The sequence below is a fragment of the Heteronotia binoei genome, chromosome 21, assembly GCF_032191835.1.
Source record: "Heteronotia binoei isolate CCM8104 ecotype False Entrance Well chromosome 21, APGP_CSIRO_Hbin_v1, whole genome shotgun sequence".
In the NCBI taxonomy this organism is placed as follows: Eukaryota; Metazoa; Chordata; class Lepidosauria; order Squamata; family Gekkonidae; genus Heteronotia; species Heteronotia binoei.
Window position 1 is genome coordinate 25,951,654 of NC_083243.1, and position 71,546 is coordinate 26,023,199.

The following is a 71,546-nucleotide window of genomic DNA, read 5'->3' on the forward strand; positions in this document are numbered from 1 at the left end:
TCTGAGAAGTGTTTGGAAACTTCTGATGACGCAGAATGCTGCAGCCAGTATATTGACTGGAATAGGTTGTAGGGATCATATCACTTTGCTCATCTGCACTGGCTTCCAGTCTGTTTCCAGGGAGGTGCTGGAATTGATCTTTAAAGCTCTACATAGTTTGATACCAGCATAGCTGAAGGACCACTAGTGCCTTACCAACCTACTCAAGTGCTATAGTCATCAGCTGGGATCCTGCTTTGGGTGCTCCCACCTTCTGAGATTAGGTGAGTAGCTATCTGGGAAAGGGCCTTCCAGATCATACCATCAAAACTCTGGGACCCTTGCCAAGAAACTCACCTGTTCCCTTCTGTTACCATCTTCCACCTGTAGGCAAAGACTTTTTTTTTTTTTTACTTCGCTTGGCATTAGCACAAGCCCTCATTTTTTGCTGCTTTAAATTTTTGTTACCTATTTGTTGTACCATATGTGTATTTTACCTTTGTTTTAATTGTTTGCATGACATGTTTTTGTTTTATTTTAATGGTTTTAAAGATGTGTTTTTACTACGTGTGTTTTTAATCAGTTAGCTGCCTGGGTCACTTTAAGGAGGCCAGAAAAGGTAGAGTATAAATAAATCAATAAAATAATTATTTCCTATTCAAAGGCCTGTTACTTCCAAGCCTAGTATCACACTTGCCCAATGACTGTGCCAACAGAGAAAGAGTTGATTTTTCTGAATATATTTTATTGAGGCTGGACACTTCCATCATTTATAAGTTAAGGACTAAACACAGAGAAGTCAAAGTTGTTTAAATTAAGCATTTTATTAACTACAGTAGAAATTCCTTCCAAAGTTCCCTCAAATTTTCATTACTTTACAATGTTGTTGTAACTAGTACATTTGATAACTGAGTATGAAAAGACATTACATTCCTTATGATTCTCACAGTAATTATCTATTTTAAAATATCATTTTTTTCTTGCAAAAGAAAAACCATTCTCCTGAATAATGCATCTCACCGGAAAATACATTCAATGACCAGTTGTATCAAAAATAATACACAATGAAATTTAAACAACTGCAGGCTGTTGATCATGTGCAAAATGAAAGCAGCAGGGGATCTCTGGTCTGGATCAAGAATAATTCAAAAACAGCAATGTGTCCAGAGACGCTGTGCCACTTTGGGAGTTGCAGCTCTCAGCAGCCCCATCCCCGCTGTCAGAGAGCCAAGCAGTCTCCCAGGTGACAACATGGGGCCTTTACCTGCCACCATGGCTCCAGATGCAGGCAGAAAAACTAGCTGGGGCCCAACAATGGAGCAGCCCAGAGAGTGCAGCAGCCTCCACAGCCAGGGCAGGGCCAGAGAGGCCTGCACAAAGGTAAGCCAGATGAGAAGCCAGGATGGGTCCGGAGAATCCTGCACAATAACCAGGTATGCCCAACAGCAGCCCAAGGCCAGAAGCATGGGCTTGTAAGGGCCAGGGAAGAGGCAGGGTTGGGGAACAGTGGGCAGGCCGCCTACCCCAGCCAACAGGGCTGGAGAAAGGGCAGATGGCAAGAGAAGCCAACCAGCAGCCCAGTACGAGAGCCCTCAGAGAGAAGACAGCTATGGCCACTGCCCAGATAAGGGGCAGTGCTATTTCGATCTTTAAAGGCAGGTTCCTGGAAAAGGCTGGAGAGGAGGCTGATGAAAGGAGAAGGAATATGGCCTAGGGAGACCTGTTGGAGACACCCAGGAAGATGGACAAGGGCAAATCATCAGAGCTGGAGAGGGAGGAGCCTAAAGCTGTATATGAAAGTTGAATGGGTATGCGGAAAGATCCACAAAATGCATTTGATCAAGAGCGTCTGCACAAAAAAAATGTCATACAAAAACGTTCTTTGGTTTTAAAATCTTCCAACAAACAATAAGTTCTTTAAGGCCCTAACTGGCTGAACCAAACAGTTCAGATTGACATATTAACCCCTCTGCTAACGAACTCACGAAGGTAAGTGTAGTGAAACAATAACACATTAGAATCCTTTTGTTTGGTTTATGCAGCCAACACACTGTTAAATGACAATCCTACTGCATGGGGCCATGAAGTGAGTGCAGAATCATAACAGGATCCCACTTAGAGGGACAACAGGGACTTTTAAAGTAAAGTCAGGTTGTCCTACATAGCTTCAATCACCCTTAATTAAAACAAGCACACAGAGCTAGTCTATGCCCTTCTGAAAGAAGACCAGCACACTTATCACCACCTTCTGCTAAAGGACAGGTGTTGTCCTTCAGGTCTCACAGATGCCTTATGATAAATGGACATGACTTCATCCCAATAACAAATTTCAGCAGGGTTATTAAATTGCTCCCTTCAACACTTCTGAAGAGGCTTAGGGCTCCCGAAAAGACTTATCTAGATTACGATTATATTTAGAAAGAGGGAGCCTTCCTTCAAGCTTATACGCGGAGGGATAAATACACCAAGTCAATTAACTGTAGTTTCATGATTTTGATCAATGGCAGAGGAACACAATGTTGGTTTCCTTGAAAAATCATGATTGGGACATGACCAGATCTGACATCAGAGATGCTGAGGTAGCTGCAAGGGACTACTGTTCTCATGAACAGCAAAGGACAGTATTTGCAGTTGGTTGGTTAACAAGAGGAACATCACCACCGTATCGAGGCACAGCCAAATAGACATGCCATACACAATTCCGGCTCGATACACAATGTTCATTTAGACTAGATGACTGTTAAATAAGGTGACAGATCATTAATACCCAGAAACCCCTCAAAGATGAAACAGACTTTTGGCGCTTTGGTTCTCAAGGAATGCAGAAATTAAGCACCTACAGTAACTGAAGGGTGATCAAAAGACAATTGGCAAAAAAGAAGTGGTGTCTGCAAGCGCTTTGTAGCTCAGTCCGGATTTACAATCACTTTCTTCCTGGAAGCTGAGTAACTAACAAGGCAGTCCTAAGCACAATTACACCTCCCCAAAACAGAAGTCAATGGACTTAGAAAGGTGTAACTCAGCTTAGGATTGCATCATAACAGATGCACTATGAGGAAATTAAAAAATGGTACATTTATCAAGCTCTTTAGAATTTATTTTGTATTATGTTATGAAACCTGTTTTTAAGCACTGAGGATCGTCACGTGTTTTCACTGATGTGGAGTGCAAGGGCCAGGCCACAGACAAAGAAGGCATGAAAAACTGATGTGTGAAACCATAAATTGGGATCTAATGAGCCCTTTTTTCTATTAATAAGGTACAATTTTGATGTTTCAACTAATGGGAGGGATATTTGGTGCTATAATGAGTAGCAGAGAAAGAACAAACAACTTCATTTGTATCTGAAGCTACCTCAAGACCTGAAAACAGCCACCATTGCAATTCAGTTTCTAAGAAATGACCATCTTCCCAAGGTACCTGGTGATGTGACGTATTAGCCCTCAGTTCTTATTTTTTTAAACCTAAGTCTTCTCCATGCTCTCTGAAATGCCACTCGACCCATGAGGAACGTGATGGTAAAATTCCGTTTGTACCAATCCCTACATTTCAGAAACAAGGGAACACATCAGCAAAAATACACAATCAGGGTATTTCTAAAATGACAGGAAGATGATGTGAAAAATTTTGGTTTGTTGCACACTGTTTTTACTGTCCTTCCTTAAAGCAGAACATTCTACAAACACTTCTGCTTTTAATTTGCTAAAGTGCTAAGTCAAAAAGAGCACCGCCTGGGTGTCTAATACAACATACCCCCAGGCGAGGAGAGTTACATTCTGCAGATACCAGTGTAATGACTAATAATATAAACAAAGATAATTTATTCCAATACCAATGCAGCCTGGAAATATTTAGCTTTCAGGGCATCGTACAAAGAGGGGGGAGAATTTTTTACTGTATAAAAAAATTGAACAAAAAGATAAACAGATGCCTTGTGGCACCTCTTAAAGCCACAAGTTTTCATTCTAGTTTTTGTGCACTAGAACAAAAAATGTGATCATTTTTAAGGGACCTTAAACGGGTTTACTTTTTAATTGATTTTTAAAATTAACTTTTTAATCAATTCTAACAATCACTTATGTGGAACTATTAAATAGGAAAGGACATTTTTTAAAAGTCAGATGTTTGGTCCAACAGATCAAATCCTTTGCTGTAAAAGTTAACACATCTGTCCGCAGTGGATTTCTTAAGAACAACCAACATCTGTTCTTTAGAAACAGATGGCAATTAGAAAAGATTTTTATTTACATTGCTCTATCACCCCTGCAGGGTTCTTTACGAATCCAGCCAGATGAAATGAGTTTTCTTGTCTCTCGGTACACAAGATATTCCTACTGTTCCATCCCAGAATAACAGAGTGGTATGTAGGAAACAGAAGAGAACACAAAAGGTACTACTGAGTACTGGAAGCCACAGAAATGAAAGAAAAAGAGCAATTCTCCTGAACTATGTAAAAACAAATTGTTATTATATACCGTGGAAACAATCTCAAAAAATGGCACATGATTTCTTAATACACGAGGATGAGGCGAAAGAAGAACCTCCATTATCTGCAAATAAGGAAGTACTTTGCTTTCTCAGCATCACTTGAAGCAGAAAGCTGTTGCCATTGTGCCATGATAATGTCTCCAAACCAAAAGGAAAAAGAGAAAAAGAGGAAAAATTTCTGCAAGAAAATACAAAAGGGATAAAAAGAAAAAAAAAGAACAATTGTCCTTAACTATGTAAAAACAAATCATTGGAAGGTACTTCCTCTGTTATTTGGAGTGACTATGAGCAGCTATAAGAAGCAATACATGAAATAGGGCCTTCAAGCATCTTCTGTTATTGAATATGGCCATAATGATTATATTTCTGAAGGTCTGTGTATTAATTAACCATGTGACATGCTTGGGCCAGGGCAGGGAGGCAAAGAGGGAGCCCAGCGACAGCAGAGGGAGGGGCCGGCAGGCCAAGCCACAGCAGCTGGCACCGCAGCGCCCCGACGCTCCACTGGGGCCATGGATGCCTCCCCACCCCGGCGTCCGGGCTTATGAACAGGGGCGGAGCCAGAAGGGGGTGGGACCTGGGGAGCGAACTGGCAGAGGAATAAAAGGAGGAGGGACAAGAGGTCGGGGAGGAAGCTGGCTGAGGCAAAAAGGGGCTGCCAACTGAGAGAGGAGCCCATACCCAGCCAGAGGGCAAAGGGGGCCTGAGGTGCAGTAACCTGGCTCCCTCCCCTAATTCTGAGACCTCAGGGGAACACCCACACGGGTCCCAAAAGGGAGTAGTCCAAGCAGAGGGGCGACGGCCGCACCAGGGGCTCACGAGGGGCGTCCAGGGCACGACAAGCACAAAACACAAAAACATCCCAGTCCCCACATCACGTACTTCCAATCTCCATTAAACAGGACTGGGTGGGGAAGTGAGAAAGACAACAGGCCATTGGGATAAATTTATGAAGCACCCAAGAGACATTACCATGGTTCAGAAAAGGGCTTGTTAAAGTAGTGGTTTTAAGGGAAACTGAAGAAGACTGGAGAGACTTGATAGTTAAGGAGGAAAGAATATTCTTTATATGCTGGAATCAGATTCTCCTCACCTGTTATACATTAGATGCTTTTCAAAGTTTTTATTGAAGAAATTTTTGTAAAATTCAGCCATTTCTTCAGCATTCAGTGTTACCTTCTTCCCTAAAAATAAAATTTCACAACACTTAGGTCAGAAAACATTTTAAGCATGCTGGAACATACATTTAAATGCAAGCCCCAGGAAAAGTTTGGCACAGGATACAGTACAAGGCTGGAATGTGGGAGACCTGCGTTCTAGTCTTACTGTTGTGTGGCCCTGAGCAAGTCATAATTTCACAGCTACTTTCATGATATACAAGAAGTGAAAAATGGTGATCTGCTTTAGGGGACTACCACAAAGGTACATTCAGGAAAGATTTCATGTGTTTCACAAATTAAAGAATAAGCAGAAATATTGGTAATAATAATTAGTTACGCTGAACAGATCAGTATGGGGTGGGTGGAATCTAAAAACTAAGTAGACGAAGCTTAACAGTAAACCAAAAAATGACTTAGATGTCACCTCAGCATTCAGGCTTCTGAGAAAGAAAGTGCTTTTCATAATATTCTTCTGGCACTAGAGTTCTCTTCCCACCCTCCCCTTAGAATCATCATACCCCAAAAGAATATAATGTTTCAAGCAGAAACTGGACAGCTGCTTGCATGTTTCTTGCAGGTAGTAAGGGAGGATAGCAAATACTTGAAGGTATGGATTACCAAAATCATACCATATATTACCTAAAATGTATTCTGTTCCAAAAAGGCAGGCTTATGCCTCATTCACTACTGATCAAGAGCAATCATTTAATCAAGTGCAATAGTTCATAAGATTAAAATCCAGGAAACAATCAGAACCTTCTCTTTAATGAACCACATGATTACAGAAACAATGATTTGACTAACCTTGTTCATCTCTCAATTCTAGACCTTTAGCTTTCAATCTGGACTGAATAAACTCTTCTTTTTCCTGAAATACCATCATTTAAAGATATCAGTTAATATAATTTCATTTTTTTCATAAGTGCTAAACAACGCTGGAACCCATTCTACCAAGTACATTAACTGGTGACTGCGTCTTGTTCAGGAAACATTCAGTGGCCATTGTGCAAACCATCAGCCTGTAACATAGGAAGCTTCATAACGTCCAAGTTGTCTGTTTAGCTGAATACAGGACTGTAAGAGGTCCATACTAAGACTAACTTTAAAGAAAGGTTTGTACAGAAACATTTTGGCCACCGTGTGACACAGAGTGTTGGACTGGATGGGCCACTGGCTTCTCTTATGTTCTTATGTGTGACACAGAGTGTTGGACTGGATGGGCCATTGGCCTGATCCAACATGGTTTCTCTTATGTTCTTATTTTCTTCAGCAACAGAGGAAGTAGCATTGACTTTTTTTAAATAGTGAAACTTTATAATGTGCATTATTTTGGGTATTTACGGTAGGAATGAAAAAAGATATACTCTTCATTATTTCACTGTTAGGAGTTGAGAACCAGCATAGTGGAGTGGTTAAAAGTGTCAGACTAGCATCTGGAGGCTCAGATCTGAGCTCCCACTCCAGCTGTGGATTCTCGCTGGGTGACCTTGGGCCAGTTAACATTCTCTCAGCCTAACCCGCCTCACAGGGGTATTGCTATAAAAAAGAAAGTGGAAGAGAATGATGTAAGCGGATTTGGGTCCCCAACTTTGGGGGAGAAAGGTATGATATAAATTAATTAAATAAGTAAATATGAGTTACAAAAAACAAAGACCAGCCTTTACACTGCAAGATATGGCAACAGCAGAAAAACTCTGTTTGAGTCTCTTGGCAGTCCACACTGCAAGATTCCCAGCACCACAAAGTGGCTTTGCATTTTTGCTGTGTCCTCACCTTTCTAAATGATACATTCTGGTTCGCCCAGAATTGCTGATTCCAAGCCTGAGTTTCTTGTCTAAGTTCTCTAAGTCTGCGTTCCAGCGGAGATTCATGTTTAGGAATATAAAATATTATGGGTCGGATGTTTGAATTCGGGTCGGGAGGCCCAATCCAATCGTGGCAAGAATGTGAAGGAGGCTGAAAACCTGAAGTCTTAAACAAATAAACGAGAGGGATTAGACTTTTGCAGAACTTCTTGTCTTTTCCTTCAGAAGCATCACAAATTGCTTCAGCACTGCTTTGTGAACATTTGTTAGATATGGCATAAGTTATCTACACATACATTTGTTGGAAAGCATGTGTGTCCAGCTCCCATTACTAAAAGTTTCTATTTACCAAATCCAAAGAAAAAATCTTATCACGTTTCTAATAGCCAAGTATGACTGCTGTGTGGATCAAAAAATTCACTAGATTGCAAGCAGTGCGAAGGAGTGGGAGAACTCTCACACAGCCAATGGAGGGAAGGAAATGGTGACAGGAGGAAACAAACATAGCAAAGGATTAGGCAGATGTGTGTGTGTGGGGGGGGGAAGGAAAGTCGATAGGAGAGGGTGGGATCAAAATGAAAGAAAGCAAGGTAAGTAAAACGGAGCCAAAAAAGAGTGGTAGAGCAGAAGGAATGGGGTTTCCCTTCCCCTACAAGTCTTCTAATCTTGTAATAATTTCTAATGCCATAATTACATTTTCATAAAGATTTTTTTCCTTTTGAGATCAACAGTTTTTCTATTTGAGACAACAGTTTCAAAAGGACAGAGTCCAAAACATATTTATTTGGAAGAAACTTGCACTGAAAAGGCTTCACTTCCAAGAAAGATTTTGTTAGAAGTGGGCTGCAAGAAATTCCCTGCATCCACCACCACCAGATTAAAATGCCTTTAAGAAGCAAAGTGCCAATGCTTATAAAGTTGCAAGCGACTCCAGCCCTTCAGTTCATGATCTATTGGTATGAGGTCCTCATGTACTGGCAAGTCCCATCATCATTAACCTTTGGGGTACCACCATTTGCATTTCACAAAATTAATTATAATGTATCACACATCACAGGTAATTCTGGCTTGCAGTCTTATAATTAGTAATTAGGGTTTTTTTTCCTTCTGAGAACGCTGAAAAGGACAGGACTACGTTCTTCTTCTCCTTCAGCTTTTCCTCCATGTTTGGCTTTGATGGCATTTGTGCCTATTGTGCTAAAGCAGATACTTGCTAAGGATTTCACAGTCTCCCTCAGACCTCTTCCACTTGAACTGCTGTGAAATAAGCAATGCATACAAAGCTACCCATAAGGATTCCTCATGATCTTATATGGAAGTTGCGTCTCTGTATACACACAAAGCAGCACACACATTGTGCATTCTTTTCTATTTAAATAAATGAAGAAATCCATTACAGTGGCACCGTTCTGTGCACAATGCAATACAAGGAGTTCAGGATTCAGCTGACAGATACTGTATACTCATTGTGACATTTGCCAGACAAAAAAAAACAACTAGCTCTTAGTTATCTGCAGGCTTTTTTTCTCCTGGCATGGACCAAGTGGCTGCTGTGATGTCATGGAATGCAGACAAGCTTCCCGCCTCCTTTTTGTTATAAAGACCATAAAATGCTTTCAAATTGTGAAGCTTTGATGAGGCAAGTAAAAGGCCACATTGACTGGGGGGGGGGGGGGAAACTTCAAAAAGAGCTTAGGGGATGTGTGCTATTAAGGAACAGGTTGGGACACCTACATGCACCAATGTAAGTCAGACTTCTGTTCTTTCAAACTCAGTACTGTCTGCTCCGGTCTGGCAGCAGTGATAAAGACTCACTTCACTCACTACCTAATCCTTTTAATTGGAGATTTCAGAACCTGGGGCCTTGTGTCAGAAGACTGGAGGTTCTCCTACCCACCATGTCTTCTCAAAGATGAGTTGATTCTCCACACCCAAGACTCTGGAACAAATCCCCTTCCAACAGTTCAACTGAGACTGGGTTTGGACTTTCACACACTCAGTAGAACATATCAATAAAAGCAGCATGCTTCATTGAAACAAGTTAAAAAGTGGCTAAGGCTTAAATACAAGCAAGAATGAGCAGGTGCAATAAAATACCAAGACCAGCTTCCTACATACACATACATAGGTGAGGACAGGCAGGTTACAGTATCTTTAGAGCAGCATAAGAGATGCTGCAATGGTCATTGTCGCCTAATAGTAATACTGGGCCGGGGCTTGAAACTTGTAAAGCTGCTAACGTGTAAACACTTGTAAAGCCTGTTAACTTGTAATTCATTGCTAGTAACTTGTCCTGAATGGGTGTGAACTAACTTTATAGGAAAATCAAACCTCTGACCTCCCTGACCACTATAAGCCAAATGAGAATGTGATCCAAAAGATGATTCTTGAAGAAGAGCAGGATTTTACCCTCCCAGCTGAGTGTAGTTAAGTCAGATCACTTTGATATTAAAAGGTGGAACAGTAAAAGCATGGTTGACGTTTGCATGGAGCTCTTCCCAGCATTATTCTATATGCTTGGATGGCACACTGAAAAACAGCCTATTCCCTCAAATTTATAACAGGGCCAAATGCTGATGTTTAAACTGTCAGGTTGACAGACACAGAGGTCACCGTCTCTCTTGACCCCAAGCGCAAGCAAAGCCACTGAGTTACAGTCAGGACTCTCCAGTGAGAGAGATGTGATGGACAGCTAGGGAAACAGAGAAGAGAGAATCCAAGAGGCAATGAAGATAAGGAAAGGGAGCCTTGTCGGAGTCCAGCCCCGACAATATAATGGTGTGAAGAAGAAAGGTAGACAGGAGACAGATTTAAAGATTGCAAAGCATGCTCAAGTACAGCTGCACAGGGAATGATCCCTCAGCCTCTCCAGCACCTCCTTTTATTTCCTCATACACGTCATACCCCTTAACCAATAAGGCGTCGAGTACAATCTGCTCAACAACAAGGAGCACATGCATTCTGTACTTCTATATACCAACTGCCAAACCTTACACATAACTTCCCACAAGCCTTGCAACCTGGCTGTAAAAAAAAATCACAAGACAAGGCAGCAGGCTAAGATGAAGAAACCTAAGGAAGAACTGGCGGAATAGGCAGACGACAAGGGAAGGATCAGTGGAGAGCCAAGTTAAGAGAAGGGGTTCAAGTTTTGGAAAAGCTTCACTTAGTGTCTAGCGACAACAAAAGGAGTATACTGTTGGTGAGAATATAAAGAACTTGAAAGGCATTCTGAAACAAACAGACCCTCAGACATTCCACAAATAGCTCTAGAGGGTGGTGAAGTCATGCACACTCTGGAGCTGCAAAACAGGCAGAGGGCCTATAGCAGCTGTGGCCAAACTTGCTTAGTATAAGAGCCACACAGATGAAATGTCAGATGTTTGAGAGCTGCAAGACATGGACATCAGATGTCTGAGAGCCTCAAGGAAGGAATGCAATAGATGGGGGGGAGGGAGAGATGGAAAGAAAGCAACTTTAAATACATTATCCAAACTGCCAGCTGGTTTGGTTTGGAGAAGTGATTTAAAGAAACAAATGCCTTCTCCAAGCTGGCCAATGGGGTGGTGGGGGCTTTGAGAGCCACACAATATTTGTGAAAGAGCCACATGTGGCTCCTGAGCCACAGTTTGGCCAGCCCTGGCCTATAGCATCATATTCATTTACAATAAATCAAAACCAGCAGTTTGTTCTCTAACTTGCTCGCCCTTTCAGGCCAAAAAAAGATCCACTCAGTGCATCCTTCCTATGGACTCCACCAACAAGACCATCCTGACGCCAGTACTGGCTCTTGTGTTTTGCTGGACCATGAACCTGGCAAAAGGGTTATAAGAAATACAGTCATTTTTATAGTACATCTAAAAGGACATCAGAAATAGCTGGTAATCATCAGTAGCAACCTTTTAAAAAAAATATTAGGACTTTGATTTTTGCTTTATGGCTCACTGAAAAGAACCCCAACAACTGAGTTCTCATTGGAGTGACAGCAGAGGCTGGGAGTAACTCATGACATAGTCATATCTCTTGCCAGCTGCCGTTCTGCCAGCGGTTGATATGTTGGGACGGTCAGCTGCTTTGCAGGCACTTCTGAGCCAAAGAGAAAAAAAACAAAAAATGAGAATCTGAATAAAGGAGTCGCCACAAGTGCAAATTATCAGGATGTAACTCTTCATATAGTACATGACATAAACCAGCAATTTGCACTCAGGGTAAACAATTCAGTCAATTGGCTTAGCGCTGAATCCACAGAGGTGAAAAACAAACAAACGTGGGTGAATCAGCCCTGTGCCTGCCTGTCATCAACATTCCCCTGGAACTCCCTTTTACCCAACTCAGCCTACTCCTTGAATGCCGATAGAACAGCAGCACTACAGAAATGCACCTCCCCCCTCCCCAAAAATGTGGGAAACATATCTTTAAAACAACCCTGTGATTCTAAAGACATTTACTAGAGAATATGTTCCGCTGAACACAGTGAAGCATACGTTGAGGACACATGTTTAGGATTGCTCAGCAGGGCAACGACGTTTAGGGACCCAGGTTGTGGCTATAAGGCACGTGGCTGGATTGGGAAACTTCTGTAGGCTTCCCTAAATTTCACAATGGAAAAAGGCAGCTTATAAATGTAAGGAACAACAGCTGATTAATAGTTTCAATTAACAGATTAGATACTTTTGAAACTTATCAGATAAACTTTTTGAAGTGCTTGGCATATTGGACTACTAGAATCTGGAAGACCCAGGTTTGAATCCCCACTCTGCGGAAGCTGGGTGCCCTTGTTCCAGTCACACATTCCCAGCCTAGTCTACCCCAAAGGGATAGATCCTTCCCTTGTCATGATGATAAAATAGAGGGAAAGACAACAAAGTAAGCTGCTTTGGATCCCCATTGGGGAGAAAGGCAAAGTATAAATAAAATGACTTAAACCCCTCCCCCCACAAATTGAAGGTGCCACCTTTAAAAAGGTATTCTTTCTTCTCTTGCACAATACAGAACGCCTTTTCTTTGGCCTAGTTCACACATGGTAGTGATGCGAACGAAGTGTCAAAGCCCCAAGGTGGTAGAAAAGATTGTACTTCCTCGGACTGCAGGTGGTGCCTTATATTTTGGAATACTTTTGTCATAAACCATCTTCAAAACATTTCTTGCAAGCCATCCTGAGCTTATTGGAAGGGTGGGGACATAAATATTTTAAGCAACCAAACATAAACAAAACTGACACAGCAAGACACGAGACAGGGCAGAACTTTTCTCAATGCTGCACTAGTTTTCCATTTGCACCTATTTATTTTTTTTAATTCATTTAGGTTTATTATTTATTTAATTAATTTATATCTCGCCCTCCCTGCCAAGGCAGGCTCAGGGTGGCTAACAACATGAGGGATGCCACCTTTACCCCTACCATGGGGACCCAAAGCAGCTTACATCATTCTCCTCTCCTCTATCTAGTCCTTTCATCAACCCTGCAAGGTAGGTTAAGTGGAGAGAGTGTGACTGACTGGCCCAAGATCACTAAGCAAGCTTGCATAGTACAAGTGGGATTCAAACCTGGGTATGCCAGATCCTAATCCGATGCTCTTAACCATGACACCATGGTGGCTCCCTGACTACATGGAACATTTTGTGCAAAGGAACGTTCCAACACTTGTGTTCTAGAGAGATGCCATCCATTCCATCACTTTCTACTCCTGTGCATATGAACAATGGCTAGGATAGTGCCTAAAACACCTAATGTGTACCAGCTGAAAATGAAAGGCTGCTGTAAAGCCGTGGGTCCCAACCCAAATGAAAGATGCTCTAAAGCAGCGTGGGCCCCAAAACTGGGTTGAAAAGCCTGTGAAAATGGGTCCCAGGCTTTGACAGTTGTATTGGTTTGTACTTGCTCTTAAAAAAAAAAAAAATGGGTCGCTATGCCAAGTAAATCTGAATTTGTGATCACTATACCCCCAAAGTGAGCACTCAGTGTCCTAAAGGGGGGGAAGTGATTACAACCAACTTGCATGCAGATTTATCAGACAAACACCATTCCTACAACTCATGAACGTGAGAAAGTGCTTTGCACTGAGTCAGATCATATCAAGGCCTTACATACATGTAGAAATGCTAACTGATTCTCCGTAAATGTTGCTTATGAGTTGGTGGACCCAGCCAACTCATGAACACATGAAGCTGCCTTAGATCACTGACCTACCAAGGTTTTGACTCACAAGCAACATGTATGCAGACCCACTCCGGTGTAACTCTGTCAGTCACATGGCTCATGAACACATGAAGTTACATCACACCAAGGCCCTACCAAGGTTTTGACTCATAAGCAACATGTATGAAGCCCCAATTAGTGCCCACGACCACATGAGAACCACTACACACTGAGTCAGACCCACTGGCCTAGTAAGATCAGAACTCTCACTGGCTCTCCAGGGGTCTTTCACGTGACCTCATACTACCTGACCCCGTTTTAAATGGAGACACCAACAAAGGACTACTACAGGACTTCCTACACGTCGCAGATTGTCCAGACAACTGAGCCATCAGCTGTCCGTCGCTACTCAGGTAAGAGCTCTTCCATCTGTTGTCAACTCAAGAAGGCCTGATCTCTATGCACGTTTACTGAGAAGTAAAGCCCCACTATAAGCTGTGGCCTTACTTCGAAGTAAGCTAGGGTTGTCAGGTTTGTGTCTAGGGAGGGGAGGGGAGGGGGGCTCAGCATGGTGCAATGCCACCGAGGCCACCCTTCCAAGCAGCCATTTTCTCCAGGGGAGCTAATCTCTACCAGCTGGAGATCTGCTGCAAAAGCGGGAGATCTCCAGCCCCCACCTGGAGGCTGGCAACCCTAACTGCGTGCCCAGGGCGACAGTTCTAGGTCCGTTTTTCGTTTTAATAGACCGCGTCTGCCGCCGCAACCTCCTCAGAAGTTTCTTCTTCTAGCCATCTCCGTTACCCTGTTTTCGGGAGGCGGCGGCTGCGAGGCCTCCTCCTTCTGCGGCCCCTCAGCGGACGTTGAAAAAAAGCGGCCGCGCGAGCCAACTGCCGCGCGACCTCCCTTCCAACGGCCCCCCAAACCCCAGATCCTGACCGCTGTTGCCATCCGCGAGCTCGCGCAGGCGCAAAGCGGACGAGGCGACACTTGGCGAACTAACGCGGCGGCCGATGGACTTGCTTTACGGCAAGGTCGTCAAACAAATAGTGGAAGTCCCCCCCCCGTTTCAAAAAAAAAAAAAAAAGCTAGGGGCTCAGCGTCAAGCGATAGTGCGCACGCGCGTCAGGGGTGGTAGAAGCCGGCAGGTTGGGATCAGGAGCGCGGCTCGCTCCGCCCGTGGTAAGTCTGGAGGCGAAAGGGGAAGAGAAGTGGAGGGAGGGATGCTTGTCTGCCTGGTTGCCGGGATTGGGGGAGAAAAGCTCCTGCTGCAAAGTGCCGATGGTGGTAACTCTCCCGGGGTAAAGTGCTGAGGTAGGCTGATGGAGGAGGGGGGAGGTGCATTTTGTATATTTAGTGGCAGGGGCTGCTGCGAGGGTGGGCCTGGAGAAGCGGGGACATGGGGTCGTGGAGGCTGGAGACCCAGGCAGGCTGTGCGTTGTCACTGCGACGGAGGTGCTTCCAAAACCGGAGTAGAAATGCAGAGCGAGAAGAGGGTGTGGAGTGCAGGAAGCGTGAGGGGTTTCAGGCTTGCGGGGGGCGCTAAGAGTTTTGCAGCTGGCAGCTTCCTCCCGGGGTGTAGAAGTATAAAAGCAAGGGGGGGGGGGGAAACCCGAAAAGTGTGCGGATTAATTTGGAGGATTAACACGAGGGCTCTTAGTGTAATTATGGGGGACGGATTTAACTTCGATTTAGGCAGAAGCCAGAGCGGATTCCCGCTGTCCCCAAATTGTTTAATCTCCAGCCGTGGCTTGGCGCTGATCTGCTTCACTCCTTCCCCTCCACCCCCTTGCATATAGACCTATATGGGCTTTGGAAGTGTTCGTTGGGGGGGGACGGTGCTGATGCCGGGGTAGCCACTTCCGGGCAGCCCCAGAACCCACCCCCGGGCGCCTTTGGAGAGGGACACCAATGCAGCGCCAGCCCTCAGCTGGGCTGAGTCAGAGAGCTCATTTTGCAGCCCATCGCTGATGTGGGATGTCCACGCCGATGCGCCCGACGAAGGCGGCAGCTCTGACTCACCCGGACTGGGGCTGGAAGAAAGCTTGTTAGTCCTTCACGGCCGCCGCCGGACTCCTCTTCTCTTAGGTGCGTGGGCCGGGGGGGAGAGACCTGAAGGACCTTTTCGGGCTTTGTGTGTGGGCAGGGGGAGCTAATGGGGCTCAGCAGGGCGAGAAGCTTCTGCCCCCCCCCTCCAAAAAGAGGGGCAGGAGAAAAGGACGGGCTGTGGTGTGCGCCCAGAAGAGAAGCGGGGGGGGGGGGGCATAGTGGGGTCTTTCTGGCATAGGGGTGTGTGCGGGGGTTGTCAGACTCTCCCGGAATTAAAAGTGACTCCAGATCAGGGGTGGCTAAACTGTAGCTCACACGTATTGTATGGCTCTTGAAGCCCCCATCACCCCAATTGGCCAGCTTGGAGAAGGCATTTCTCTCTTTAAATCACTTCCAGGCGAAGCCGGCAGCTCAAAGAAGGCACTTAAAGTTGCTTTCTTTCCCCTTCTACCTCCCCCATCTATTTGCCTTCTTTTGTTCTTTCCTTCCCCTTTTCCTCTCTCCCTCCCTCTCGCTTTGTTGTGGCTCTCCAGCATCCGATGTTCATGTCTTGCGGCTCTCTGACATCTGATGTTTATTCTGTGTGGCTCTTACATTAAGCAAGTTTGGCCACCCCTGCTCCAGATCCAGAGGAGTTAGTGGTGTTAGTCTTTTGCTGCGAAATAGGAAAGAGTCCAGTAACACCTTGAAGAGGAACACATTTTTTTCTATTGTAGCAGGAGCATCTGAGGAAGAGAGCTGTGTTTCTGGAAAACTTATGCTGCAATAAAATTTGTTAGTCTTAAAGGTGCCACTGGACTCTTTCCTATTTTCCGAGTGACTACAGGGATCAAGATCCCCTGGACAACACGACTGCTTTGGAGAATGGATTCTTGCGCGGGGGGGGGGGGGTGTCGGAGTCCAGCCCCGACAATATAATGGTGTGAAGAAGAAAGGTAGACAGGAGACAGATTTAAAGATTGCAAAGCATGCGCTCGAGTACAGCTGCACAGGGAATGAATGATCCCTCACCCTTTCCAGCACCTCCTTTTATTTCCTCATACACGATATACCCCTTAACCAATAAGGCGTCGAGTGCAATCTGCTCAACAACAAGGAGCACATGCATTCTGTACTTCTAGTTACATAGTATCCAATTATACCAACTGCCAAACCTTACACATAACTTCCCACAGGGGGGAGAGGGAAATCCCTGCCCAAGCTGTTTTCTCTCCCTCCCCCCCTTCTTCAGCCACCACAGCTCAAATTCTCCAGGAATTTCTGAGCCAGAGTTGGCAAGCCTAGCTCCCCGGGTTTTACTGTATGAGGGGCAAAGGTAGGACTGGCCGGACCACGGCTGTGGGGCGCGTCAAGATTGGGGCCATGAAGGCTCGTTGGGGGACAATGTGGGGTGGGGAGGCTATTGGGAGCCAAGCGGGGTGATTTTGGGCCTCGGGTCTGCATTGAAATAAAGGCGCGCGCGCAACCATGGTTCCGCTTTGGGGCCGGGAATTCCCGATTTGGAGCTGGGCGAGGGAGCAGCCGGGCCTAGGCCTGAAAAAGAAGGCTCCGGCTTTCCTTAGCAACCTTGCCGAGGCCTGCGGCTCGGCCCCCGGCCTCTCCACTCCACTCCCCTCCGCGGTGGGAGAAGCGGCTCCGCGGGTCCGGGAAGGGCGGAATTGGATTGCCCGGGCATTGTGAAGTCACCGGCGGCGGGAGAGAGAGAGAGAGAGAGCCGGCGGCCGAGGACAGGCTTTGCTGGCGCGCTCCGCTGGGGGAAGCGACCCGAGCTCGGGGCTGGTTCCCGGCCTTCCTTCCTACAGGGATGTAGGGTCGTTATAGGGGGCGGGGGATTAAGCTCTGCGCACCGGGACTCGCTTCCCCCGAGGGGCTTCTCGCTTGGGGTAAGGGCACTGAAGAGGGGGCGAGGGAAGGGATTCCCCAGATGTGAGGCTGGGGGTTGGACGGAGCGGCAGGTGCTATGGGGCGAGGGTGTTGGGGAGGGCTGCCAGGTCCAGCTTGAGAAATTCCTGGAGACTTGGGGGGGAGGGAGGATGAGGGGCAGGGTTTGGGGAGGGTCCTCAGTGGGGTATAATGCCACAGACCAGGGGTGGCCAAACTGTGGCTCTTTCACACATATTGTGTGGCTCTTGAAGTTCCCACTGCCCCATTGGCTGGGTTGGAGAAGGCATTTGTCTCTTTAAAGTTTAAACCACTTCTCCAAGCCAAGCCAGTTGGCAGCTTGGAGTATGCATTTAGAGTTAAAGTTGCTTTCTTTCTACCTCTCTCTCCCTTCTCCCACCCCATCTGTTTGCCTTCCTTCCTTGTCTCACAGCTCTCAAAAATCTGATGTTCATGCCTTGTAACTCTCAACATCTGAGATTTATTCTATGAGGCTCTTATGTTAAGCAAGTATGGTCAACAGACAGCCCACTTTCCAAAACAGCCACTTCCCCCAGGGGACCTGACCTATATAATCTGGAGCTCTGTTGTAATTCTGAAGAGATCTCCAGGCCTCATAGGGTTGCCAGGTTTGTGTTGGAAAAATACCTGGAGACTTTGAGGGTGGATCTGAGAGAGGGGAGGGGAGGGGCCTCAGCATGGTACAATGCCATAGAGCAGGGGTGGCCAAATTTGCTTCATGTAAGAGCCACACAGAATAAACATCAGATGTTTGAGAGCCACAAAACATGAATGGCGGATTTTTGAGAGTCGTAAAGAAGGCAAATAGATGAGGGAGGGGGAGAGGTGGAAAGAAAGCAACTTTAAATGCATTCTCCAAGCTGCTGGCTGGCTTGGTTTGGAGAAGAGATTTAAAGAGAGAAATGCCTTTTCCAAGCCAGCTGACAGGGCAGTAGGGGTTTCAAGAGCCACACAATATTTGTGAAAGAGCCACATGTGGTTCCTGAGCCACAGTCCGGCCACCCCTGCCATAGAGTCTACCCTTCAAAGCAGCTGTTTTCTCCTGGGGAGCTGATCTCTGTCTGCTGGAGCTCATGTTGTAAAAGTGGGAGTTCTCCAGGCTCTACCTGGAGGCTGGCAACCCTGGGCCTTCACCTGGTGGACAAAGTACCTAGAGAGATCACAGGAATTAGTAAATGAAAATTAGACAATAACAACCTGAAAAAACATTTAATTATTTCACGAGTTTGGTAAATATGAATGCAGTTCTGTGGATTCACATGGGCATAAATATCACCCAGCAGTATTTAACAAGCACGGTCCAATTGTGGCTCCTTATGCAACTTGAATACAAGAGTTAGAAAGACATGAAGAATGTTTTCTTGTATTTTTGCACTTTAATGGCATTGGAGGAGGCTTGAAGTCAAGAGGGCCAGGCATTCTCCAGCAATAGAGAAGAGCATCGTGTTATTGGACTGTGCTTGTTAAATACTGTTGTTGAGTGATATTTCTGTTCGTGTGAATTTATAGAATTGTATTAATATTTATCAAACACTTGAAAGAATGAATGGTTTTTATAAATATATCATGTTATTGTCTAATTTTTGCTCACGTGGAGGTTCGCAGCCCTGGCTGGCTGATGGGAGACCCAGGGAAGGGACTTGCTTGCCATGGGTGGTCAGGAGGCTTAACTTCACGTGTAGCTCAAGGATGTAGTTTCATTTTGCTTTCGCTGGAGGCAGCTGGAGAGAGAAGGGAAGGGGGAAAGAGAGCAGATGCCAAATGAGGATAGTACGCGGAGCCCTGGTTCTATTTTCCTGTGTGTGTGATCTCTATCCTGAGGGGGGCAAGCAATGGAGAATGAGAAAGTGCCTTCTGCTTCCCTTGCAGCGCTTGCCTCTTTCTGGCACCACAAGAAAAGTAACCGAGGAAAGCAGATGGCAACATCGCCTTTCATTTTCCTCACTGGTGCATCAGCCGCTCTGCTGTATTTTGCTTGTGATGTCGAAAAGAAAGTGTCTGCCTTGAACGTTAGGCCTGCTGAGGAACTTACTTCCGAGTAAGCACACAGAGGGCCAGCCTGTTTAGCATGTGCCACTGGTTATAGACCAGGGGTGGCCAAACTGTGGCTCAGGAGCCGCATGTGGCTCTTTCACAGTTATTGTGTGGCTCTCAAAGTCCCCATCAGCTGGCTTGGAGCAGGCATTTGTCTCCTGAAGTCATTTCTCCAAGCCAAGCCAGCCGGCATCTTGGACAATATATTTAAAGTTAAAGTTGCTTTCTTTCAATCTCTCCCTCCCCCATCTATTTGCCTTCCTTCCTTCCTGTCTTGTGGCACTCAAACATCTAACATTTATTCTATATGGCTCTTGCATTAAGCAAGTTTGGCCACCTCTGTTATAGACTCTACCCAATTTGTTTGCAGCAAAATAAGAGTGGGAGTCCAGTGGCACCTGAAAGATCAACAAAACTTATTCCAGTATAAGTGTTCCTGAGTCAGAGCTCAATTTGTCGGGAGCTGCCTCAGAGTTTTATTTAAATTAATTCCTGTGTGTGCTTCTCCTTTACTCTGTAGAATGATTAGATGCAAGGGAGGACATTGGGGTTACTACGTTCCAACAATTTATGTAGAAGAGGGAATTTTGGCAGGCGGGGCTTGCCGTACAGGAATGAGAAAAGGTGCATCTTCCCAAACTGCCATCTACACAGCTATTAAAGGCAAAGAGGCCTTTGCTCTCCTTTGCTTCTGCTGATCCTTTCCTTTTTAGGTTTTCTTTTGACTGAAAACCCATGTGAAGAAAATGGTGGTACAATTGGTGTGAGTCATTTGAAGTTAGACTGCAGCCCAGTTGCGTGGGTCTGAATCCACAAGTTGGACTAGCACTTTCAAGTTCTTTCCCTGGAAGGTCAGAAATGTTGTGCTGTTCTAAACTCTTGCCTTGTGAAGTTAACAGACTGTCCTTAAAAGTGAGCCAATGCAGAATGGTGGTTAGAGTGTCAAACTATGGTTGGAGTGACTTGGATTCAAAGTTCCACTGTGCCATGAAGTTCCTTGAGTGTTTTTTAAGCCACTCATCCATTCTCAGCCTAATGTATTTCACAGTATTGCTGTGAGGATACAGAAGAGAAGGTTTTTATACTCCACTTTCCTCTACCTTAAGGAGTCTCAAAGCAGCTTACAATCACCTTCCTTTCTGCCCTGCAGTCATTTGGTGAGGCAGGTGGGGCTGAGAGAACTGTAACTGGTCCAAGGTCACCCAGCAGGCTTCTTATGGGGAAATCGAACCTGGTTCTTCAGATTAGAGTCCACCACTTTTAACCACTACACCACACTGGCTCAGAGGGTTGAACCATATATACTTCCCTTAGCTAGCTCTTTAACCGAGAGGTGTGGTAAAAATGCAGTCATTGTTCTAAGAAAATACCTATCTGACACCCTAGGGACAGATATTTCTGAGATTTATGCCATGGTTATTTGTTAAAAACCCACAAAATGTTAAAAAAATTTTACAACAGAAGAGTTTTAAAAACATTGCCTAGCAGTTCGATGTGCATTTGAAACTTCATCAGCTCTTTGTTTTCCATTATTTTTAGCTCTGCTGAAACTGGATGAAGAAGAATGGATATGGGTAACCAACATCCCTCCATTAAGCGGTTACAAGAAATACAGAAGGAAATCAAAGAGTTTGAACCACAAGTAGCAGCCTTCAGTGGTTTGTCTGGTGACAGAGCTTACAAGAAACTAGAGAGGACTTTGACTAAGCAACTTTTTGAAATAGATTCAGTGGACACAGAAGGCCGAGGGGATGTTCAGCAAGCCAGAAAGCGAGCTGCCCAGGAAATTGAGAGGCTGCTTAGAGAGCTGGAGCAGAATGCGAATCACCCCCAGAGGCTGGAGTTAGAGTCCATATTTAAGGAAGCACAAGCACTGGTGGAGCACGAAATCACAGGTTTTTACAAAGGAGGCAATTGCATCACTGAGGAATTTGATGAGGGTATTCAGGATATCATCTTTAGGCTCACTCAGGTGAAAACTGGAGGGAAACCCTCCCTACGGAAAGCCAGGTACCGCACGCTGACCAAAGTCTGTGCCGTTCAAGAGATCATAGATAACTGTGCGAAGCAGCAGCCTTCTTTGCCGCTGTCCGCTGACGCACATCCTTCTGTCGCTAAGATTAACTCTGTCTTGTGTGATGTCAACAAAGCGAGGGGGACTCTGATTGCTGTTCTGATGGGAGTGAACAGCAATGAGACCTGCAGGCATCTGTCTTGCGTGCTGACAGGCCTGATCGCTGATCTAGATGCCTTAGACGTCTGCGGCCACCCGGAAATAAGGAACTATCGCAAAGAAGTTGTGGAAGAGATCAACAAGCTGCAAAGATACCTAGATCTGGACGAAGAAGCCGATTCCACTTACGCCTACGACCTGGCGCAAAACAGGTGCATCATAAAGATCGAGGAGATCCGCAAGAAGATGAAAGAGGTATATTCTTCATTTTTGAAAGGAGAGAGAGCCGCAGACTTGTATTTGAAGTCGAAGACGGAGCTGCAGGGGCTGATCGCCCAACTGGATGAACTGAGCCCAGGCAAAAACCCCTGCATCCGGGAAGCCAGGAGGCGAGCGGTGATCGAAGTGCAGACCCTCATCACGTATGTCGACCTGAAGGAAGCGCTCGTCCGGCGTCAGGTGTTTGTGCAGGACACGGAAGTAGAGCCTCCATCGCACAGAGCAGTTTGGAACATTCTCGAGACCCTCTCCCAGATACTCCAGGAGGTGCTGTCCTTCGACGGGAACAGGACGGACAAGAACTACATGAGGCTGGAGGAGCTGCTCACGAAACAGCTCCTGGCCCTCGACGCTATAGACCCACAAGGAGACGAGCGCTCCAAAGCGGCCAGGAAACAGGCGGTGAAGCTGGCGCAAAATATTCTATACTACCTGGACATGAAAACGGATGAGTGGGAGTACTAAATTGGCTGAGATCTTGTGCTAGACGCTGCCGCTTTTTTTTTTGCACATGCCAGTTGATCTCCCGACAAAATCCAAAGTTATGTGGTTTGCTTTTGTCCTTGTGGCTGAGGAAGTGTCGGATTGGGCTACGCGGCAGCCGTGTCCCTTGCTGTCCCAAGCTAGGCAACGACAGCAGTCCGCATGCTATTTGTGTTATGATTTTGGTCACAGCTGACTCTCTGTATCTCCCCTGGGATCTCTAGCTCTCATCTTCTGTCATGAAGAGCGGCCACACTTGCCCTGCTCTGGTAGCTAGCCAAAACCAGCCCTTCCGTACAGTGAGAGAACGCAGCTTGTCAGAAGTGTTTTCTTACCTTTCACTCAAGGTGACAGAGAAGATAACCAGGAGGTAAATTTGTTAGCTGTAAGCCAGCGTAGACCTTGCTGTTGGTTTGACAGAACGTGGGGGAGGCTTCAGATGCACTGTCGCGATCCAAAGGATTAAATGCAAATTACTCATGGTTCATTATCCCCCTCCCCTCTATGTGTTTTGGTTTAATCTTGCTCATCTCTCACCTGAGGGTTTAGAGGTTTTCTAAAGAGCTGTAGGACTGCATGGTACAAACAGTGGTGCGGGGAGATAAGTTGCAGCTCGCCTGCATACCTCGTACCCTGAAGTAGTCCACCAGGGTAGTTCAGGGTTTGTGCTTAATGTTAATTTCAGGTTGGCCGTTCAGAAAGGAGTCCTCCTTTATAACACAGGAATGAAGGAGCTGCTGTACTTCAAAAATGGACTATCATAGCTTAGAATGGGAGGGGGAAGTTGTTACTGTTGAAGGGTTGTGTTGAATTCTTCAGTGGCTGAGAGCCTCCAAAAATGAAGATAGTGTGCACAAAGTCATTGTGGCTAAAGCTTTTTTTTTTCTTAAAGCTTATTTAAAAGTGAAACATCTTCTACAACATAATACATACAGGTAGATGTTAAGGGGTTTTAAAAAAAAATGAGCAGGAAAGGTTACAGAAAAGACACTAATGGTGAAGCGTTCAGTAAACTGGCCTAGACAAAGACTGAATCCGTAATTCTGACAAGAGATTTGCCAGGCAGATACAAGGCAAGAGAATTTTTAGTGCCAGTGTTCTGAACGAGCTCTTTGCTGGGCAACCTCAAAGAAAAATGAACAGAGGGCACACTTTTCTTCCAGCAGAAGAAAGTGAGGCATGGGAACAGTGCAAGTAACTGAACAAGGTTAGTCTCTCCGCGTCAGAGGCCAACAGAACTCTGGCTTCTTGCATCTTCTCCACTTTTTGCCTGAAATTGACCTCAGTTGCTTCCTAATATGGGAATGAATTTATTCTGAAAAATAAAACCCAAAAGGTAACATTCTTCTGATCTATACTATCGTTGAAGAATAAGTAGTAATCCGATGTATGGGAGACACTTAACAAAAAAAAGCAGCATAAGGATAGCAGCTGGAGTTATAGATGTGCCATCAACTTATGTATCACTTAAAAAGGCACTTGTTTACTAAAGAGAGTCATGTTTTGTCTAATTGTATGTTAATACGCAGATACAAACACAATATCTGAATGCAGCTGTGTTGTTAATCCTCTAGAAACCAATTCTCCTTCCATATTAAATTGACTATCAAACAAGCTTTTTAAAACAATTTATGTCTATGTCGTGCAGATTTCTGCAGGCCACTAACAACGCATTCTGCAAAACTAAGCTGGATGGTGGTTTCTGCTTTCCTGAACCTGTTAAGTAAGAAGGAAACAGAGAAATTCAACTGAACTCCAGTGTATTCTATTCACCTGGATGGGAACAATTAATAAGCTGCAGGGCTCTATTAAAAGAAGAGAAGGGGAGGGTGGAAAATAACACAAGTTTCTTTGCCCACTATGCAATGGTACATGTGACCTACTTGAGGGTGGTAACACAACAGACAGCAATGCTTCAATGAAAAGAGAAGCATTTGCTGTCTGGGCTCCTTGAAAGATCAAGAACTGCTGAGGGAATAGTGGATTCAGCACATCTTGATGCACAAAAAGCAGCACATATAGCCTCCATACATCTTCAAGGGAATGTTCAAAGGAACTTTTAAACTGAAAAAGGACTTGGAGCCTTGGAGCAACACTGCGAGACCTTTACCCAACACCAATGAGTCTGGATTAAGTTAGGGTGTGGAAGCACTTTCATGAGTTTCCACTGTCAGAAACGGTTATCTGCTCCAGGTGGGTAGGTGGGGAATACTGCCAAAAGGACAAGGTACCAAACAGCAAGTGATTTCACAGGCCAAAAAAACACACAAAAAACAATAACTCTACAGCCAACAGAATATGGACCATATGCAGTTTTTGTGTAACTTGGACTCCCCTGTTGGTTTAATTTCTAGAGCAGTGTGCTGTGTGTTTCCCTCCATCCTTGCATACTGTGTCCTTTTGACTTCATATTCAGCAGGGAAGCTCTTGTTCAGAGAGTTCCCTGTGTAGATGCCAGCTTTTGCATTGCATCAGAAATCCCTAGATCTGTTTGGTGTGTGTGAGAGAATGACACTAATATAAAGCCAGCGTTTCAGTAACACTTCTCCCCAGCAGTTTCATCTTTCTGTTTTCATATAAACCCCTGCAAAAATGTTCATCTATTCTACTTGTCAAAGAAAGGTTGCCATTTCTAGAGCAGTTATTTCAGAAGTTTGTTTCTCAACCTTCCATGTCTGTTAGAGCTACACATTTAACAGGGCAAACATATAAGGGTGGTGTGCTAAGTGCTGTTGCTATAACTTTTTCAAAAAAATATTCTGCTCATAAGAATAAATGTTCAATGCTTAAAATTTGTCCTGAGATCCTTGGTACAGTTTCAAGTCAATGCATGAATGAAAATGCTAAAGTCAATTAAATAAGCTAAACCAGAAAAAAAATAAAAAAGGATCTGGTATGTGGATTTGAAGAAATCCTTGTTTTGTGTGTGTGTGTGTTTTTTTAAAAAGAATGTATTTTTCTATTTAATATGCAAATAGGCCAGGACACATAGTCCTCTCTAGCTTTCCATTGCAGTAGGCTGAAAACATTTTTTGCTGTTGATTTACTCAACGCTGGACCATTTCAGAGTCTGCATTTTGTCCAAAGTGGGGTTTTTCCCCTTTTGTGCAGTGTCAAGGCAATGTAAGAAGAGAAATAAAATGGATGTAACTTTGCTGAATCTTGAGCATCATGATATTCATGGGTGGTTTTTTTTCCTGATTATGATTGTATTGCTTTAGGAGCAGGGTTGATCCAAAGCAGCAGCCTTGTTCTGATACTCTTGCCAGCAACCGTGATAAAATGTTCTCTCCTCTGATCTGTCTGGTTTAACTGTCCTGTGATCTGCAAACCATCAAAGAGAGGCTCTCCCCACCCCCTGCACTTAAGTGCCAGCGCTCAAAAGCGGTAGAGATTGTGCTGTTTATGTTTTGTTGAATTTTGATGGAAATGAATCTTCCTTTTCAGAATGTGTGTCGACTTAAATTTTGTGTATGCCGTTGGCTTGGTGTATACAACTTCAAAGTGAAGTGTTTAATAAAGCGTTTTCATGCTTTCTTCTTGATAATTTAATTTGATGTTAAGTTTTCTTCGTTTTTTTTACCTTAAACATTAAAGTGCACATTATTGGAGTGAAAGTTTTGTTAACATACATCTCTTTTCCTAGAAGCACAGGAAACTCATATCAGAATACTAGCAGTAGCATTGCAGAAACTAATTGAAACGAAGCCATGTAGCTAACTGGGTTGTACCAGTTGCTGGTTTTAGGTTTACATTCATTTCCAAGGAATGGGCACAAGCAAAACTAGAACTTTGAAACAGAGGCTGGTTGAAACAGACCATTTCTCCCTAGTGCTTGGCTTGCACTCTTTCACAGAGAGTGGTAAACTTTTTAACACTTCCAGCTGGGAGGGTTCCTTCTTTGAAGTGGGGTTGGATTCCACATGCTCCTGCTGTTCTCTCTACCCAATCATAATCATGATCAGCTCCTTGATGGTAGATCCAGGTGGACAGCTGTGTTGGTCTGAAGCAGTAGAACTAGTAGTAGTTCTACAGCACTTTGATGGTTCTACAGCAGAATATTACAAAAGCAGTCCATCTTCTCCACAAAGGGGGACCAGTTCACCTCAGTCTGAAACCTGAGGATTTAATTGCTTGGTTCCAGCATGTCCTCCGAGGTTAGGAGCTTCTCCAGGGTGTAAATTGAGGCATCCTTTATTTCTCACTTGTAATAGAACTCACCACCCTCTCAAAAGTCCCTGCAGTTTCAAAAAGGTAAGGGACCCCAGGGATATCTTAAGAGGCTCAAATGAGAAATAGATTGATGGTGTGGATTGCTTACTATCGGGGGTCGTTTTGTAGAAAAATAGGTGATGGAGCTCATCCAGGGATTGTTATGCAGCTGCACATACTATTCAATGGACAAGGAGGTGGAGCTCTCAGGTTCAGGAGCTGCACTCCTGTGAGCTCCCACTGAATCAAAGGCCGCCTTACTATAATAATACAGCACTGTAGGTCAGTATGGACATTAAGCAGTTGATAGGTAACAAAAGCTTAATACATTCTGGGATGGCCTGGCAAACAGAAATTATCCTTTGGAAAGACTCCATGCAACAAATGATAAAAGTGAAATGCTAAAGCAAGCTTTAGCTTATGCATGCACATGGAAGTAAGTCACAGGGATTTAAATGAAACTGAATCTCATCTGTACAGCCTCAAGGCCAAACAACATGCTAAGTCAGGACACTATTTACACCCAAAAAAGAGCAAGCAGAGAAGACCTCTGGTCAATTTATTTCATTTGTATTCATCTTTTCTCTCATGGGGGTGCAGGGGGCAATGTGGCTTACCTCATTCTCCGTTTTATCCTCACAACAATCCTATGAGGTATGTTAGGCTGAGAAAGTCTGACTGGCCCAGGGTCACCCATCCAAAGTTTGAGTGGGAATTCAAATCCAGATCTCCCAGATCCGTTCAACCCTCTTAACCATTACACCACACTGCACTTCTTTCATGGGGTGATGGGGGTAAAAAGGGCAGGGAGGAAGGAATAAGCAGCACTTCACTTTCCACCCCCTCTCTAGCTCATCTTTTTAAAATTGCTTTAGCAAATTTACTTGTCTGCTGTGGGGAAATGACCCGAGAGGGTGGTTACAGGTATTTTGATGTAACATATTAGACTTCAGTGTTTGTGTTAAAGCATCATGTGGTGGTTTCAAACAACATTCACTGCCACAGGAGGTGGTTGGAATTCGCAGTGTTGGACTGGATGGGCCATTGGCCTGATCCAACATGGCTTCTCTTATGTTCTTAACAGACTTTCAAGGTATTTTCAATAAGGAAGTTTTGCTGGTCTTCCCCTCTTCAGACCCCAAACAGCAGTGGTTTTTCAACAGGCTTCCACACAGTATTGTTTGTTCATCAGCAGCTTCTTCAATTTTTGTCTGGCCTCAGACCTGTTTTGCACTGATGTTTTTCTCGACAATGCCCATAAATCAAGTGGGTGTTTGTGTGTCTTGTTTGCTTTGCTTTCTCTGATGTCTCGCTTTCCCGCCATTTTAATGTTTCCCTGTGGTGCAGTCATTTCCCTTGGCAGCTCCTGCGGGCCTTTAATTTTTTAGAATAAATGTTATAGAGACATTGCTAATGCTATATCAACATATGTAAGTGTGCCTGTTCAGAATATGAATTTAGCTTTTACTGTATTTTCAGAGTTTTTATTCTGAAAAGGGACAGACACTGAAATCTTCAGGATGCGTGCACCAAAAAATGTAAGCAACATTGCCACCTGGACAGTAATGAGGTGTCCTCGTGAGGCAGCGTGGAAGGGAAATAATGAGGCACAGGTGGGGGTGAAAGCACTGTAAAATGGCTGCATGGAAGCTTATTGGCCAAGTTGCATCTGTGGGAACATAAAAAGCACTGGTGTGAGTTGCTGTTCTGAAATACCCTCAGTGGCAGATGAGTGGCAAAGTGCCAGTTATCCAAATTTTTGTTTGTTAGTTTCAGGAAGATTTCCTGCCTTAGGCCATATAGTTTCTGTTTGCATATTTACAAAGACCACTCCTCCATGAATATGTTGGTTATGAACAAACAGAAATAAAGGTGCTTTTCCAGAGCATAGGCTGGTCCATTGTGTCATGTGCATATTTTTAAAGAATAATGTTTCCTAAGGAGCAAGATTTCAGGAGGATAAGTTGGTGTAGTGGCTAAGAACAGCAGACTCTAATTTGGAGAACTGGGTTTGATTTCCCACCTTCACATGAAGCCTGCTGGGTGACCTTGGGTAAGTCACAGTTCTCTCAGAGCTCTCTCAGCCCCTCTTACCTCACCTGAATTGCGGCTATAGAGGATGCACCCTGCAAATTAGAAGTTCTAATCCATACCTATAGGCTAGTGATGGTGGCTCAGTGTGATGGAAACATACTATATGTGCTTAAAATCATCCAGAATTTTCAGGTTATCTCCAAACAGATTCTGAGGCTGACCCCAAGTTAAACTAGCAACCTGAAGAAGAAGACTTGCAGATTTATGCCCTGCCCTTCTCCCTGAATCAGAGACTCAGAGCGGCTTACAATCTCCTATGTCTTCTCCCCCCACAACAGACACCCCGTGAGATGGGTGGGGCTGAGAGGGCTCTCACAGCAGCTGCCCTTTCAAGGACAGCTCCTGCAATAGCTATGGCTAACCCAAGGCCATTCCATCCACACACTTAACCACTACACCAAACTGCAGCTTTGGGGGAGGATAGTTTAATGTTGGATACTGTGGTATGAAATACTACACGCTGAGATTGATTTTACTGTTATGATTCACCTCTGCTTGGGTTCCCTTTGAGTACAAGACGGGACATAAGAGCCCTGCTGGACTGGACCAATGGTCTATCTAATCCAGCATCCTGTCTCACACAGTGGCTAACCAATTCCTCTGGAGGCCAAACAACAGGGCGTAGAGGCTAAGACCCTCACCTGACGTTGCCTCCCGGCTCTGGGATTCAGAAGTTAAGTACCTCTGAATGTGTAGGTTCCCCTCAGTCACCGTGGCTAGTAACCACTGATAGCCCTACCCTCCATGAATCTATCTAGTTTCTAAACAGTCTTTGGGGATGGGGAAGGGAGAGAGAGAGAACCTCAAAACCATAATAGGCGCATAGCTGTGTTTATTGTTAGAAGCTTAATTAAGCCAAACTGGAACAGAAGGATTTATGTTTGTGCAGCTCCCTAAGAAAAACCTGCCTTTCAAGAGGCTAATCAGAAAGCTTCAGAAGAAAGCAAGACGTGACTCTCTGCTATATCCTTATTACAGTTTGCCCTGCATTCCTGCCTTAATTATTCACAGACTCATTGGTTAAACATAAGCCAACAAAGCAAAGGTGTTCCAAGGTACTCTTTAGCATGCATCGAAATTCATGCAGGTGTCTCCTGACACTAGCATACACAACGTGCTTCCATCTTTTTATGTGGCAGCTGCTTGGGGGAGTGTGGGAGCTCATGGGGGAATGGATGAGAGAAAGTGAAAATGATATATGCAGAGAGAATATCTGAAGTGTAGGATGTGTACGTGAGAGACAGGGAACAAAGCAGTAGCTTGAGCACTGTAAAAACAAAAAATTCAAGAGCTGGGCAGGTTCTGAATTAATCAGATCACCACAAGGAAGGTTTCAACATCCAAAGGTTTTTTTTTGGGGGGGGGGGTAGTCAGTTTATTGTTTATTTTATAATGATGTTAGAGGGGAAACCTCAACTAGTGTTTGGAATAGGATTGCCAAATCCAATTCAATTCTGGGGACTTTGGGGGTGAAGCCAGGAGCAAGGTTGTCACAAGCAACATTGAACTCCAAAGGGAGTTCTGGCCATCCCATTTCGAGGGGCTGCACACCTTTTAAATACCTTCCCTCCATTGGAAATAATGAAGGATAGGGGCACCTTCTTTGGGGGCTCATAGAATTGGACCCCCTGGTCCAATCCTTTTGAAACTAGGAGGGTATTTTGGGGAGAGGCATTGGATGCTATGCTGAAAATTGGGTGCCTCTACCTCAAAACACAGCTCCCCCAGAGCCCCAGATCAATTCTCCATTATACCCTATGGGAATCGATCTTCATAGGGAATAATGGAGTATCCAGCATATATTTCTCTCCCCCACCCCTTGCTTTCTGATGACCCTGAAGTGGGGGGAGGGCTTCCAAACTGGGGGATTCCCTGCCCCCACCTGGGGATTGGCAACCCTAGTTTGGAAGTAGAAATAATGCCAGTGCTGGGGGGACCCATGGCTCAGTGCTAGAGCAGCTGTTTTGTATGTAGAAGATCTCAGGTTCAGTCCCCTGCATCTCCACTTAAAAGGACCAGGTAGTAGCTGATGTGAAAGATGTCAGCCTGAGACCCTGGAGAGCAGCTGCCAAATGGAGCAGACAATACAAGCCTGAGTAAGAGCCAGTTTGGTAAAGTGGTTAAGTGCGTGGACTCTTATCTGGGAGAATCGGGTTTGATTCCCCACTCCTCCACTTGCACCTGCTGGAATGGCCTTGGGTCAGCCATAGCTCTGGCAGAGGTTGTCCTTGAAAGGGCAGCTGCTGGGTGAGCCCTCTCAGCCCCACCCACCTCACAGGGTGTCTGTTGTGGTGGGGGGAGAAGATATAGGCGATTGTAAGCGGCTCTGAATCTCTGGTTCAGGGAGAAGGGTGGGATATAAATTTGCAATTCTTCTTCTTCTTCTAAGTGCAATTGGTCTGACTCAGTATAAAGCAGTTTCATGGCACGTGATTGCTGATGTGGTGTAATAGGATGACAAAATCCCAAAATGTAGCAAGGTGCCGAATTCTTCCCCTGCTAAAACTTCAATGGTTTGTGACAGCAGCTTGGTGTCCCTTATTGTCAGTCCTCCAGTGATCGCCTCCACAAGTTTGTGCTCTGGATGGGTGCATTTCCAGTGATATTTCAAGTGTGTACCTGTCTGTTCTATGGAATAAAATGTTCTGTTTCAGTTTTGTGGGGTGGTTTAATCTCTTGATGCTGCCTGCAGCAGTTTCTTAATAAGCATAAGCATGAACTGAGCTACGTCACCTCTATTAGTTGAAGTCTAGTTTGTTCTCTTTTTTTTAAATAGTCGTCTTTAGTTTGATGTTGGCTGTTCCATCCAGATGCAATGTTATGTAGTGGCTGGAAGGTCTGGGAAAATGGGCCTGAGCTAGCAGGTGGTTGCATAAAATCCAGTGATCAAGACATGAGATTTTCTGGATGCTACCAACAAAACGAACATCAACATATCTATGCTGGGAACCAGAGTCATAGAATTGGAAGGGACCTCCAGGGTCATCTAGTCCAACCCCCTGCACAATGCAGGAAACTCACAAATGCCTCCCCCTAAATTCACAGGATCTTCATTGCTGTCAGATGGCCATCTAGCCTCTGTTTAAAAACCTCCAAGGAAGGAGAGCCCACCACCTCCCAAGGAAGCCTGTTCCAATGAGGAACTCATCAACAAAACAAAAAACCAGTCCTGACTTTCTTCCATGTCGTTGAAGCAGGAGGTTCTTCAGAAGAACCCAGGAGGCCTCCTCTTTGTGTCAGTAGGGAACACCCATTCTGTAACAGCGGCCTCCCAACATTTTGTGGTTGGTCACATCACAGCACAGATCTCAGCAACAAAGCTGGGTTGGTCCTGGGTAGTACTTGGATGGGAGACCACCAAGGAAGTCTGGAGTTGCTAGCAGAGGAAGGCAATGGCAAACTGCTGCTGTTTGTTTTTACCTTGAAAATCCTATAGGGTTACCATAAGCTGTCTGTGACTTGACAGCACTTTCTGTCATTATCCACAGCATCCCACAGCAGCCATTTTGTTATTCCCATCCATGGTAGCCATTTTGTGGTGGTGCTAACTCTAAACATGCCCACAGGCTTGATGTGATTGTGCATTCCGGTTCCAGAGCCTAAAGTAAAATGAGTACAATTTAGGATTCAGCTGAGAAGAGATTTCTCGGATCTTGGGAATTGGGGGTCTAGAAGGGCAGAGGTAGCCAACACCAAAGATGTTTCCAAGTGTACCTCTTTATTTTCTCCCATAGAAATATATGGTTTTGTCCCCATGATCTCCGTAATGTCCAGACCTTTCCTCAACACACTAGCCCAGGGGTGTCATGCTCATTTGTCACTTGAGGGTGGTTAAGTACAGGGGAGGGACAGTGGCTCAGTAGTAGAGCATCTGCTTGGGAAGCAGAAGGTCCCAGGTTCAATCCCTAGCATCTTCAAAAAAGAGTCCAGGCAAATAGGTGTGAAAAACCTCAGCTTGAGACCCTGGAGAGCCGCTGCCAGTCTGAGAAGACAATACTGACTTTGATGGACCAAGTGTCTGATTCAGTATAAGGCAGCTTCATATGTTCATATGTTCAACTGCTCTAACAATCTGGAAGTTCTTCCTAATGTTGAGCCAGAAACTCTTCTGATTTAATTTCAACCCATTGGTTCTGGTCCTACCTTCTGGGGCCACAGAAAACAATTCCACACCATCTTCTCTAGGACAGCCCTTCAAGTACTTGAAGATGGTGATCATATCACCTCTCAGCCGCCTCCTCTCCAGTCTTGGGAAGCCAATGGAAATTATCAAGGCCTGAGCTCACTGTGGTGTGGTGTCAGCTCTCTGCAAGTATGCATGCACAAACACACAAGAAATTGCCTTATACTGAATCAGACCATTCAGTCCATTCAGACACCAGAGTCTCAGGCAGAGTCATTCACATCACCTACTGCCTGGTCCTTTTCTAATGGAGATGCCAGGGATTGAACCTGGGACCTTCTGCATGCCAGCCAGGAGGTTGTCCCTCCTGGCAATGGGTGGAGAATGGGGAGGACTCGCCAGGAACAGGAGCAAGGCCCACGTCATGTCACTAGTGACATGCCAACATCACTTCTGATACATACCGGAAGCAACAGCATGTTGGAATGTCCCAGCAATGCTCTGTCATTTGGACAAAAACTCTATGGTAAAAAATGGCTTCTATCACAGTTTCTGCCTAAATAACACAGCATTGCCTGGATGTTATCAATGTGACGACATCACTTCCAGTACACTCAGGAAGTGACATTGCCAGCAATATAGCCTGGACCTCCTTTAGGGTTGCCAAGTCCCCCGTGTCCTCTGGTGGGGGAAATTTTGTGTGTGCACTGTGCATGCATGGCATGATGATGTCACTCTCAAGTGATGTCATTGTGCTGGTGATGACACGCGCCGGCCACTCTAGGAGCTTCTGGGAAAACTCTATGGTTTTCCCGGAAGCTCTTGCAATTTTTGAGGGAAACTCATAGATGTTGCAGTGACGTTGCATGCCAGCCGCTTTAGGAGCCTTCAGGAAAACTCATAGAGTTTTTCTCCCAAATTGCTAGAGCATCCGGGAAAACCATAGAGTTTTCCTGGAAGCTCTTACAGCAGCCAGCGTGCGATGTTGCCGGCGTGATGATGTCACTTGCAAGTAGCCCTAGCCTCCTTTATGCTCCTGCTAAATCCCCCAGCTGGCCAGCAGATCATCAGCAGAAGATGGGGCCCAGGGGTGAGGGGGGATTCACCTTTTGTGGGGGCTGGCAACCCTATATGTGTCATGTGGAAGACCAAATGCATCATATTCAAAGTATCAGCTTATTGGGCTAAAGTCAAATTTTGTTTGGAGCCGATGGCGTGCCATGCCACTGTCCTCTCTACTAACTTTTTATTTGTTGTGGCTTCTCTTGTTTCCTTTCCCCAGTAGGCTCGCCAGCAGCCTGGAGGGAGGAAATGTCCTGTCCTTTTAATAGAGGCTTAATGTGTAGAAATGAACAGCTAAAATTTTCCTGGCATGGAGGTTAAGTAACATCACCTGGTAAATAACACCCCATTCATTAAAGGAGCAGGACATTTTTACCTCCAGGCTGTTCAGGCATCCCTAATTGTTAAAGGTCAGTAAATAATAGGATTCATTTAGACAGCCACGACAACCAACCCCTGTTCATTCTGGACTACAAAAACATTTAAATACTTACAATTCCATCCCTTCAATAACACATATTATTAGAAGCAGAGGGCAACTACAAATTGTTACGCATTGGAAAGAATCCTGAGTGCAATCTGAAACAGGGAAACAACACATTTTTATGCTGGGCATGTGCAAAGTGTAAAGTTAATGTGGAGAACAAATTGGCCATGCAGCCCCAAAGAGAATTATATCCTTGTAAGGCCATGGATTGCTGCCTTGATGTGGTGAGAGCGCTTGCGAGATTCAGTGAGGCTGTGGGCAATGCCATGCAGGGCCACCCAAGATGGACAGGACGTAGCTGCGAACTCAGACAAAATGCCATCCATTGGAGAAGGAAATGGCAACCCACTCCAGTATCCTTGCCAAGAAAACCCCATGGACAGTAAAAAAAAGGCTCAGGGAGCACTCACTGGAGAAGATCCTGATGCTGGGAAAGGCAGAAGGCAAAAGAAGAAGGGGACGGCAAAAGATGAGATGGCTGGACAGCATTACTGATGTAACTAACACGAATCTGAGCAGACTTCAGAGGATGGTGGAAGACAGGAAGGCCTGGCGTGACTTTGTCCATGGGGTCGCAAAGAGTCAGACTCGACTGTGCGACTGAACAACAAGGCCATTGATTGCAACTGGTTTAGAAGGGTGTAACTCTGTTTAGGACTGCTCTGTGAAGGAGGAAGAAAATGCTTTGTTGGTGTGGTCGAGGTATTCTTGAGCTAAGGTTAATTCCTTTCCTGCCATTGTTGAAACTATTAACTATTTTAGAAATTGTTTCCTTCCTCATAATGACCAAAGGCTGCCCCCAGGGTAGACAAGAATATCTTTAATTGGGGGGGAGTCAAATGCTCCATTATAAAGCATGTTATGCTCTTTCTCAGGGAAGATTTTTATTATTTTCTTCATTTCATTTATTGCCGTCCTTTCTTCCTAATGGGGATCCAAAATGGGTTTATTTTATTTAAAAAATTTCAAACAGAGAAAAATACTACAATAACATAAGGAAAAAAAGCTATTTTATTTCACAAAATTACACAGGTTTCCAGGCCAACTCAGTCTGCTGTGCATCTTTCCCTTTCTTTCAAGCAGTCGATTTTGTCGATAATGTTTTTGTGCCCTTTTGTGCTCCAAACGTTTTTGTGCCCTTTCTTGAATTGATGGGGCTGTTTCTTGCTTCCGGGGTCTCGCACACAAAATTCCAGCTGCTGTGATAGGGTTGGCTGGTCTGACTCAAGAAATATCTGGGGACTTTAGGGGTGGAACCAGGAGACTTTGGGGGTGGAGCCAGGAGCAAGGGTGGAGACTTTGGGGGTGGAGCCAGGACAAGCATGATTGAACTCCAAAGGGTGTTCTGGCCATCACATTTAAATGGACTGCACACCTTTAAAATGCCTTCCCTCCATTTGGAAATAATGGAGGATGGGGGTACCTTCTTTTCAGGCTCACAGAATTGGACCTCCTGGTCCAATTTTTTTGAAACTTCGGGGGTGTTGCCTAAGGTTGCCAGTTTTGGGTTAGGAAATACCTGGAGATTTGGGGGGTGGGTAGAGCCTGGGAAGGGCAGGGTTCAGGGAGGGAGGGAACTTCAGCAGGCTATAATGCCATATGGTCCACCCTCCAAAGAAACCATTTTCTCATGGGGAACTGATCTCTGTTGTCTGGAAATCAATTGTAATATGGGAGCTCTCCAGGCCCCACCTGGAGATTGGTGACCCTAGCTTCCACTAGGGCCATCATGCCTAAGGTCTGATCTGGGGTTGCCCTGGGATACTTTAGGGGAGCTGCCAGTGTGCCTGCCACAAGGGAAAAATATATATGTATTTATTGTATTGTGGCTGTGATGCTGAGGCTTCTGGCATTGATGGGCCAAACTCCTGTGATGGGTCAGAATGTTCAGTTGCGACTGGCAGTCCAATTTCTGTGAGTGAAGAGAAAGTTGTCAGTTTGGGAGGAGTTAAAATTTGATGCGGGAGATGACTGAGGACTGGGAGGAAGTCTCAGAGACACTGTTTCCCTCACAGGCTCCTTTTGTTACCTCAGAATTAATGCTCTGGGCGTTTTAACTGCTGACTTCAGTTATCCTTAGGCATTTTGGCAGTGATTACTTTTTTAAAAATGGCAGCTGTTCAGGGAAGGCATAAGACTTCCTGGGATATAAGAGCTTCTGACCTGATCTCTGAGGGAGACTGGTTGGCTTCATTCAGTGCTCTGGGAAAGGCTGTCAGCGTACCTTCTAAATGAAGCGTGTTCTTTTTAATATTACCTTACCAGAACCAGATTTTGGGGCTGAGTCCCATCAATTAAACCCTGCTGCTTGTTCTTTCTCACTGCCACTGGGTTCCTCTGTTGGCTGCCTGCTGTTTATAAGAGAACCCAGTTGTTGTTTGTTCCCTGAAGTTCCAAAGCAGGAGAGATATGATTGGCACCAAAGAGCAAGGTAGAGCTCTTAATAATGGGGTGGAAGAATGATAGCTGAAAGAGAATGACTAGGCCCTGGCAATGCGAAAGTCATTGTTGAGCCTGCTCGCTCCACCTCCACCACAAAGGTGCATGATATGTGTCCTCCAGTTAGAAAGATCTCTAGGGTTGCATTCCGCCAGGCAGTTAATTGCATCTGGTGCTTCAACACTCTACTCTGTCTGTGTGTGTGTAAAGGCCCTGTCAAGTTGCTGCAGACTTATGGCAAGCCCGGCAAGGAGCGGTCAAGGCAAATGATTAAGCAGAAGTGGTTTGCCATTGCCTTCCTCTGAGAAGTCTACCTTGGTGGGCTCTCATTAAAATACTGGCCCTACTTAGCTTCCTGGATCTGATGAGATCAGGCTATACTGGGGGTGGCCAAACTGTGGCCTGGAAGCCACATGTGACTCCTTAACACATGTTGTGTGGCCAGCTTGGAGAAGGCTTTTCTCTCTTTAAATCACTTCTCCAAGCCAAGCTAGCTGGCAGCTTGGAGAATGTATTCAAAGTTAAAGTTGCTTTCTTTCCACCTCCCTCCGCCTCCCCCATTTTCCTTCCTTCCTCCCTTCCTTCAATATAGGGGGTTTAATGCAGGGAGGAGACATGGTTGCAGTGATCATAATTCTCTTTATTAGTTTATTTATTTTATGATTTATATCCCGCCCTTCCCACCAAGTGGCTCAGGGCGACTTACAACATAAAATCCCACATAAATTAAGTTTAGGTATTTAAACAGTTAAAATAATTAAGAACATTTAAAACATTAAGAGCAGCAGAAATCTAATAGAACCACACTTAGCTTCTTGTGCCGGTTAGTCATAGGCCAGCCGGAAGAGGGTTGTCTTACAGGCCCTGCGGAACTGAGCAAGGTCCCGCAGGGCCCTCACCTCTTCCGGCAGCTGGTTCCACCAGGAAGGGGCCATAACAGAGAAGGCCCTGTCCCTGGTAGATTTTAAGCGGGCTTCTTTTGGCCCGGGGATAACGAGGAGGTTTTGTTACAACATGGTAACAGCTGAGCTAAAAGACTGCTTTACTGGGCCAATGGGGCCAATTATATACAGTTCATCACTGGATCATTCAAACCAGCAGGGGGCCCGTGATTGGAGCAGGGCAGCAGGGATTTGTGTCCTACTGCCCATTGTTCCTGAGTCCCCAAGCTCCGATCTAAAAGCTCCAATGAGCCATTCAGGAACCTGGTTAATAGCAACATTAGTCCACGTACACAACACTTCCGGCTCTCTAACATCTGACATTCACATCTTGCAGCTCTCAAACATCTGACGTTTATTCAGTGTGGCTCTTACGTTAAGCAGGTTTGGCTACCCCTGGGCTATACTATACCTTTCCACATCCCCAACACTCTTACAGGTTTCATTTATTTGCATTTGCTGCTTTGTTTAATTTAACACATTGATAAAGCCTGCTTTTTGGCCAGATAACTGGGACCCTGGGTTTTTTTTTCCCCACCAGAGCAAAACACAGTTCCCTGGGAACATTTCAAGGCAGAAAAATGGCAAGGTGGGGGAGCAGAAGCCCCTTGTCCCTGTATGCCACAGTTCCGATCTGAACTGGGCCAGTGCATGCCTGGCTGGGGAGCAAGATCATTCCGAGCATGACCTTGCAATGCACATCTGATTGACAGAACTGGGGCAGGCACGGGTGGGTGGAGGGAAGCATCAAGACAAGGGCTGTGTATAGTTAAGCCCTTTACTTATTGACATGCATACACACATCCAAACCCCTCTTTTGTCTTTCCTTCCTTCCTTATCCCTCCACTCCCATTTCAGTATCAAACAACAACCTTACATTTTCTCTGTGCACATTCTAAAATTAGGGTTGCCAATCCCCAGGTGGGCAGAGGAAAACAAAGCAAAAGCTCCCGTGAAATCCAGCCTCCAATAAATCAAAGAATTCCGTTCACTGTGACAAATACAAATGTATAATATATTCAAGTTTCATAGAATAATACATTCAGTCCTTTATACCAGGGGTCTCCAACCTCCAATCCGTGGACCAGTATTGGTCCGTGGCCAGTTAGCAACCGGGATGTGAGTTGTATAATTATTTTATTATATATTAAAATGTAATAATAATAATATGACATTGGATTTATATCCTACCCTCCACTCCGAATTTCAGAGTCTCAGAGCAGCTCACAATCTCCTTTCCCTTCCACCCCCACTGCAGACACCCTGTGAGGTGGGTGGGGCTGGGAGAGCTCTCCCAGAAGCTGCCCTTTCAAGGACAACTCTGTGAGAAGCTATGGCTGACCTAAGGCCATTTCAGAAGCTGCAAGTGGGATTGGGGAATCAAACCTGGTTCTCCCAGATAAGAGTCCACACACTTCACCACCACACCAAACACTTTAGAAATAAAGTGCACAATTGAATCATCCCAAAACCATCATCCTGCCCCCCCCCGTCTGTGGAAAAATTGTCTTCCACAAAACTGGTCCCTGGTGCCAAAAAGGTTGGGGACCACTGCTTTATACAGTCCAGGGAACAAACCAGTCAGAACACCAGTCCCTCCTCTTTCAGCAAATCAATGCTACAGCTTCTTTGGGAAAGTTCCAATGAAAATAATAGATGTTCAATCAGTTCAATTCATAAACAAGTGCAGCCAGCAATCCATAAGGCAACAGGTTTGTACTAGTGCCCCTGTTTTGCATTAGCTTCTTCAAACTTCTAATAAAGATTCTTATACATTGGGTAAGAACGCCAACAATTTCCAGCAGTAAAAAACCCTGTAGGTGTTATAGGGTGGATTTCATGAGAGCTTTTGCTTTATTTTCCTCTGCCTTTCTTTGCTGTGATTCTCTTTTTTGGTTGCACAATCTTCAGATGGGGGCAGGGGATCCCCCAGTTTGGAGGCCCTCCCCCCCACTTCAGGGTCATCAGAAAAGTGGGGGGAGGGGAGGGAAATGTCTGCTGGGCACTCCAATATTACCTATGGAGACCAATTCCCATAAGGCATAAAGGAGAATTGATCTGCAGGTGTCTTCCTCTCAATTACAGAGTCTCCTTAAAGTAATTAGACAACGATGTCCATGGTATCCCCAGAGTGGCTCCTTAAAACTAAAGGACAGGGAGAGAATTGGCAATACTCTTTATATGGAGCCACGATCTCCTGTTAAGATTCTTCAAACCTGGCATAAATGCCAATAGAGAAATTTATGCCCGTTTTTAACCCAAGCCACCTCTCTAAAGATTGTTCCCTAAAAGACACGGGTGTTCAACTTGTGCCCCCCGCTCCTCCTTCTCCTCTTCTTCCTCCTCCTTTTCCCCCTCCTCCACCAATACATCCACCCATGGGCTCACTATCTAACGCCCAGGGACGCATGGTCTGTGAAGTTTTAGAGAAGGAACTTGATCAGACTAAATTGGAAAATGTCCCAGAATTGGTAGAAATGTTGTCTGTTTGCCCTGTAGATTTGACAGGGGAAGAGTTGTCTGACTCTTTATCGGTATGCCCAGTAGCATCTGTACAGAATGAAAATAGGCAACACGCTGTTAACTATACTGTGTTGCCCCACTCTGTCTTGAGTGAAACTCAAAAGGCTGTCAGAGATATTGCCACAGAGGGAACCAATATACCAAATCTTTTAGAAGGACTCTGATGGCCACAATGTGAAATGTGCTTTACAGGACTTTGCTAAGGTAGCTACAGAAGAGAAGCCAGCCCATATTTTTGCAACGGTTTGTTACAAGCCACAACAGCTCTATTTGAATTTTCTCAACTGTCTTCAGGCAGCAATCAGCAGACAGATTGATAATCCTGATGCAGCAGGAAAATTGATGATGCAATTGGCCAAAGAAAATAATAATTTGGATTCAAAAAGAGACCCGTGGTGCAGAACAATGGCTTTAAAGCTACAGTACTGCAGTCTTGAGGTCTGCTTACACCCTAAGTTTGATCCTGGTGGAAGCTGGATTCAGATAGCTGCCTCAAGGTTACTCAGCCTTCCATTTTTCTGAGATTGTTGTCAGAGCAATGGCTTTTCAGTTCTATTCACACAGGCTTTCAACTTAAAAATTGATACCTTATATACACTTAATTTGATTCATTAAATTTCCTGGTACATGTATTTTTCCAAATTGACCTTAATTTGATTGGCTATATTTTTAATCTTGCAGGTTTTAAATTTTTGTTCTTACTTTTCTCATTGCTCACTATTTAAAGTCATTTTTAATCCTCCTGGTGTGATTGCTCAGGGCAATACATTTGATGACAAGATTTTGAAAGATGTCACTTCTCTATTTTTTCTTTCAGTCATGGCTATTTTTAACTAAAATGCCAAAACAACCAGTTCTTGTTGCTTTTGATCAGATTTAGCACATTGGAACTTTACTAATTATCTCCTGATTATGCTATTAACCGGTGTAGTTTGCAAACTAACGTAAGAACATAAAAAAGGCTGTGTTGGATCATACCAACAGCCCATCCAGTCTAGTACTCTGTGTCATTCAGCCACCAATATATGTGTCAGTTTGGCATAGTGATTAAATGTGTGTAAGTCTTATTTGAAAGAGCCAGGTTTGATTCCCCACTCCTCCACTTACAACTATTGGAGTGACTTTGGGCAGTCATAGCCGTCTCAGAGGTTGTTCTGGTTAAGAACAGTTTCTGTCAGTGCTCTCTCAGCCCCACCCACCTCTATTGTGAGGGAGAGAGATAAAGAAAATTGTGAGTTGCTCCAAGAGGGCAGAATATTTGAGTGGAGGGCAGAATATTAATCCAAGATCTTTTTTTACACATGCCTATATATATGTATATCTATACTGTGGCTAACAGCTGCTGATGGACCTCTGCTCTATATTTTTATCTAGCCCCTTCTTGGGACTGGCTATGTTTGTAGCCGCCACCACCTCCTGTAACAATAAATTCTACATGTTGATCATCCTTCGGGTGAAAAAGTACTTCCTTTTTTCTATTTTAACCTGCCTGCTTAGTAATTTCATTGCATGCTTAGTAGGAACAAAAAGCCATTGACACACGTACCTATTATTTTTTTTTCTCTCATTGCTAACAACTCTGCTCTGAATTTGCACACCAGCCCTGCAAGGTGGGCCAAGTGCAAACAACAGGCTTGTGCAATGAAGACAGAAAAAACAGCAGCAACAAACAATGGTTCCAGACATACATTCTCCCTGCTGCAAGAGCACGATTAATCATAACAGATTTTACTATGTGCCTGTTAGCTTTCTATATGCTAAACAAGGCTTTTATCTCTCTTTCTGTATTTCTTTTGTTAAATCCCATTTTTTTACCTGTTTTTCTAAATTTGTTGATTTTTGTATTCAAAGAAACATTTAATTCCAGCATGGCATTTCATGTAATTCCACAGATCAAGTTATTGTAAAAAATGTTAATCCTACATTAAAAACCACTTTTCAAACACAATTAAAAGGAGTGAAAATGTGGGTTTAAATTGAATTTTGTCCTATTAACTTGACATGATCCAGTTCCCCCTTACCTGGGGGCGCAGGCATGCTGCTGTGTTTTCTCTTGCAGGTCCTATTTGCTTGGCTAAAGATGACATGGCATTAGAGTCTTTTAAATCTGATTCTTAATTTCAATCTCAGCCTCAAATGTTGGAAGAAGCTGGGCAAGAGCCTTCTCCAGAGAATTTGGTGGCTGCTGTGTTTATAATTTACAATGAAATCCATGACTAGTTTTTATTGTTTCTATTTATGTATTTTGTTTCCTGTTAAGGCTATTAGTTTTACATTTATCACAATTTTTCATCTTATTTTGAATTGCTTCACAATTTTTATTCATTTAAATCTAAAAATTCTTTTTATTGTTGTAATAAATCTTTATTTTCTGCAAAGATCAATGTTTTAAAATTCTACCTCACCAATTTTGGTTACCTTTTTCATTTAAAGTTATAGAATGTGTTATAGAAAAACATCTGTACCCTTCTTTGGATAAAACTACTCTCTCATTACTTTGTTTGATCAGTGACCCAATTATTCTCAGTATCATGTTTCTCATAAAAATACCTTTTCTAGATTTATTGGTGATTCATTAGGCAGAATTATTGAAAACTCTTGGTCTTCATTAGAAATCTGGACTTTAATAATGTTCTACATTCCTTAAATGTATATCTTCATTTGTTCTCTTATAGTTATTTCCATCTATAAACTATACATATCAATCTTCCTATTTAACTATCTAGTGGACCTCTTACTTGTGAAAAGAGACATCTACATACTTATCTATTTAGTTTTATACCTCTACAGTATCTTGTTAGAGTCTGACTTTTTCTGAGTGTTCTGTTTAGAAAATCCTTTAAATATTTCATGTTCTTACCATGGTAGAGGTCCATTTTTGCTTGATCTTGTGTTTTAATTCAGTCTGCAGCCCTGGCCAGGCTTGCTACTGGATAACACATTTCCATTTGTTTGTTTTAAGTTTCAGCCTATTATTTCAACCATTTTTTCATCAAGGTGCATGTTTTTGCATCCTGCTTTATACATCAGTTCTAAATTCTATCTTTGCACTGCCACACACATCTTCTTTGCTGTGCGAGCTCTTTACTAGGTTTTCTCTTAAGTTTATATATATATATTGCGTGTTTATTATACATAGATTTAAGAATTGTTTTGTGTTTTTGACCAGATATTATATCCTGTGCAGGAAATCTAGACCTGCAAGTCAAGTTTAACTGCATGTTCATTATGATAGTTTTAAGAATTGCTGGTATGTCTGTTAAGAATTGTTTGTTTAAGGATTAATTATTATTTGCTTTTAGGATTTTGTTATTTGTTGAAACCTACTCTCACACCTATGTGAGACCCACAAAACAAATTTTAAATGGGCTGGCACAGAGAAAAATGGGGTTCAGTGGGACTTGATCAACCCACTGATTTCCAATGGTTTAAATTCTCTGATCCAGTTCTCTAATCATTTTGGATCTGATCCTTCACATACATGTATAATTAAAGCTAGCATTGTTTTAATGAGGCCTCAGTTTTATTTTGTTTGTTTTTAAAGTTTTTTTCTTATTTTTAACAATTTCATATGTTCCAAAGCTATAGCAAAAGTTTTTTTTCTTTCTTCTTTTTTGTGACCATTTTCCTAATCCAGGGATAATTCAAATTTTTTGGAGCTCCAATTTTATATACAATTTCATGTTTTCTTTTTTAAATTCACATCTATTGCAACAAGGTAAAAAGCCTCTCATGAATCTCTAGGTGCATGTTTTATTTTATATGGATGTGCACTAGCCTGAATCATGAGAAGTGATACATAGGTTTATATTATAAGGGCAGAGACATTGTCAAACTAAAACTTCATGTGAGGAGAAGAAAGTCTCCAGTCCAAAACAAATATAATAATTTAGTTACAGCAACTTATAGACAGCCAAGAAGAGCTTTAAAAGAAAAGGAAAAAAATCTATTATTGTTATTTGGTTTGTTTGTTTCTCCAAGTATGTTTTCCAGGCTCTTCCATATTTACCTAGAAGTCCTAAAATTTGCTTAATCATGCCTCATTGATGTTGAAAGAAGGGCCTCCCCCCAAAGCCCCATCCAAACTGAGTTATGGAAACCACTTCTTTCCAGGAAAATTCCTCTGCCTAGCAAAAGGCTAGACGCCCCAGCAAGATGACAACAGCAGCCCCACTGAATTCCTTTTGGCTGCAATAAAAACACATTTCCCTGTGAAAAGATTGTTATGCATAAAGCACACCAACTTTCCATGATTTCAAGAAATAAGACCTTTTGTTAGACTAAGGGGAGAGGAAAACAAAAATGAACATTGAAATGGTTTTTATATTGTAATAATGGCCAGTATGGAGTGCCCATTTCTGGCCATACATTCACCTATGTCTGAATGTGTGTATTTTGATCACCTAGGCTACAATATGTTACTTGCCATAAAGGTGCATGAATTGATTCAGTTTATAACATGTCACTTGTAGATGTCCCTTATTACTGCTCATCTCTCTCTCTCTCTCTCGGCTTGACTTTGCGAACAAAGATTTCCCTGGGGGGGCAGGGCACCCAGAGGGAGCCCACCCCCCCTCCCCCCCACTGCTCATGTATCTAAAAGCTAAAATGAGTTTTGTATTCTTATTATTGTTTATGTATATTCATCTTGTATTTTTTTTTAATAACACAGCTAGTAGTGATAATTGATAAAGAATTCCCCAATACCAAGACACATAGCTTTCCCTCATACATATAGAGCTTACTTTTTGGTACTTGACATTTCCATTCCCCTTTTGTCTCAACTATGGTTTTTAACCTTGAGTGTTTGAAGCCTAAATGAGAGCACATCATACAATTTGGCCTACATTCTCCAGAAACTGTACAATGCAGGAGGAAGGAGAACTGATATCAAGAGTGCTAATATACAAAGAGAGTAGCCTATTTTCAAAAGAGACCTAGTGGGCCCTCTCACGCCAGAGGGGGTCTCTCTCTCTCTCTCTCGGCTTGACTTCGCGAACGAAGATTTAAGAAGGGTGCAGTAGTCCACGTCTGCTGCAGGCTCGCTGGTGGCTGACAAGACCAATGCGGGACAGGCAGATCCGGCCACAGTGGCTGCAGGGAAAAGTCTGATTTGGGGTTGGTGCTGTAGCAGTGCGATTCTTCCTCAATCTCCTTTTGTCCTCAAGACCAGCTATGCGTGCGTTCTCAAAGGAAGAGACAGCCTGGTGGATGGTGTGCCTCCATGCTTTGTGATCTGAGGCAAGGTCAGACCACTGGTGATGGTTGATACGACAGGTGCCAAGGGATTTCTTCAAGGAGTCCTTGTACCTCTTCTTTGGTGCCCCTCTATTTCGATGGCCGGTGGAAAGTTCGCCATACAGGGCAATCTTGGGAAGGCAGTGGTTTTCCATCCTAGAAATATGCCCTGCCCAGCGCAGCTGTGTCTTCAACAGCAGTGCCTCGATGCTTGTAACCTCCGCCCTCTTGAGGACTTCAGTGTTGGTCACAAAGTCACTCCAGTGGATGTTGAGGATGGTGCGAAGACAGCACTGATGAAAGCGCTCAAGGAGTCGCAGGTGATGACGGTATGAAACCCACGATTTGGAGCCGTAGATGAGGGTTGTCATCACAACCGCTTTGTAAACATTGATCTTTGTGCCTTTTTTCAGATGCTTGTTGGTCCACACTCTTTTGTGCCAGAGGGGGTAACCTAGTTTCTAAAGACATGATGGGCCCTCTCACGCTAGCCTGCATACCCAGCCCCATGGTAGATGCTTCAGCAGTTCTGTGGTGGAAAAGCTGGCCTGCCTAGCCAAAAGTATGCCTCTGAAATAGCCCTTCTCCCCCTACGCATGTATTCTTTCTGGAGGGACAAGAAATAAATACTAAGATATGCCAGTGTGAATGCAGATATCTATTGTTTCCCACTTGAAGCATATCTATTACCCCATCTTTATTAGTACACCTTTTATTAACTCATTGTAATGTTATTCTTTCCTGGGAATGTCGGTATCAAATTGTTATTTAGCTGCCCCTTGTTAGCAGCCATATAAAGAAAATAAAAGAGAATGGAATGTAGTACCCTATAGCTGTTACATGGTGCCTTGACACTGTGACCTTTCACAAGTATGGGAGTATCACGAGTTTAGCTACCCAGACAAAAGCCCAGCTGTGACTTTCAAAATGTGGGGAAACAGAGATGTTCTTACGTCTGTCACCTTGAGACAAGTTATTTCTGGATAATTGCCATGGTAGATTTCGGTAAATGTTTTGCATGTCCCTTGTGTGAATCTTGTGATTGTGATGACAAAATCTGAGACCAAAATCCTATAAAAATAAAGACTGCTGGCTTGCAAGCTGAGCAATTCTCCCAGGACACGTGTCTTGTGTGGTTGCTTCCTACAGTAGTGGGTGGAGATTTCCTGCTATTACAATTGATCACCGGGAGACAGTCACCTGGAGAAAACAGCTGCTCTGGAAGGTGGACTCGATGGCTTTATACCCCATTGAAGTCCCTCTCCTTCCCAAACCTGGACCTCCTCAGGTTCCACACCCCATATCTCCAGGTATTTCCCAACCCAGAGTTGGTGACCCTATATCCAGGTTGCTGGCAACATTGTGTGAGGTGTTAGCACATCCAGGCCTCAGATTCAGCAGGAGCTCACAGGAGTGCAGCTCCTGAACCTTTCTGAGGGTACCTCCTCTCCCTCCCCACCTACCATGTCCATTGAATAGTAGGTGCAGCTGCATAACAATCCTGGATTAGGCGAACGGGCAGCCACCCACCCACCAGGGGCTTTGCCACACCCTCAGAAGCCCTCATTAACCCCTGGAGAAACCCATACCACCCTTTCTCCACTTCTTGGCCCTGTTCACACAGCGTGTTGAGTCTGTGTTAAACTGACCCGGTTCTGTTCGGAATATCTTTGTTCCGGATATTATCAATCAGACTGCCATGCTGCAATTCGCATCACTCTGTAGTGAAACCGTCTTCTGCCGTCCACACGACAGCATCATGCAGTTCTTTTTTCTCTCCACTGCTATGCACGCTATGTGCGTGCGTTATGCGCATGCACATAGGTTAAAACATTATGTTGTTATGCAATTATGCGCATATCACTAAGTAGTAAAAAAAAATGGCTACCGTAAACTGGATGTCTGAGACTCCTTTTGCACTGGGACAGCCTTCAGACATCCGGAAGTTGGTTAATATTGCAGCAGAACTATCCAGACGGAGAAAACTACGAGGTGAAACAAGAGAACTAAAAAAAACACCGCAAAGTAGCAGGTAACAAAACAATCCGGTTCCAAGAAGGATTGGAGGTGGGGCTACCACGAGTTAATACCGGGAGGCAGATGTTGCTGTCTGATCAGCCACTTTAAATCCGGAAGGAAACAGCAGTGACATCTGATTATACTGTGCGTTTGAACAGGGCCCTTATGCGATTTGGGTGGTGGATGGCTTTCTGGCCTTTTGACTGGGGGGGTGGGGGATGGCCCAGGAGATCCCCGGGCAAGTGAGGTCTCCTTGGGCTGGCTGGATCTCTAGCCAGCCCAAGCAGGCCTCGCTCACCCGGGGCTCTCTTTTCTTGTATTATGCTGCTTTTGGCTGGGGAGTCATATACTGAGTTATGCTAATAAATTATGCTAATGAGCCTCCCCACCTATTTTTCTACAAAACGACCCCTGAGCACATCTATGGTTTTACCACAGATGCTTCTGGCAATTCCTAGAGAGGCGTGATATCACACTGCTGCTCTGCTTGCCCCCTCCAGTCTCCTGCTGGTTGCAAAGCTATGCTGGTCATCCTAGATTCAGCACGCAGCTGCCCTGGTCTGGGAGTTGCTGTGAACACCGGAAAGGCTTTCTTCAGTTGCTTGGGCAGAAAACTGGCCCTGCGTGCCAGCAAAATAGCTTGGCCTGCAGCTCTTTGGCACCAGTATTTGCCTAGCTCTGGTTTGCTCATTTCTCAACAGCAGGATCTGCCAAAAACCGAGTCCAGAAACAAAAACGATTTCTCCAGCTTCGTCTTCTCACAGTGCTGTTCAGTCCTCGAATCCTGACTTTGGCCAACATGACATCAGCTTTAGCTTTAAATTCTTAAACGCTCTGGCAGCCGATCACTCACACCTTCAGATCCAGACAGGTTTCTCTTTGGCTTTCATCCTCCCCAGTCAAACAGCACAAACTACCTCACTGTGCCCACCTCAGGCATGAATCATCTACCGCAGTCTTTCAAGATCAGAACTGGCTGGGATGGTAACCATCTAAGAAGAATAAAGCAGGGCTTTTTTTTGTAGCAGGAACTCCTATGCATATTAGGCCAATCTTACAAGAGCTCACAGGGCTTTTTGTACAGGGCATGGGTGGCCAAACTTGCGTAACTCAAGAGCCACATAGAATGAATGTCAGATATCTGAGAGCCGCAAGACATGAACATCAGATGTTTGAGAGTCAGACTCAGAAGGGAGTGAAGGATGGATGGATGGATAGATGGAGGGAGGGAGGCAAATAGGTGGGGGAGAGAGGGAGATGTGGAAAGACAGTAACTTTAAATGCATTCTCTAAGCTGCCAGTTGGCTTGGCTTGGAGAAGTGATTCAAAGAGACAAATGCCTTCTCCAAGCTGCCCAATTGGCTGCATCAGGAGTGCGTGGCCTAATAGGCAAAGGAGTTCCTGCTACAAAAAAAGCCCTGAGAATAAGGAATATCAGTTTTGCTGACATGCTGAGAGCTTGGTCCATGGGGTCAGTGGGTTTGATCCTGTCTACTTTTCTGATGAGTAAAGTTGCCACCCTCCAGGTGGCACCTGGAGATCTCCCACGATTACAACGGATATCCTGATGACCAAGATCAGTTTCCATGGAGAAAAAGTAGGGTTGCCAGCCCCAGGTCCCAGTGGAGGATCCCCCTGTTTCAAGGGCTTCTGATCGCTACAGACCAGTTGGCTGGTGGAGGAAATTGTTCCCTAAACAGAGACACCACTGCTCAACAATGTTACCCAGAAGTTATGTCATTGCATTAGGGATGTTGTGCAGAGGGCACTGTTTTTTGTGCAAGCTCTATGGTTTAACTATAGAGTTGTTTGCCCAAAAACCAGAATGTCCCCCCATGACATCCTTTCCCACTCTTGGAATGCCCCCAGGGCCGTAGCCAGAATTTGGAAGGTCAGGGGGCAATTACATTTGGGGGGGCACTGTTGCCCCACCCAGTGCCCCAAATGACCTTCCCTCTAGTAGCTCCTTCCCTGCCTGCCTCTCTCTTTTGCCACTGACCTCCCCCCTCAACCAACTCGCTTCCAGGCTGGAGGCAGAAGCAGCCCCCAACCACTGGGCGAGTTAAAGGGCCCATGGATCAGCTGTTTTGGGGGCCCTTTAACTTGCGTGGGGGCTGGGGACTGCTTCTGTTGCTGGCCCACGCGCTGTTTTAATGGCAGGGAATGGAGGGCTGCAGCAAGCTCACCACTGCCCTCTCTTCCCCACCAGTAAAATAATGTGCAGGCTGGCAGCAGAAGCAGCCCCCAGCTCCCACACCAGTTAAAGGGCCCACGGATCAGCTGTTTCACGGGCCCTTAACTCGTGCAGGGCTGGGGGCTGCTTCTGCTGCTGGCCCACACATTATTTTACTGGTGGAGAAGAGAGGGTGGCTGTGAGCTCGCCGCAGCCCTCCCTTCCCTGCCACTAAAACAGTAAGCGGGGCTGGCAGCAGAAAGGGCCCCCAGCCCCCTCAAGTTAAAGGATCCGCAAAACTGCTGATCAGCGGGCCCTTTAACTCAGGCCAGAGGCTGGGACTGCTTATGCCCCCCCCCATCCCAGAAGTGACCTCCCTACTGCCCTGGAGTCATGGCAGAGGCCCCAAGGGTTGGTTGGGGCCCCGGAGTCAGGGGGCCTCTTCCAGAAGTCGGGGGCCTGTGCCCCCCACAGGCCCCCTCATAGCTACGGGCCTAAATGCCTCTGCTGGACTGGCAAGGGGACCTGGCAACTCTAAGAAAAAGGCTGCTTTGGAGGGTGGAGTCTATGGCGTTATGCCCCACTGAGGCTCCTCCCCTCACCAGCCCCTGCCCTCCCCAGGCTCCACCCCCAAAATCTCCAGGTATTTCCCAACTGAGAGCTCACGGCCCTAGTAAAGAGGGAGGATGGCTATGTTGTTGATTGTGGGACTGTTACGGTCAGAAGGCCAATCTGTTTGAAAGAAAGGAATTCTGGATGGGTAGGTCAAGGAAGCAAGCGTTTATTGCATGGTTGGCAAAGCATGGAGAGCTTGGGCAGGAACCCCACCCAATCTCCGAAGTCTGTGTTGCAGCACAGCTCAATTTAAGCCACTCCTAAGACATCTAGGCTGGCTCTGCTGACCAATTAGCCAACAGCCTCACAATCTTTCTGCCCTATCCCATTCAATCTATCACACGCGCACCTCGTGTTCCCCCCACCCCCTACTTCCTTAAGATACGTGTGGTGCTTGTACAGCCGTTAGATGTTAAGTTTTGTTTTTCCCTTTCTGGTACACTTTAGGTTTCATTTCCCCACTCTTCAGCATAGAATATAAGCTTCGCACTATACTGTTTTACGGCTAAGCAATGCTTCCTGTCGCATAACTGTTGACCTTGTGGTTCAGCTACATTTCCTGTCATGTACAACCAGGTGTTCTATAACAAAATTAGACCTTATTTCCCCTACCTTATAAGGACCTTCATGGACAATGGCATGTGAGATGGGAGCTGAGTGTGGAGCAGAATCAGGCAAGATGGAGCAGAAAAACTGATCCATTCCATCCTAGAGTTTCTCCATGTTTTTCAGAGTCCTGAATCTCCTGCAAACTTTGCAAGACTGCGTGGTTCAAGAGGGCCATTGAAACAAAATTCAAAGGCTGGACTGTAAATAAATGGCTCAGAAAGATGCTTTTGTCAAGAGACAGTGACTGTGGACCATACTACTGCATACTGCTGTGCGTATGGTCCTATTACAGGGTGGTCAAACTGTGGCTCGGGAGCCACATGTGACTCTTTCACACATATTATGTGTCTCTTGAAGCCCCCACCACCCCATGGACAGCTTGGAGAAAGCATTCGCCTCTTTGAATTACTTCTCCAAGCCAATGGCTTGGAGAATACATTTAAAGCTGCTTTCTTTCCACCCCCCTCTCCCTCCCCCCATCCAGGGCATTTTTTGTAGCAGGAACTCATTTGCATATTAGGCCACACCCCCTAATGTAGCCAATCTCCCAAGTGCTCACAGTAGGCCCTGTATGAAGAGCCTTGTAAGCTCCAGGAGGATTGGCTACATCAGGGGTGTGTGGTCTAATTTGCAATGAGTTCGTGCTACAAAAAAAGCCCTGCCCCATCTATTTTTTTTCCTTCCTTCCTTCCTTCCTTCCTTCCTTCCTTCCTTCCTTCCTTCCTTCCTTCCTTCCTTCCTTCCTTCCTTCCTTCCTTCCTTCCTTCCTTCCGTCAAACATCTGACAATCATGTCTTGCAACTCACAAACATCTGACATTTATTCTGTGTGGCTCTTGCGTTAAGCAAGTTTGGCCCCCTCTGTCCTATTATGTAGTTTCTGCACTGTTTAATGAGTCATGTTTAAATGCTCGTGCTTTGTTTCAGCTCCATATCAGTTTCGATTTATTCATTTTTATTTATTTATGTTATTTAATGTCCACCTTTCTCACAGGGACTCAAGGCGGATTACACAGAATGACTGTAATCCATTTGCCAGTTGGCACTGGCAGAAAGCCTTGCTTGGATGACCGGCTGTCATAGTAGACCATAGGGCTAGATGCTGTCCTACAGATAAGAGGGACCAAAGGGCTTTGTATGTGATAGCCAATACCTTAAACTGAGCCCTGTAGCCAGGGTTTTTTCCTGTAGAAAAAGCCCAGCAGGAACTCATTTGCATATTAGGCCACCCCTGTGACATCACCATTGTTTCACACAGGGCTTTTTTGTGGAATAAGCCCCACACGAACTCATATGCATATTAGGCCATACCCCTGACGCTAAGCCTGCTCAAAAAAGCTCTGCCTGTAACAAATGGGCAGCCAATGAGAACATAAGAAGAGCTCTGCTTTATCAGACCAGTGGTTCATCTAGTCTAGCATCTAGTGGAGCTTCTGCATAATGGGAGTAATATCCATGTTCTGTCTAGCTTAACTCCCAATAGTTGGCTGGGGTTTGGCAAGGGGAGGGGCTATAGCGGTACAGAACGCCATAGACTCTACCTTACAAAGCAGCCATTTTCTGCAGGTCAAATGCTTTCTGTCTCCTGGAGGTCAATTGTAATCCCAGAAGGTTTCCAGCCACCGCCTGGAGGTTGGCAACTCTAGTGGACTCAGGTTTAGCGTCCCCAGTCAATCAATAAATTCAACTGGTGAACTTGGGCCCATTTGTGTGTCTCACGGGAGTTTGGGGCTCATTTCTCTGCCTCATGTGAGGGTTTGTGAGGGTGAAATGGGAGAAGGGAGAATGTATCATGTCTCCTGCTCCTTGAAAGCTTAGCAGGATTTAAAAAAAAAATGTAACGTGAAAGGTCTCTAAAATTCTGCAAGATTTATTCAGGCAGAGATATTTTGCCACCAGTTTGTCAACAGCTGATTTACTCTGTCATGTTCCTTATCATAGTAATATGTCATGGAAGGAAAATGATGTTGATTTTTCAGGCTGTGGGACCGTGGTTTTGGCATTGTGAGACCTGACATTTTGCCAGCAACTGTGACTGGCATCCTCAGAGGTGTAACCCAGAAAACTGGAGATCTCTCTGGGTCAAATTGAGAAGAAGTTGGTAGGCAGGTAATTTGTATATACTTAGGCAGATGGGGTACGGCTAAGTCATTATCTTGTGGGAGCTTCCTGGGCTGTGACATGCTAATGGAGGAGCTTACCTGAGGGGGTTCTTTTGTTCCTCAGGTATCTATCACTTTCTATGCATGGAAAGAACCTAGATAAAAAGCACATTTTTTTTTACTCTCCTTAGCACAAGACAATCAAAGCTGGGGTGGGGGGGGGAGAGTTATGAATAATTTCCTGATACACAAATGCTGACTGAACAAATGTTTAAACACCTGACAGACTATGGCACATCCATGTGGAATACTAAGCACATGAACCCTTTTTTATTGTGTCTTTATAAAAAAAATTGCATCCACTTTTCTATGAAGTCAATATTCAAGGCAGGTTACTTCAGAATATAAAAACAGCACAAAACCCAGTTTGAAGAGATCAAAACCACAATCAGCTCTCTCAAAGGACACCCAGAACAGCAGTTCACAGCAGACAAGAATGAAAGTTTCATGCCACACAATGACTTGGAAAAAAGGATAAGTTTAACTGGGTACCTAATAAGATAGGAGCTTGAGAAGAAGCAGATTGGCCATTAAAGCCACTGGGAAATGTCCTGACAGGATGATGACCCCAGGAGCTGCCCCCTCACTGGGGCTACCCCAGATACAGGGCCATAATACCCCCTCAGGGCCACCCTAACCCAAAGAGAGGGGTTGGCACAATCTGCCACTGCTGTGAGCCAGAAGTGTGAGAATGAAGGTGCCCACCCCAGCCTTTGGTGTAGTGATTAAGTGCGCGGACTCTTATCTGGGAGAACCGGGTTTGATTTCCCGCTCCTCCACTTGCACCTGCTGGAATGACCTTGGGTCAGCCATTGCTCTTGCGGAGTTGTCCTTGAAAGGTCAGCTTCCATGAGAGCTCTCTCAGTCCCCCCTACCTCACAGGGTGTCTGTTGTGGGGGAGGAAGGTAAAGGAGATTGTAAGCTGTTCTGAGATTATGATTCAGAGAGAAGGGTGGGGTGTAATCTACGGTCTTCTTCTTCTTCCCTCACCCACAGTGAGGTTGCATCCAGTGTATCCTTCACCTCTTCCAGCCTGGCCTGGTCATGGCAAGGGACTAGGGTTGCCACGCCAAACCTAGACATCAGTGGAAGGATTGGGGGTAGGGACATAGAAGAGCACATGACATTAGCTGCATTCCTATGTCACTTCTGGGAAAAACCAGGAAGTGTTGAAGGGTAGCTCTAGGAAGCACCTGAAACTCTGTGGTAAAACACATTGTTTCTGGTGCATCCTAGAGTTTATCCTACATTCCATTTTCTTTCCTGGAAGTCATATAACAATGCAACTGACAGAGACAGTAGGCAAGAGTACCTGTGGGAGATGCCCTGCTCTGACCAGAAGCTGCTAAGATTTTGCCTGAGCTGGGCATTCAGCGGGGAGAGAAACACCTACCCAGCCCTGCAGCTTGGCAAGGCACCTCTAGCTCAGGGCTGGCTCTCCTTCTTTCTTTCCTTTGGAGGAGACAGTTCAGGGAGTAGGTTGGGTTGCCAATCCCCAGGTGGGGGCAGGGGATCCCCCGGTTTGGAGACCCTCCCCCCCACTTCAGGATTGTCAGAAAGCGGGGGGAGGGGAGGGAAATATCTGCTGGGAACTCTATTATTCCCTATGGAGATTTATTCCCATAGAAAATCATGGAGAATTGATCTGTGGGTATCTGTGGCTCTGGGGGGGGGCTGTTTTTTGGGGTAGAGGCACCAAATTTTCAGTATAGCATCTAGTGCCTCTCCCCAAAATACCCCCCAAGTTTCAAAAAGATTGGACCAGGGGATCCAATTCTATGAGCCCCAAAAGAAGGTGCCCCTATCCTTCATTATTTCCTATGGAAGGAATGTATTTAAAAGGTGTGCCGTCCCTTTAAATGTGATGGCCAGAACTCCCTTTGGAGTTCAATTATGTTTGTCACAGCCTTGATCTTGACTCCATCCCTAATGTCTCCTGGCTCCACCCCCAAAGTCCCCAGCTATTTCTTGAATTGGACTTGGCAACCCTAGGAGTAGGGTCTGACTCAAGAAGTATCTGGGGGCTTTGGGGGTGGAGCCAGGAGCAAAGTTGTGGCAAGCACGATTGAAATCTGAAGGGAGTTCTGGCCATCACACTTTGGTCTGGGTTACAAAATCTGCTCTCAATCCCTGGCCTTAAGGAGGCCAGGCTCATGACAACTAGAGCCAGAACCTTCTCTGCAGTGGCCCCACACTGGCGGAATGAGTTGTCAGAAGAAGTTAGGGCCTTGTGAGAGCTCATACAGTTCCGCAGGGCCTGTAAGATGTCACTCTTCCACCAGGCATTTGCAAACTAGATTGCTGGCCACTACAGTTTCCAGCTAACATATGGACCACCTCTTGCAATCCGCTTTATAGCAGCAGCAGAGAGGACCATCTAAGATCTGCTTCACAGAGAACATTAATCTGAAACCTAAGATCATAGCACAGAAATGTTAATTTTTCTATGTTTTTAACTGTTTTATGGTTTTTATGTCCTATTATATGTTTATACTCACGCATATGCATGACCATGTAAAGCTGCCCTGAGTCCGCTTCGGCAGGGAGGGCGGGATATAAATGGAATTAAATAAATAAATAAAGGGACTGCACAGTGCAAACCTTTTAAATACCTTCCCTCTATTTGGAAGTAATGAAAGGCAGGGGCACCTTCTTTGGGGACTCATAGAATTTGACCCCCTTGTCCAATCTTTTTGGAACTTGGAGCGGAGGGGGGGGGGGTGTTTTGAGGAGAGGGACTGGATGCTATACTGCAAAATTGGTGCCTCTACCTCAAAAAACAGCCCCCCCCCAGATACTCACTGATCAATTCTCCATTATACCCTACGGGAATCAGTTTTCAGCAGGTACAATGGAGTGCCCAGCAGACATTTCCCGCCCTTTCTGATACCCCTCCAAACCGGGGGATCCCCTGCTCCCAACTGGGGACTGGCAACACTAACAGGGAGCGCCAGGGAAGGTCCCTTTTCAAAGGCCTTTTCCCCCTCAAAATCTGCCCCTGTGCCTGAGGCAAAGCATTCCTCATGAATAAGTTTGCAAATCCCCCTCCCCTCAGCTCATGTGTTACTCCACTGCTGCAGTAGCCAGTGTGAGGAAAATATAATATAAATTTATCATCAGATGATGGCATGAGATCCTTGCTGGGAAAAACTCAGAGCTGACAGTAGCCCTCTCTAGGGAGTGCTAGAAACTCTATGGTTTTACTGTAGAATTCCCAGCAGTTCCTAGAGAAGCACAATGTCTCTAACAGGTTTGTGCTGGAAGTTATGCCACAGTGTCACTGACAGTGCATCCATACCCCTGACTCCTTGGTATCATACTGATTTCCAGGCCATGCTTGGCAACCCTATCAGAGCAGCCACAACACAAAAACCCTGTCCCTGTGGCATGCATACAGGCCAATCCAGAGACTTTTGACTTTTGTTCTTTATCAAAAGTCTTGTGAGATGTGGCAAGAATTCTGGTGTCTCTGTTGCTCTCTTTCCTTGTTGACTGATTTCCATACCATTCTTCTATCCAGTGCCATTTTGATCTGCCGGGAACTGAGGATGAGATTGTTGCCATGGAGCTGGGAGATAAGCTTCCTAGGTGTTGTGTCCTAGGCTCAAATGGGAGAACTGTTACTTTTGGAGGGAACTGTTACTTTTAGAGGGAAGCCGAACAAGCCAGAGCTTGAACTCCACACCAGGGTTCCAGAGAAGGCCTAAGTGTGCCCAATCAGGGGAAGGATTGAAACATAAGTAGCCAATCAACATCCAGGCTCATACTGTACCCTGATAGGCCCTTAGGGCCCTGTAAATAGCCAATCCGTGTAGATAGTTAAGGACCAATCAGAAGGGGGCAAGAATTGTTTAAAGGAGCGGGAAGTTTGAACAGAGCTCAGTCTGTGTGTGTGTGTTCCTGAAGTAAAGCTTGCTGAAATCACTCTCCGACTCTGGTCTCTTACTGCACTGACCCCAGTACTTTACACTTGGTAAAGAGTTATATGAAAAATTGAGCTGGATATTGAAGAAAGATAGATGGGGGAGGAGATAGATGTTCAAAAAGCCGTACATACTATGTTCTCTCCGTTTTGTAGATAGTTATAACCAGGTCTCTCTTTCAAGTGAGCTCTTCTAACTTCTAGTATCTGGGCCTCCTCAGAGGGGCATGGTGTAGTTGTTAAGAGTTGCTGGACTGGGAGACTTGGGAGGGGCTGTGGCTCAGTGGTAGGTAGAGCATCTGCTTGGTATGCAGAAGGTCCCAGGTTCAATCCCCAGCACCTCCAATTAACAGGATCAGGCAGTAGGTGACGTGAAAAACCTTAGCTTGAGTCCCTGGTGAGCTGCCACCAGTCTGAGTAGACAAGACTGACTTTGATGGACCAAGGGTCTGATGCAGTATAAGGCAGTTTAATGTAACCTGGGTTCAAATCCCCACACTGCCACATAAACCAATCGAGTAAGCTTTGGGCTTATTCTCAGCCTCAGTTAGCTCACAGGGTTGTGAGTATAAAAAAAGAAGGGAAGAGTGTTGTAAATTGCTCTGAGGTCTGTGGAGGAAAGGCAGGATAAAAACAAAATAAATATATGACACCTGGTAGAGACAGAACAAGGCAGAGTTTCTGAAGATTATTTTAACAAATGGGCCGCTGTGATCTTCAGATGTGATTTTCAGATACTCCAATTCCAGTCTGCTTCCAAATATATGGCTTTAATAATAAGATGGAAGCTGTATTCCATTTTGCAGGCCCTTGGCTGCCATTTTGTCTTCTGCGTTCTAGATTTCCATCTGTCTTTCTTCCAGGATGGCAGGCATGGATCTTTCTCTGTCACGTACTTTTATTGTCGCACAGACAATATCTTTTGATGAGTTTTAACTGTTCAACATGTTGTGAGCTGTCAGAATATGCCAAAATCATTACTGGTGATGCTAGTTCTGGCACTCTGAATGTCTGGGCACTGTGGAAATAAAACTTCATTGTATCACACAACATGATAAAGGCTGCTTTGGTTAAGACACAGTGTAGTTTTTGAACTACAAACCTGTGATGAATCCGCTGTGGGGAGCGGAAGCTGAGGAGAAATGGCTTTTACAACAGTTTATATGGCTTTAGAAGAGGATAGACAGCTTCAAAAGAGGATTAGCTGGAGTCACAGAGGAGAATTCGATCAGTGGCTACTAGCCATGGTGACTGAGGGGAACCTCCGCATTCAGAGACACTAAATCTCTGAATCCCAGGGCCAGAAGGCAACATCAGGGGAAGTCCTCAAGCTCTATGTCCTGCTGTTGGACCTCTAGAGGAACAAACTGGCTACTATGTGAGACAGGATGCTGGACTAGGTAGAGCATTGGTCTGATCCGGCAGAGCTCTTCTTATGTCATTTCATCGTAATCTTTTTAAAAAAATCAAGTTTTTTTTGGAAAACAATTTAAAAGGTTCTATCAGAGACCTAAAGAAGCCATGGAAACATGACCTGGATAGCCCAGGCAAGCCAGACCTTGTCAGATCTTGGAAGCTGAGGTTAGTACTTGGATGGGAGACTGTCCTTGAAATACGCAGTTGAGAGGACAGGGGCCACCTCTCGGAATATCCTCCAGGTCCCTAGCAATACTCCCTCTAAGGTGTGAGCAAAAATTCTACTTTGTGAGCTACTGGCATTAAAGTTGTGAGTGAGCAACTTGGCTGATGCATAAATAGGCTTCCCAATCCCCAGGTCCCAGAGGGGGATCCCCCGGTTTTACAGGCTTCCCCCCTCCCCCAGCCAGCTGGCCGGCGGGGGAGGCCCCGCCCCCAGAGCCATCATGCACCTCTATGAACGATTCCCATAGGGAATGATGGGGAATTGATCCGCGGGTATCGGGGGGGGGCTGTTTTTTGAGATAGAGGCACCAAATTTTCAGTATAGCATCTAGTGCCTCTCCCCAAAATACCTCCCAAGTTTCAAAAGGATTGGACCAGGGGGTCCAATTCTATGAGCCCCAAAAGAAGGTGCCCCTATCCTTCATTATTTCCTATGGAAGGAAGGCATTTAAAAATTTGTGCAGTCCCTTTAAATGTGATGGCCAGAACTCCCTTGAAGTTCAATTATGCTTGTCACAGACACACACACACACACCCTAAAAATATACAAAAATACAAGAAAGAAAGAAAGAAAGAAAGAAAGAAAGAAAGAAAGAAAGAAAGAAAGAAAGAAAGAAAGAAAGAAAGAAAGAAAGAAAGAAAGAAAGAAAGAAAGAAAGAAAAGCAAGCCATGGAAAATATGAGAACAATTTCATAAGTTTACCACCAGATGGCACTCTCTGCGTGTTAATTACTTGAAATCTAAAGCTACGCACAAACTAACTCAGTAAAATAAAACAACAAATGGTAGATGGCCAAACCCAAAACTCAAAAGGCCCAATAACATTAATTTCTAGATTTGCAAAAGAACAATACAGAGACAGACCCAATGTGACCCATATTAACTGAAGACAATAGGGTTACCAAGTCCTACCTTGGCTTTGGCAGGGGATTTTTCTCTTGTGTGTTTTGCACGCGCATGGCACAATGATATCACCCAGAAGTGACACCATTGCACTGGGCATGTCATTCCAGGGACACTCTAGGATTCAGGTGCACTGGGCATGTCATTCCAGGGACACTCTAGGATTCCCCCAAATCCTAGAGCAGGGGTGTCTAACTCATTTCTTATGAGGGCTGGATCTGGTGATCTCCCATTCAAATTCAAACTAGGGCTGAGCCTATTTCACTTTTTAGACCTGATGAGATTATCTTCCTAGATCAGATGAGATTGGGCTAGCTTGAGAAATATGACATAAGATCAGGCCTAATTTTGGGCAGGAGCTCACAGGAGTAGAGCTTCGGAATCTCTAAATTTTATTGTGCTCTTTCTTTCTTAAACCCCACCCACCAATACTTGTTTCTGGGCTCCATTGTTCAAATCCCCTGTGAGAATTTTGCTGAACTCTAAGATTTGACAAACTTTCTAATATTTTTTCCCACCCAAAATGGGGAAATAACCAAAGCACACAAAGCAGGCAGATGGAAATCTTCATCGTGCCACTGTGGCCACATAAGAGAGTAATTTGGGAGTAAGGTTTTAATATGACAATTATAACTCAAGAAGCATTTTAAGGTAGATGCTGAGCCGATGTGATTTAGTACACCTTTCAGTGATGTCAGGGGTGTGTGGCATATGCAAATGAGTTGTGCGAATGAGTTGTGCTAATGAACTCCAGCACTTCTTTTTTTACAAAATGACCCTTGCATAAGATGCTTTCTTAACACATTTCTAGATCTCCGATTGCCTCTCTGACTCAGCCTAGCAACATAGGGAGATTGGTGTAATATAGTGGGTTCCACGCAATGATGAGGCGAGGTGATAGTGCTCACAGTCTTCTATTAGATACAGCATAGTATAGTGCTGCACTCGGAGACTGAAGACTGGGCCAACGGGGCCAACTATATATACCAGGGGTCCTCAACCTTTTTAAATAGGGGGCCAGTTCACTGTCCCTCAGACTGTTGGAGGGCCGGACTGCCGTTACTGTACAAGGCCGCGGGCCGTCAGTTCTCCATCTTCTGCATCTCTCTCCCTTCCCCACACCACACACCCTGGCCTGGGAACTCACCTCACCTCGGTATCACCTCACACTCTGTCTCCGCCGCCTCAGCCCAGTGCCGGAAGTGTGCGTTGCTAACGCAAGTTTAGGTCGAATGTCACTTCCGGTCTGATTTTGCCATAACCCGGCGGGCCGCATAAACGTCCTCAGCGGGCCGCATCTGGCCCGCGGGCCGTAGGTTGAGGACCCCTGATATATACACTCAAAGTTCCACGCTAGCGTGCTATTGGACCATTCAAACCAGCAGGGGGCTCGTGATTGGAGCAGGGCAGCAGGGATTTGGATCCTGCTGTCTATTGTTCCTGAGTCCCCAAGCTCAGTCCTACAGGCTCCAATGAGCCAGGCGAGAACTCCATATCATAGTCACATTTTAGATCTCATATACAACAGTTGGTTTCTCCAAGGCCACACTGAATCTGATGCAGGGCCAGATCTGGGGGGGGGGAGGGGGCAGAGGGGGGTGCTTGCCCTGGGTGCCAACTGAGGGTGTGTGTGCCAAATTGGGTATGGAGTCCATTGTATTCTATGGGGCCATAAGACAGAGTAGCCCATAAGGGGGCGTCATTTCTTAATTTTGCCCCCCCTCAAAAAAATGTAGATCCACTCCTGATCTGATGCATCACTGCCTGTGCTCCTTTGCCTTCTCCCCTACCCAACACTTTTTGGGGAGACAGACATCTGTGATGTCAGAACTCTCCTTGTGACCTTGAAGATCCTGCTGAAGGGACCATGGGCAATCTCCTCCAACCTGATCTCTCCAAAGCTCTTTCTATGGAAGTCCTGCATTATACAGAATGCTTTAATCATCGTTGGAACCAGAATGCTGACGCCAGCTGTTGCCTGGCACCACAGATTGGGACCGTTTCTCAGACTCAGAACAAGGGGACTTCGAAAGAGAATTATTTCCATTACCTCCAAAGATAAACAAGCAAAGAAATGTATGGCAACAATGGTGGCAGGTCTACAGATAAGCCTGCATCAAAGCTTTCCAAATACCTAAAAATAGGACCATGCGCAGTTGTTGTCTATATGCCATCCATTCAAATGCTGATAAAGTTGTAAGGTCCTCTGTCCCCTAGATTACTGAGGATGGGCAGTTATCTCTCTGGCAATGTTCCCTCTAAGCTGCAGAGACTTGTGAGCAAAAATTCTGCTTTGTGAGCTACTGGTATTAAAGTTGCGAGCTACTGCATAAATTAGTGTGCTCTGGGGTCGTCCTTCCTGAGCAAAGACTAGAGTTGCCAAGTCCTCCAGCAGGGAACTGTTTTCGCGCATGTGATGGCACTATTGTACCATAGAGTTTTCCCTCCCAAAATGCTAGAGCATCTGGGAAAACCATAGAGTTTCCCTAGAGTGGCTGGCGTGTGACATCGCCAGAGCAATGGCGTCACTAGCGGGTGACGTCATCGTGCCGGCGATGTCAGGGGAGGTTCCCCCCACTGGCTCAATGTGACCTGGCGGGTTGGGAACCTCCTGGGTGGGAGAACCCCTGCCTGGCCTGGGGGCTTTGCAGCCCTAGCTAAGCCAAAAATGGATGAGCTGGAGGCTAAACAACTGTGAGCTAGCTCACGCTAACTCAGCTTAGAGGGAACACTTCTCTCCAGTGTTGTGATATAAGTCTTTGAGATCAAGATGGGTAGCCACGTTAGAATGTCTGTAGCAGCAGAAAAGAGTAACACTTCAGTAATACCAGTCTAACAAAATTTGTGGCAGGGGATGAGCTTTTGTGAGTCACTGCCCACTTCTTCAGATACTCATACCCTGCCACAAATGTTAGTCTTTAAGGTGCTACTGGCCTCTTGTTCTTTTCTGTAAGTCTTTAAACAACATTAAGGGCACAAAGAGGATTTTTGTTGTTGTTAGACTCCAGGAGACAAGCAGATAGTTTAAAAGTACACAAACATCCTCCAAAATCAATGAATATGGTGGACCACCTGATGGCACCTGGGTCTGGGCCACTGTGTGACACAGAGTGTTGGATTGGATGGGCCATTGGCCTGATCCAACATGGCTTCTGTTATGTTCAGGGCTTTTTTTGAGCAGGAATGCACAGGAATGCAGTTCCAGCTGGCTTGGCATCAGGGGGTGTGGCCTAATATGCAAATGAGCTCCTGCTGGGCTTTTCCTAGAGAAAGCCCTGTGTGAAACAGTGGTGATGTCAGTGGGTGTGGCCTAATATGCAATGAGCTCCTGCTGGGCTTTTTCTATATAAAAAAGCCCTGCTTATGTTCTTATGTATATAATATGCTTATACAAGACTGATATGAATAATTGTGTGTGCATGTGTATATGTACAAACCAGGGGTGGCCAAACTTGCTTAACATAAGAGCCACATAGAATAAATGTCAGATGTTTGAGAGCCGTAAGACATTAACAAATATTACACAAACATCTTTATTAAAACTCTTAATACTTTCATTGATAAAGATAAAAGATAAAATACATACGTATGCACTTTATAACATGACCATGCTCAAAGGAGACTTAAAAAACAAACAAACTCCAAAAGCCGGGAATAACAGTCCCCATAAGACCAGCATAGGGAAAAGTTAGGGAATTATTTTTTGTCACCAGTGGGAAAATGAAACAAACATGTACCATAGAAATCACTGACCACTGTTTGCTTCCTTATGCATCTGTCTTTGCCTTGACACCAAGGTTAGTATTACAAGAGCTATGAAACTAAGGGGGAACCCTGCAGCTTCCTCTTTAATTCTGTCCCTCCTTCCAGAAGCTCCCTAGGCTCTTGCACCCTCTTTCCCTACTCTAGGTCTCCAGGCAACCTTTTTGGTGGAGGAGCAGAGCTTGCAAGCCTGCCTATTTTCCCCTTCTTTCCCACTTTACACATGGTGGAAATAGTCACCTACTTACAGGCCAGCACTCAGAGGCTGACTGAAGTCCTCATGATAAGCATGTTTACTTGAGAGTAAGCCTGCATTAAATTCCTCCTAGATCTCTGGGAGCCACATAATATGTGTGAAACAGACACATAGGATTTCCAAGGCAAGCAGAGATGGTTTGCCATTGCCTTCTTCTGCAAGATATGAGTAATTCCTTCCCCCCCAAAAAAGAACAAATAACTGAACAGTCTCAAAGCATTTGTGTTAGAGAAGACATGCCTTGCAAGTTACAGCATCAACTATTCCAGGGGTGTCGAACTCATTTGTTATGTGGGCCAGAACTGACACAAATGAGACCTTATCGGGCCAGGTCACGTGTGTTATAAAATGTAATGCCAGGTAGCAGAGATATAAACTTTATAAAGGACAAAAGACAAACACAATTAAAGGTTTTTTAAAAATTTAAAATATTGCAATGGACAAAATTCAAGCCGCCTTAGACCAAACAGATCCCCTTCGGGCTCACACCAACTACGTTACAATTGGGCTACCTATCCTGGAAAAACTAGACAGTGACCCATTCTATATCAACTCTCTTACCAAGAATACAATGTACAAAGATCTCTTGTTGTTCTAACCTTTTATTTGTAATAGCCCTTCTTTTAGATCATTCAACGTCTCAATATAATCAGCTGTGGTACGACAATGTTAATTTACGTCATGTCTTGATACAAAATGCTTTTCGCTATAGCTGTATTCACCATATGTCTGTATGATCCTCTTTATTTCAATAAAAATATTAAAACTCAAAAAAAAATTAAAATAAAACATGATTAAAACATTAGCATTTGTTGGTCTTCAAGGTGCTTTCTTCGTATCTCTCCCATGGGATCCAGGGAACTGGGCAAAGGAAACTCTGGCTCTTTCCTTCCTTCCCCAGGGGCCCAGGAGGGGGTGAAGCCTCAGTCAGTAGAAGGGAGAGAGGCTTGGCTCAGTAGCTCCGCTGTGCAATTGAGAGAGCCTGGCAAAGCAAGCTTTCCCTCCCCCCTTCCACACCAAGGGAGGAGCTTCAGCCAGTGGAGAAAACAGAGGCCTTGCTCTGTAGCTCCTGTGCGATTGAGCAAGCCTGGCAAAGCAAGCTGTGATGTAGAAGGAAGCAAGGGGGAGGGAGAAGGAAACAGATGACAGTTAGTTGCTCGGGGGCCTGATAGGAGCCCTCAGGAGGCCTGATTCAGCCCCCAGGCCACATGTTTGACACCCCTAAATCAGACCGTCCTTTCCTCAAAAGGTGCTGTGGTGTTCTATTTGCTCTAAACAGAACTTTTTGCCGAATACGTCACAGCAAGGGGCCTTAACCAGCTGTCACCGTTCTGGGATGAGGAGTTAGCACTTTCCATGCCTCGGGGCAGGTATGACACAGAGAGCTGAGCTCTGGCACCTCACCTTTGTTTTCCGTGTGAGCGCTCCAGCAATCGTTCTTTACGCAGCTGCTGTTCTAACTCGGCTCCCGGTTATGTTTGAACCCTCGCACGGCTTTCCAGATGGATCAGGAGGCGGCCTTAGCGAGTGTCCGTGCAAACAGGATTCATTTCCTTGGGAATGTGGTGACTTTGGCAGATGGCTTGACACTGTCAGTCATTTTCTTTTTTTGTGAGGGGGGTGGGGAGAATCGACTGAAGCCAGACTGTTTGGCTTTAAGCAAATGTCAAGCCTGATCTGCACATGTTTACTAGGAAGTGAGTCCCACTGGGTTTGACGGGCCTTCATCCCCAGTAAGCGTGCGTTGGCGAGACCTTCTAATTTTCATTAGCAGGTTTCGGAAAGAAGTGACATGAAGGGAAGGAAATGAGAGATACCCCCTGGCATGAATTTCTGGGCAAGAGCAACAACAGTTGGGTGCAGTTATCACTGTAGAACTTGTAGGTTATGCTTTCACCTTGGGAGAATTTCTTTTCTGCTTGATATCCCTTGCTGTGCCCACTGAGACAGCCAGACAGGGCTTTTTTTGTAGCAGGAACTCCTTTGCTTAGTAGGTTACGCCCCCCCCCCCCCCGATGTAGCCAATCCTCCAGGAGCCTTGTACTAAGAGCCCTGTAAGCTCTTGGAGGATTGGCTACCTCAGGGGTATGTGGCCTAATATGCAAAGGAGTTCCTGCTACAAACCACCCCCAGCCCTGCAGCCAGGTAAGGTACTCCATCAGGGAACTTGATCCAAATCCTGTTTTTGCTTCTGGCGGAAGTGCCATCGAGTTGGAGCCAATTTATGGCAGCCCCTCATGGTGGTTTTCAGAGCAAGAGACATTCAGAGGTGGTTTGCGATTACCTGCCTCTGTATAGCAACCATGGACTTCCTTGGTGGGCTCCCATCCAAGTAGTAGCCAGAATCAACCCTGCTTAGCTGCTGAGATCTTAAATGAAAATGAATTCTGTGCTTATTTTGCATCTTGGTCTGTGCACTGAGAAGAAGCTTTCTTCTTCTTCTTCTTCTTTTTGAGCAATTCTAGTAAAGGAAGAGATTTCCTCCCACAAACTCCTCTTCTCCATAGAATGAGGGAAAAGAGGCTGCAGGTAGAGAAACAGGGGGGGCACAATTGCCCCATATCTTTTAGTGAGTTAAAGTCATTGTAAGCTGTTCTGAGACTCTGATTCAGAGAGAAGGGCAAGGTATAAATCTATTCTTTCCTCTTCCCCCTCCTCTTCTTCCTCCTCTTTCTCCTCCTCCTTCTATAGTTGTATCCCCAGATATGATAGAGGTTTACAAGATAATGCATGGGATGGAGAAAGTAGAGAAAGAAGTACTTTTCTCCCTTTCTCACAATACAAGAACTCGTGGGCATTCGATGAAATTGCTGAGCAGACAGGTTAAAACGGATAAAAGGAAGTACTTCTTCACCCAAAGGGTGATTAACATGTGGAATTCACTGCCACAGGAGGTGGTGGCGGCCACAAGTATAGCCACCTTCAAGAAGGGTTTAGATAAAAATATGGAGCACAGGTCCATCAGTGGCTATTAGCCACAGTGTATGTGTGTATATAAAATTTTTTGCCACTGTGTGACACAGAGTGTTGGACTTGATGGGCCGTTGGCCTGATCCAACATGGCTTCTCTTATGTTCTTATGAACACTGGTATCCCCTTACATTAAAAAACAAAACAACAATAACAACAACAAACATGTTATTCTAGGATCAGGATGGGAAAAGATAGTGTTTCCCCCTCATAAGAACATAGAGAAGCCATGTTGGATCAGACCAACAGCCCATCCAGTCCAACTCTTTGTGTCACACAGTGGCCCAAACTGAGGCGGTCCACCAGCAGGGCCTCTTTCCTGGATTCCACCCTCCCCCCTCCAATTAGCCTGGCTAGATTTGATTCCAGCAACATCTTAGAGACCAACAGCATTTCTGGGGTATGAGTTTCTGAGGGAATCAAAGCTGCCCTTGGTAAGTATTTCCTGTACCCTGGCACCCTTGGAATGCTGCCCCCTACTGGCAGCTACCTGCACTGCTGTGCACTACTTCCTTTGCGGCGGCCACTAGGGGCTCTTCAAACACCTTTCTTGCTCCCTTTTCTGAAGGAAGGCGGCCCAGAACTCTCCCCCTTCCCCCTCCAGAGACGCCATTCATGAAAATATTTGCTAAGGCTCAGCTCGAGTTCCTCCTCCTCCCCCAGCACGCTGGAGTTTCTTGGGAATAAAGCCTATTAATCAACCCCTCTGTTGGGGATTGCCATAGCAACTCAAGCACAATGCCGATGTCCTATTTCTCTCACCCCGACTCTTGTTTCTGAGCTGACAGCTGTGATTTGAATGCTCCCTGAACCGAATCTTTGCATGGGGAGACAGCTATACAAAAAAAAAAAATTGCTTTTAATCAAGGCTGGTTGATTTCTTTTCTTTGTGCTTGAGAAGAGAGGGTTTTCACAGAGCATCCTTCTCTGCAATGAACTCCCCCCAATCAAAACTAGAGCTTGCCTTTATAATCAGGTCTGCTCACGTACGTTGTGATTCCAGAGGAGCGCAGAATTCAACTCTCTCAGAATCTCACCTTTTGTTTGTTGTTTCACTTGTATGAGTTTTCTTAAAACAGGTTTATAGCCCCTTGTGTTGCCGTAAGAGGCTTGGCAGTGTATGGATGAAGCTTGCCAAACTCTGGAACGATTGAGAGGTGGCTAGGGAAGTTTCCCAGTGGTTGGTTGCTTATTTATGAGCCATGGCTACTAGCCATGGTGACTGAGGAGCAGGGCCGGATCTACCTATTTTTGGAGGGGGCCAAAGTTAAAAAATGGCACCACAAAGATCTACCTATTTTTGGAGGGGAAATGGGTGCTGGTGGCGCCCCTCTTGTTCTGGAGTCCAGGGCAGCTGCCCCCTCTGCCCCTCCTTAGATCTGGCCCTACTGAGGAAAGCCTCCACATCCAGAGGCACTAATCCTCTGAATCCCAGAGCCAGGAGGCAACATCAGGGGAAGGCCTCAGCCTCTACGCCCTGTTGTTGGCCCTCAAGAGCAGTGGCCCCCAAACATTTTGGCACCAGGGACCAGTTTTGTGGAAGGCAATTTTTCCATGGACTGGTGGGGGTGCTGGGGTTTTTGATGCCCCAGGCTGCCCGCATGCCCACACACCATCCCCGCCCCCCACGGGGGTCTTTAAATGAGGAGTAGGCAAACGTCTCTGCCTCACTCCACGGCCCGGTTGCTAAAACGCCATGGTCCGGTACCATTGTTTTGCACAGGGCTTTTTTTGTAGAAAAAGGCCAGCAAGAACTCATCTGCATATTAGACCACACCCCCTGACACCAACTGCATTCCTGTGTGTTCCTGCTCAACCCCCCCCCCCCTGCCCATCTTAATATTTTCCAGGGTCAGCTTTACTTAGCTTCTGAGATCTGTTGAGATCAGACTAGCCTGGGCTTTCCAGGTAGGTCAGGGATGTGTTTCTTTACTTTTGTTTGCATAGGACTAAATTCTGATTTTTAAAAAAGGAGTCAGAGAGAATGAATTGTGAGCGTAGAGGGCACTGGTTCGAATCTCACCTCAGCCTCAGAAGCCCTCTGCAGCTCCAGCAAAGCCACTCACTCTGCCTCAGTCATCCACCTCCTCTGTAAAATGGGTATCATTATGTCCATCTGCTTTACATGGCTGTTGTAAGGAAACTTGCAACAACAGATGCAAAGCACTTCCAACACAGAAAGCACTAAATACATTCTAAGCTTTCTTATTAGTTATTACCATCCAAGCATTTCCCATGTCTCAGCAAGATGATGGAAACAGACAAAACAGCTAGAAAAAAACCGAGTGACTCCTTCAGCCGGAACAACTTTACCACTTTCAATGACTAACAATTAGCAGTTCTGTAAGCTAAATTGTTAGGATGGTGTTTGGCATCCTTAAAAGGAAATTCCCCCCCCCCCTTCTAGGCCTTTTCCGTCAGCTGACAAACCCCTGCCTTTGCAGAGAACGAGCTCAGAAATAGAACGATGCTCATTTTTAGACTGTAGAGTAGAAGGGTTTCTCTTGGGGCCTGGGTATACGTGCCTATGTCTAGTTTTGTGAAGCCGGAGCCTTGGCCTAAAAAAGGCTGTCAACGCTCATTATAAAGATTCTGTTTCTACAGGGCTTTTTTTTTTTGTAGAAAAACCCCATCAGGAACTCATCTGCAAAGTAGGCCACGCCCCCTGACATCATCATTGTTTTGCACAGGGCTTTTTTTGTAGAAAAAGCCCATCAGGAACTCATCTGCATATTAGGCCACACCCCCTGATGTCACCATTGTTCCACACAGGACTTTTTGTAGAAAAAGCCCAGTAAGAATATTTGCATATTAAGCCACACCCCCTGACATCACCATTGTTTTGCACAGGGTTTTTGGGTAGAAAAAGCCCAGCAGGAACTCATTTGCATTTTAGGCCACACACCCGACGCCAAGCCAGCCGGAACTGCGTTCCTTTGTGTTCCTGTTCTAAAAAAGCCCTGTGTTACTACAATGGGAGCTGGTTGGGCAGTTTGCATTGTAGGCATATCCTTTGCATTGTAGGCTCCAACAGACTTTCTTTCCTTCGTTCCAGCTCTGGGAATCCACAGCAAGGCTGTTAAATGACACGTGGATTGCACAACGGTTCTGGTCAAAATGAGTGGAGTTGGAGCGTATGTGTGTAACTCTACAGATACTCCCTGGCACCTTGCCCTGTATGCCATAGCAGCAGTTGGCCAGAAGAGGGTGCAGTTGAGGCCGCCTGAAGTCTTCTGATCTTGGTGCTAATGCACCAAGAATATACTGGACCAGTGGGGGAACTGGGAAAACCTGCTGAGGGGCTGCCCCTTTTTCTCCTCCCCCCACTATTTCCTCTTGTCTAGGAACAGAAGTGGTTTCCCATTGTCTGCCTCTGCATAGCAACCCTGGACTTTCTTGGTGGTCTCCCATCCAAGTACTGTAAGAACATAAGAACATAAGAGAAGCCATGTTGGATCAGGTCAACGGCCCATCAAGTCCAACACTCTGTGTCACACAGTGGCAAAAAATTTTATATACACACATACACTGTGGCTAATAGCCACTGATGGACCTGTGCTCCATATTTTTATCTAAACCCCTCTTGAAGGTGGCTATACTTGTGACCGCCACCATCTCCTGTGGCAGTGAATTCCACATGTTAATCACCCTTTGGGTGAAGAAGTACTTCCTTTTATCCGTTTTAACCTTTCTGCTCAGCAATTTCATCGAATGCCCACGAGTTCTTGTATTGTGAGAAAGGGAGAAAAGTACTTCTTTCTCTACTTTCTCCATCCCATGCATTATCTTGTAAACCTCTATCATGTCACCCCGCAGTCGACATTTCTCCAAGCTAAAGAGTCCCAAGTGTTTCAACCTTTCTTCATAGGGAAAGTGCTCCAGCCCTTTAATCATTCTAGTTGCCCTTCTCTGGACTTTCTCCAATGCTATAATATCCTTTTTGAGGTGCGGTGACCAGAACTGCACACAGTACTCCAAATGAAACCGCACCATCTTTGGAGTACTGTGTGCAGTTCTGTGTGCAGTACTGTGCCAACATAGCTGCCTTATACTGAACTAGGTCATTGGTCCACCAGGGTAAGTACAGTCTCCTCATGCCTCCAGTGGCTCTCCAGCATCTCCAGTAGAAGACTTCCACATCACCTACTTGAGGGTCCCATTTAACAGGAGATGCCGGGGATTGAACCTGGGACCTTCTGCACACCAAGCAGATGTTCAGGCACTGAACCACGACTCCTCCACTAAGTCACCCTAGCCAATAGTTCCCAAACGCACAAGGGTCTTGCAAGAACAGAGGAGCTGGTGATCCATTTTCTCCATCGGAGGAACTTGGTCCACAACAGCTGCCGTTCTGTAAAATCTGTGATTGTTCTATATGCAAAGCTAGCTGCCTTACTCTGAGACTTTGGCCTATCAAGGTTGGTAGTGTCTACTCTGACCATTGGCAGCTCTTCAGAGTTTTTTTTAAAAAACATTACTTACTATGGGTTGCCAATCCCCAGTTGGGGGCAGGGGATTCCCCCAATTTGGAGGCCCTCCCCCTGCTTCAGGGTCATCAGAAAGTGGGGGCGGGGGAATGTCTGCTGGGCACCATTATACCCTATGGAAACGAATTCCCATAGGGTATAATGGAGAATTGATCTATGGGTATCTGGGGCTCTGGGGGGCCTGTTTTTTTGAGGTAGAGGCACCAGATTTTCAGCATAGCATCCAGCGTCTCTCCTCAAAACACCCCCCCCCCCAAGGTTCAAAAGGATTGGACCAGAGGGTCCAATTCTATGAGCCCCAAAAGAAGGTACCCCTATCTTTCATTATTTCCAAATGGAGGGAAGGCATTTAAAGGTAAAGGTAGTCTCCCTGTGCAAGCACCAGTCATTTTGGACTCTGGGGTGACGTTGCTTTCACGT

The 71,546-nt window shown here is 45.2% G+C and overlaps 2 protein-coding genes across 2 annotated transcripts; one reads left to right on the forward strand and one right to left on the reverse strand.

Annotated features, from left to right (window-relative positions):
* Positions 1–783: 783 nt before the first annotated feature.
* On the reverse strand, positions 784–14,576 carry LOC132588896 (cytochrome c oxidase assembly factor 8). The gene is made up of 5 exons (XM_060261356.1): positions 14,373–14,576; positions 7,401–7,598; positions 6,432–6,495; positions 5,561–5,651; positions 784–3,521 (listed from the first exon to the last, which is right to left on the reverse strand). Exons 1-5 carry the CDS (start codon positions 14,517–14,519, stop codon positions 3,416–3,418), a joined length of 606 nt encoding a protein of 201 aa, XP_060117339.1. The 5' UTR covers positions 14,520–14,576; the 3' UTR covers positions 784–3,415.
* Positions 14,577–21,091: 6,515 nt separating this feature from the next.
* BAG5 (BAG cochaperone 5) lies at positions 21,092–26,040 on the forward strand. Its single transcript, XM_060261358.1, has one exon. The coding sequence runs from the start codon at positions 21,118–21,120 to the stop codon at positions 22,468–22,470; it is 1,353 nt and encodes a 450-aa protein (XP_060117341.1). The 5' UTR covers positions 21,092–21,117; the 3' UTR covers positions 22,471–26,040.
* Positions 26,041–71,546: the final 45,506 nt, after the last annotated feature.

Excerpts from the sequence above, each read along its gene's own strand:
- LOC132588896 (XM_060261356.1), bottom strand. The coding sequence starts at position 14,519 with ATGGCAACAGCGGTCAGGATCTGGGGTTTGGGGGGCCGTTGGAAGGGA. Across the intron at positions 7,599-14,372 it reads CGCCGCCTCCCGAAAACAGG|ACTTCAGGTTTTCAGCCTCC; the intron begins GTAACGGAGATG and ends TATTTGTTTAAG. Across the intron at positions 5,652-6,431 it reads AGAATTGAGAGATGAACAAG|GGAAGAAGGTAACACTGAAT; the intron begins GTTAGTCAAATC and ends TTTTATTTTTAG.
- BAG5 (XM_060261358.1), top strand. The coding sequence starts at position 21,118 with ATGGATATGGGTAACCAACATCCCTCCATTAAGCGGTTACAAGAAATA.